This window comes from Leptinotarsa decemlineata, unplaced genomic scaffold (genome assembly GCF_025532065.1).
Source record: "Leptinotarsa decemlineata unplaced genomic scaffold, Ldec_3_MD MMD2_P_RNA_scaffold_2, whole genome shotgun sequence".
NCBI classification, from domain to species: domain Eukaryota; kingdom Metazoa; phylum Arthropoda; class Insecta; order Coleoptera; family Chrysomelidae; genus Leptinotarsa; species Leptinotarsa decemlineata.
Genome location: NW_027412529.1, coordinates 6,419,071 through 6,491,159, shown reverse-complemented (window position 1 = coordinate 6,491,159; position 72,089 = coordinate 6,419,071). Strand labels below are relative to the sequence as shown.

The following is a 72,089-nucleotide window of genomic DNA, read 5'->3' as shown; positions in this document are numbered from 1 at the left end:
AATTAGAAATGTCAAGCGGTCGATATCTTGAATAGAATATTTTGAATATTTGTGGACTTTATTCCTGATGTTTATTTTCTATTCTATTCTCTGAAATCAATTGTAATGAAAGTTCCGATGAATTTTCATTCAATAATGTTATCTTCCTCATCTATTCAAATGGAGAATTTCGTGAAATACACAAAAAGCTTCGATGTTGAAAGTGATTATCTATCTGGCCATAAATATGTCTTCAAATATTTGATCTATTCATTATAAAATGGTTTTCAATTATTTCCAGAAGAGTGTTTATTGACTGTTGACTCAATTAATTTTCATCTCAATCTATAATCACTGATATATTTATTTTTCCTAATTGTTTGCTAGTTTTATTTTTTTGTTTATATTTGGTTTCTTTATAGAGATGGTTTTATTACTGTTCATCCATTCAACATTCTAAAAGTTTGAATAATTTGAATTTTAATTTACTGTTGACCTAGGAAGTGTATTCCCATTTACACAGCCGTGCAAAGTTGGCGGGAATTTCATTTGTGTTGCAGAGTACTGTTGGTAATATCGAGGATTATCTATTGATACGATATATATTATAGCGCAAGAGCAGCCCCTTAGTTTTTTTGCCCCATAGATGATATTTCTCTGAGGAATTTATAGAATTTCAGCTGAAAACTGTACGAGTGCGAGACGTTTCGAACTCTAATGAAAACGAACATTCTGAAAACTTTGGAAAGAAAAATACCGGTGTGGTGGTTTTACCTGACCACCTTCATTTCATCCCTTTTTTCAAAATTGATGTTTCATTAATAACAATAAATAAGATAAATCAGTTTGTATAGTTGAAAAATGAGATGACCCATGCGCAACCGTAGGGTCTCAAATGAGATTTATTTCTGTTAGTTTACTAATTAGACTAGATTGAGGTTCAACACCATGTGAGTAAAGTAAATGTGAATAAACGCTATTATTATTAATACCCTTTCATTATGCTCTTCATTACACTTGAAAAGATTTTCAGTCGATCCATATTCACTTTACACATTGTAGAAGGTTGGAAACCCAAAATACTCGTCCATTCATTGAGATTTCGTAGTTTATATCTGATTGAACAAATGAATATCTCGAGAAGAATCAATGTTTCGTGTGATATGTATTATATAATAATCCCAATCTTGCTCAATTTCATGGGGTCTATTATTTTCCAAAACACGATAACCATTGGTTATCATGCTGTACCCTGTAGAGCTAGCAATTCCTGGAAAATATTGCAATGAAAAAAAATACGCTCAGTACATGAAAATTGGCCCCTACGATAAGTACCAGATGAACAGTGAGATACTAAATGCGGATGACTTTGATTTTCTCATGCAATTTTGTGAAATGATAATCGAAGAAAAATGATAATTATTTCAGTTTGTTGAATTTTGGAAATTTCCTTTTCCATCAATATCTATCAAAGGTTACTCATCAATCTTTTACTATTTGTGATTATCATTGATTGTTATAATAAGATAAAATTGTGAAGGCTCATTTGAAAAATCCAACTTATCGATACTTGAATTTTAGGTGGGTTTGATTTGATGAATATTTCTGAACAGTCGATCATCGAAAACCCAAAATTAGTCAATACACGATTCAATATTAATGAGTCATAATTATGACACATAATTTCAGTGAATTTTTTTCGTGTATCTTCTCAATCAAAATTGATTATTCGTTCTGTAAAATAGTTCAAGCGTCAAATGAAAATGTATTCTATTTTGCTTCCCTTCCCTTCCCTTCCCTTCCCTTCCCTTCCCTTCCCTTCCCTTCCCTTCCCTTCCCTTCCCTTCCCTTCCCTTCCCTTCCCTTCCCTTCCCTTCCCTTCCCTTCCCTTCCCTTCCCTTCCCTTCCCTTCCCTTCCCTTCCCTTCCCTTCCCTTCCCTTCCCTTCCCTTCCCTTCCCTTCCCTTCCCTTCCCTTCCCTTCCCTTCCCTTCCCTTCCCTTCCCTTCCCTTCCCTTCCCTTCCCTTCCCTTCCCTTCCCTTCCCTTCCCTTCCCTTCCCTTCCCTTCCCTTCCCTTCCCTTCCCTTCCCTTCCCTTCCCTTCCCTTCCCTTCCCTTCCCTTCCCTTCCCTTCCCTTCCCTTCCCTTCCCTTCCCTTCCCTTCCCTTCCCTTCCCTTCCCTTCCCTTCCCTTCCCTTCCCTTCCCTTCCCTTCCCTTCCCTTCCCTTCCCTTCCCTTCCCTTCCCTTCCCTTCCCTTCCCTTCCCTTCCCTTCCCTTCCCTTCCCTTCCCTTCCCTTCCCTTCCCTTCCCTTCCCTTCCCTTCCCTTCCCTTCCCTTCCCTTCCCTTCCCTTCCCTTCCCTTCCCTTCCCTTCCCTTCCCTTCCCTTCCCTTCCCTTCCCTTCCCTTCCCTTCCCTTCCCTTCCCTTCCCTTCCCTTCCCTTCCCTTCCCTTCCCTTCCCTTCCCTTCCCTTCCCTTCCCTTCCCTTCCCTTCCCTTCCCTTCCCTTCCCTTCCCTTCCCTTCCCTTCCCTTCCCTTCCCTTCCCTTCCCTTCCCTTCCCTTCCCTTCCCTTCCCTTCCCTTCCCTTCCCTTCCCTTCCCTTCCCTTCCTTTCCCTTCCCTTCCCTTCCCTTCCCTTCCCTCCCATTCAATTCTACTCCATTTCATCCCATCTTTTTTAAATTTTCAAAAAAGGTTCAGTCCCAGAATTGAAATGATTGTTTGCAGCGAATGATACTCTCAAGGTAACTATGGAAAATCTCTCTCAACAACAAAATCTAGCGTCATCAGCTGGAATGTGAACTTAGATGGAAGTTTTCCCAACAGGTAGATTAGCAGGCGAGATTCGACATTGTGACCAGTTCGTTCTCCCGACTTGATTCCCATCCAATTTTTCTCTCAACAGTGGATGAAACTATGAGCCAGTCTGCATGAAAGTTTTTGGAAAGGTAACACTTCTATGGTGAAATATTTTTTGTAAAAAATATAATACATACAATCAACATGGACAGTGAAAATATTTTCCAAATGAGATATCACACAATTTGTATTCTACCCGAAAAAGACAGACGGAGGTGGACTTTTGCTTAAGAAACGTTTTGATAAGTATCTATATAAATTCAATTTTTTTTACAGAAATTAATGAATACATGTTACTGATGAATACAACATTTTTCTTTGTGACAAATACATTAAGAGAAAAAAAATGTTGAACTTTCCTACACAAAAAGAATCAATACCTACCTTACTCTTCTCAATCTAATACAATTCATTGAAACAAAATGAATTGACATTAACGACCCGTCTCATTTGTGTCACATTAAAAACAACACAACATTTCAAAAATTCCCAGTAAATTACTACATACTTAATAGACATTATGCAGATTGTTTATCATCCAGGTAATAGTCAGGTGCGGTTAATACAATTGTGAAAAGCAAATTAACACTAAATTATTGCATACTGACCGCAGTTTGTCATTTCTCCATTATACTCGCTGATTTAACAACGCATTCAATCATTCCAAATTGGATTTATCTTTGCTGCTGCACAGCATGTCGTATTTGACAAGGTGGAGTCGAAAACGAAAAGTTAACTGTCAGAATTGAATTTTGAACAGGAAATAAGTATAGATTGACTGAGACTGAGTTCAGCGATTGCGTTATTGAACTCCATGCAACAAACAAAGTAACTAAAAAAATGATAGATGCGTGATCAAAGCATGATCACTACGCACATTCGCATCTATAGGGTAAAATAAACAAGCCTCCTCAAGCTGGCCAATCAGATATAACTGCAATCGGCTGGCGGAATTCCCTCACGTTTATCGGTATAGAATCGGAGTTGTCAGTTATGTTTTGAAGTATGTGGTGTATACATATACGGTGTTTCGTAGTTTGAAATTTTTGAAATGATAAGTACTGATACTGATGAAGAAACTGCTAATTTGTGTCCCGACACTCCACCTAAAAAAATCCTATACCCTCTCATATTATTAAAAGAAACGGTCGTCCCTTAGTACGACTCTGTACAAGCAGCCTCGTTTGTGGGTGGGTCTATTAAACCCTCCTCCGCAACCCACAAGGGTTCATTGTGGCTCACATCGATTCACACTCGACCAACTAAACCCAGTTTTTCAACGAAGCCTATTAGTTTGTATGGTGAGTGGTCTTTCAGGTCAGATGATAAATGTACGGCTCTGAAGAACTTTAAAAACCTGATTCGGTCCCCAGCGGGGCAGGCACAAAGTATATTCTATGCTGTTTCATCGTTAATGAGGTAGTCGGATTGTCAAGGTGCAAGATTCCCACCTTGATACCAGCGACAAATATCCTACTTTTATATATACTACTACTTTTATACAGTGTGTCCAAGATAAGGATCCTAAGCATGGGAATCTCAGTACCTGTTGGAGATACAGCTTAGGTTAAATTACGAAAAAGTTGTGTTCTTTAAAGCTTATTTACATGCCGTTTAGAAACTTGAAGAATTTTCATGGCCTGCTGAGATATTTGGGAAAAACGAGAATTTGACAATATCAATTTTATTTTTTTCTGACTTTATTTGAAAAGATATCAAAAAACGAATAACACTTTTTCATTGGCACTTTTCAAGGTACTACACGATGGTATTTTTAGTTTTTATATCCGACGTTTCGTTTTCAAAAAACCATCATCAACTTTATTTTTTTAAATAGCCCGAAAAAAAAGTACACCCTGTATCTGATTCCATTTTTTATTACGAATTCAACGATGTAACACATGCCATTGTTTTCTTTTTAGTTTGAGGGAAAATTGCATTTTTTCTATTTTTAAAATGTATTTTTAGGTAGGTTAATGATGATTTTTTTAAAGTAATGAAAACAACAAAGAAATTAACGCATTTTTTATTTAATTCAAAGGAGGTGTTCAAACAGGTTTCCGTTATTTTCCAAACATAAGTATGATCTTCTAACTGTAGAACTTAAAACATCACGTAACATCACGTTACACATTCTCGTAACTGCTGCTCAGTTTCAAAAGAATGTTGATAAACCCGGTTTTTAACAAAACTCCATATGAAGAAGTCCAGTGGAGTTAAGTCAGGGGATCGCGCTGGCCAAGACACTTCACTAAAGGTTCCAATCCACCTTCCAGGAAATCGCTGCGGAAGATACTCTCGAACTTGTCTAGAATTATGTGCAGGAGCACCGTCTTGTTGAAACCAACAGTTATTGACCTGTGCCAGAGGTAAATTATCTAAACAGTCTTCTACATAGTTTTGCAATAAATGATGGTATCGTTCGGCGGTCAAAGAATTATAGTAAAAAAACGGACCTAGTATTTTAGTTCCTAAAATTGCACACCACATATTAAACCCAAAACGTTCTTGATGTCTTGATATTTTCTTAACACGCGGATTTTGCTGAGCCCAATAATGCGTATTGCGGCGGTTGAAGATACCATTATTAGTGACCATACTTTCGTCGGACCATATTATTTTTGAAGGGAAATTATAATCTTCTTCACACGCACGTGTATATCATTCGCAAAAATTTCGGCGCCGTTCGAAATCCCCTGGTTTAAGTTTGTGGCAAATCCTAAATTTATAGGGGTGATATCTATTTTTACGCAAAATAAATTGAGCTGTGGATTTGGCTACTCCTACATTATTTTCGATTTGCCTAGTTGATATTTCAGGGTTCTCAACAACTGCTTGTAAAACATTATTTTGGGCTTCTTCTGAAGATTCCTTTTTTCGAGATAAAACAGGCTTTTTAAATGAACCATATTCTTTTAAATTTCGAGCCAGCTCTAAGAAAATGGACTTACATGTCTGCTTTCTTTCTGGATATGTATTAAGATACATTGCTGCTGTATTTACAGTATTTTTGTGGCACAAAATGTTGCACGTTAGCATGTCAAACTTTTCTTCATGGCTATAATGCTCACCCGGCATATTCGACGATAATAACACAATATTATCTATTCAACAATAAACAATAATAACGACAACAGTAACAATAACTCTAAAAACAACAACTCGACAAACAGGCTAACAACAACGACAATTACTATTTCATCGTGTAATTAAATAATATTTGACAGGCTCGGTGACAGGTATTTACGTCAAAGCATTTGTTTGCAACGCCTACTTAAAGATTTTTTTTAAAATAGAAAAAATGTAATTTTCCTCTGAAGTAAAAAGGAAACAATGGCATGTGATACATTGTTGAATTTGTAATAAAAAATGGAATCAGATACAGGGTGTACTTTTGTTTCGGGTCATATAAAAAAATTAAGTTGATGATGGTTTCTTGAAAACGAAACGTCGGATATAAAATCTAAAAATACCATCGTGTAGTACCTTAAAAGTGCCAATGAAAAAGTGTTATTCGTTTTTTGATATCTTCTTAAATAAAGTCAGAAAAAAATAAAATTGATATTGTCAAATTCTCGTTTTTCCCAAATATCTCAGCAGGCCATGAAAATTCTTCAAGTTCCTAAACGGCATGTAAATAAGCTTCAAAGAACACAACTTTTTCCTAATTTAACCTAAGCTGTATCTCCAACAGGTACTGAGATTCCCATGCTTAGGATCACTATCTTGGACACACTGTATATATATATATATATATATGAATTGTGCCTCGTATTTGTCGAAATCGACAATATCTGGCAAATATAAATAGTGATAAATCATGATCACAAATAAATTACTTTTTCGTTTGTTTGTGAATCAAACTATCAACTAGAATAATCTTTTTATCTCAAGATGCCGTTATTGATTTCCGTGGAATAACTTTTTATCGACATTTTCCGCTATCTTTATCTGATCTGTTTTTTATATAAGTATAGTGTTGGTACCACATTAAGTTAGTGTTGTCAATATATGCATCTCTACGCACGATGACAATTATAAAATGTAAGTATATCATGCAAGTTTCGAAATATAAATGAAGAAAATAACACAACTGTTGGATTGGTATCATTTTCATCTTGAAATAGTGAATCAGTATTTCAATTGTTGTATAGTTGTTTTTTGTTGAGCTTTAAAAACAATTAATTTGATTCATCTTTTCCATCTATTCAGAATATTTATGTATAACCCGCCATCAGTCGCGTGGTCAAAAGTCACGCGATAGGTCACGTGTTAGATTTCATCTAGCGTACCGTGATTGAATACTAATGATAAAAAAATAACATTCTAAGTGGAAATCTTGTCAAGTTGTTTATTGGTGCAATTTGTTATATACTCAATAATTTTGTTCGGGAAATGAAGTTTCCAACAATCTATTATTGTTCGTGAATTTTTGCAACATTTCTTCACACCAGGAAGCTGAGTAACTGAATTTTTGCGGAGGGTTTTTCGTGAGTGTGGTTGCTTGTGGACCAACCATTTAGTTCCGTCTTTTCCTGTGTATACTAAATGGCTTGAATCACTAACACAGACCTGTAATAATTGTTGATCTGTATTCTCTTCGGAATTTGATTGCTCTGAATCGGTGTTGTGTAAACTGTGCTTAGAACCTGCATCTTCATCGTTGGACACTAAATCAGGATCATATGATACTCCTGCTTCTTCTTCTTCCAACATTTCATCCCACACAGCTTGCAGACACTTTTGCTCTTTTTGGTACCACATTATACAATGCATAAATTCACAAAAAAAATGTTTTTTTCACAATTCGATAAAATGATAACGAACGTAATTGGTCGCGAAGTTAGATTTTGTGTAACACAACATAAAATTTTCCACTAGGTATATAATAAGTTGCGTGTTAGTTATTAGCTAACATTTGAAGACTACCTTATATAAACACGATTTATTCAAAACTGGTCTTGCACTTCAGAAAATAATATAAATAGGGTGGTCAGGTACATTCCTAAGAAGGCATACCTGAGCGTACAAAGTCATAAAATCACTACAGTATACAGTGTGTTCTATAAAGTAAAATTGTTAGGTAAAATCTAACAACGCGACCGATGGCGGGTTAAGGAATGTTTCTGTTTTCGACGATATTGACGTGAAAATTGTAGAATTTGTCAAGTCTGAAATTACTCCTACTTTGAAATTTTCAATCTGTGAATATTTGAAAACCGCCATAGTACCGAATAAAATGAAAATTGAACGAGTACCTAATATCTATTCACATAGATGATATAAAATCCGATATGAATAATTACAGACCAGTATCAGGTCTTCCCTGTCTTTTCAAAAATGTTCGAAGAATTTATTAACTTGAGACTGCGTGAATACATGGAAAAAACAACATTGAACCCAGAGATATAGCGAGTACAACCCAAGATGTCATAACAAGAAAAAATCAATGATGTTCAAAAATTGACGTTTAGCTTTCAACTTTGCTGACTATTCAATTTCACTGACAAAATTAGGTAGTATCGGAGTCGGGGGTAAATTTCATCGTTGATTTGATAGTTTTCTGGAAAACCATAAACCGTTTGTGAATATGGAAAGATATCATGATTGATTCACTACCTACATTGTTCTGTGAGATCCCATTGGCAACATTGTGGTGGTCAGAACACGAAATTCTGTCAAGCAATTTCTGTCAAATTTCAGCTGTCACATAAAATGTCTGATAACCTTTTGATTTCAACTGTGAATATTCATTTTTATGGTATCTAGTGAATCACTCTATTCATTCAACCAAATCAGCATATATGAATACCTATATGATTTTAATCAATTTTATTTTTGACATACAAGTTGATCATGAACATTCACACCAACTGAAAATTTATATAAACCGAAAAGGGTTTTGAATTTGTATTTACTTCATAAATTGGATATTTTTTCGTTCATTCATCTCAATATCATGAATGGAGAATACATCTGTCAAAATTTACTGAAAAGCATTTCTTTCATAATCAACAGACGATAATATAATATCAGGAATTACATTCAAGCAGACCAGAAACCGCATATTGTTGTGATAATTTATAATGAGCTACCAGCCAAGTTGAAAAACATCAAACAATGTCCTGAAAGAACTTGTAAAAAATATTCATTAGACGAATAGTAGGTATTTCCACATTTGACTTTTGCACATGTTTATGTATTTTCAAATACATTCCTTAGAAAATTTGGAATTGAAACAATAAATTTTCAACTTTTACGAATCAATGTTCACAAAAACCTTATGATAAATATTTAAAAAAGAAGTTATCCTATGAGTAATTGACGTACAGCATGACACTGTCCAGTTTTCCGTATGTATTGTTTTCAAAAGTTGTGAAAAGACTACTTCAATGTGAAATGATTTTATATAACTTCAAACAGAAATAAGATAAACTGAATTTGATATTTCTCAGTTTATTTTCACTATTCTTTGTTTGATTTTTTTTTCCATTCCACGACAACGTATCGTCATATTATTTTATTTTTTGAATCTACCTTGGGTTGCAGAGATAAATTCCAATTGAAGGGGTTATATTTTTAGGAGTGATTAATTTTTTGGGAAAGAAAGTTTTTGGCTTTCTACTACTCCATCTGATACAAAAAAAGGGATGAGAGAATCTTCCAAAGAAAGGAAGGAAGTAATCAATTTGAAACTCTATACATGAATATGTAGATCATGCAAAGAAGTAACTTTCAGACAAAAACTGAAAGAAAGTCCTCCTGAAACAGCTACTTTCATATAAACATTGAATTACTCGAAAGAAAATAATTCTTTCGAAATAAATACTTCTATGTGAGTACAATTTATTACCATTCATTCAAAGTAGAACTCATGTGAATGATATCTGATTCTTATTCCCCAACAAATCTTTGAAATACAAACTGAGTAGAGGAAAGTATCTTCTGTATAATTCAGTGTTCATATAGAAGTATTTGTTTCGAAAGAATTATTTTCTTTCGTGTAATTCAATGTTTATATGAAAGTAGCTGTTTCAGGAGGACTTTCTTTCAGTTTGTGTCTGAAAGTTACTTCTTTGCATGATCTACACATCCATGTATAGAGTTTCAAATTGATTACTTCCTTCCTTTCTTTGGAAGATTCTCTCATCCCTTTTTTTTTGTATCAGATGGAGTAGTAGAAAGCCAAAAACTTTCTTTCCCAAAAAATCAATTCCAAGTTGATTTCATGAATTGAATCGAAGGCGGCAGATTTTCTGTGAAACTTTCTGACTCACTTTTGAATCTTCTGTTTAGAGGGCTGCTTCCCATCTTAATGTATTTTGGAGTTTTACTGAAGATCAAATGAGTTGAAACCATTCGAAGATACCGTTGATAATGATAATAATAATTCACTCATACACCCAATTCTTCAATTTTTCATGAATTTGTCGAAATATCTTTCTTTTTTATTGTTATTTTGTCGACGATTCAGAGATAATTATATTAAACTACAAATCAACATGGAAATAAATTGGTAACTATTCAATCATCTTCAGAAACAAGATGAAAATAACAAATTATCAATAGATATTACCTTATGGTCTAACTAATACGTCGCATTACCTCCTCAAGCACCTATAAAGGCATGAATTCTTCTGAGAATACTGGCAATCAAGTTTTAAACTTCAATCAGTAGAACTGCTTGCCATTCTTCTTGAAGAGTCAGTTCAAGATAATGGTAAGAGAAGCAGATAACCGGCTCCGAATACTGCAAAGCCTGTCTTATATATGATCGAGAAGATTCAAATCGGGGCTGGACGCTGGCCATTCCAATTGGGTAATATCAACTTCGAGTAACAATACGGGCGGCATGAGGTTCTGCATCAATGTGAAACGTTTTTTAATGAATGGTACAAATGAAACAACTTAACCTTGTAGTATCTCATTCATATACCTTCATATCAACGATCAGAGATTTCCTAGAAACGCGCCTTCGAAGAATATCATCCTACACCATAAATGAACCCTTTCGAAAAATCACTCTAGGGTTAAAAGTGCAAATCTTTATTCATTTCTTGTTCAGACTTTTCCTCGACCATCCGAAAACTGGACTCATCAGTATATCATACATTCTTGTCTGCATTAGCTCCATTCAACAAATTTCTGATGTGTTTTCACTATCATCTGGGTTTCTTACAGGTTAAAGATTGTTTCTATTCTCTTGACAACTATACCTGCAACCATTACTGCGCCCAAAGACATCAAGAAATTGATGAGAATTCATTCGAGCAAGATAACAATAATCAATTTCGACATCAATAAATAGTAATATCATAGTGGAAACAGTTGAAAGTGCGACGCATTTCTGTAACAGTGATGTGATAGTGGGATGATAACTTCAGTATTGTTGAGATTTCCTACAAATATCTGGAATATTTCAGATAATGAATACTCTGATCCGTTATACAGTGCATTTCATTGATGTCCCCCCCTTTAATTTTTTAACGGGTCAACTCGAAAAATTGAAATTTGGGTTGAAGAAATGAATGCATGAATACTTTATTTTGGAGTAAAATTGACAGATGACAATTTCCAGATGTCGACTGGGCGCCATCTGGGAAAAAAATTAAATGAAAAGGAGGGTCTTGGAACCACCTTTCCATTTGATTTTGTTCCTGACGAATACTTCATAACCCTAGAATATGAAGTCAATATCTTCACCTACTACAAAATGACGGACCATTTAATAATTTCCTGAAGACAAAAACATCAATATCGATATTTCTAAAAATATTTCTTTTTATCTGCCATATGGTAATTCCAACAACCCGATAAGGTTTGTTAAGTTATTTTTTGTTTATAAAAACGACAAAAAATGTGAGTACGGCAATGAACATCATTGTTCAGTTTGAATATTATCATTCAGTTTTCTGTTTCACTAGTAGAAAGGTAACACGTCAACAATCTCCAAAATGGTCAATTCTCGTCCATTGGAAGAAAAAATTGAAGCGATTTTTATTTACTGTGCGATAGGTAACTTTCACGAGACCGAAAGGATTTTTAATGAACGTTTTCCGAATCGTCTTATCTGTAGAAAATATTTGAGGAAACTTGTATCCAAATTCACAACTACCCGTAGTGTACAAAACAAAAATCCCTCAGGTCATCTGTCCATTCCGAACGAACAGCAAGTGCAAATAATTGGTGAGATGGTAGTAAATCCTGAACAGGATTCGCGTCGCGAATATTTGTGAGGTGCCTCCTTCTACTGTGTGGAGACTTCAGAAGAGGAATAGGTATCATCCATACATTGTACACCAATTAATTGAAGATGACCTTGATCGAAGAACAGAATTCTGCGAAATCATGACGAAAACCATTGCAAGGCATCCTGCCTATCTCCACAATATTTGTTTAAGTGACGAATGTACATTTTTTTCAAACAGCAATGTACACAGACAAAATTGCCGTTATTGGAGTGACTCCAACCCTCAATTTTTCCGGGAAACATATACCCAATATCCATGAAAAATCACAGTTTGGGCAGGAATATTGGGAAACCATATTGTAAAACCTCTATTCATTGATCAAAATTCACCAGAGGAACTAAATTTGAATATGCTGGAAACTACTGTTGACCCTCTCATCACTGAAATCTTCGAAGCGAATCCTAATGAATTCGATACAGATATTGTATTCAAACAAGATGGAGCACCACCACATTACTCCAGACAAGTAAGAAACTATTTGGATACTACTTTTCCCGGTCGTTGGATTGGCCGTCGAAGTCCTACAGAATGGCCAGCCCGCTCGCCAGATTTGACACCTTTGGACTTTTTTCAAAGGGCTATTTGAAGCAACTGAACTGAACTGAACTGAAGCAACGAAACTGAACCTGTTTCAATATTGGATATACGGCAGAGAATAATAAATATTTATAGAGATATTGAAGTTACTGTGTTCGAATATGTTCAGAATTTGCAGTGTATGATGAAAGTTGCAAACACTATCCGTTACAATATTAATAGAATTTCCGCAATAAGTTTTATCCAAAACATGTTTCGCTACATGGTAGCTTCATCAGTTACTGATGAAGCTAAACGTTTCTGGAATGAAATTCATTTTGAAAATTCTATAATAATTATCATGGAGAGTGGAATATTCCAGTTTGAAATACATTTCTTATTGATAACTGGCTTTGGGATCTCTGCTAAACCGTTTTCATTGTTTGCTGAATTTGTGAAAGAAAAACAAAACTGATGAAAACATTCAGGCACTTCCACCAGAAATTATGACAGTGTTTTTTCCTGGGCTTCTTAGTATATTTGGTATATTTCATCAAGATCAACAAACGAGGAATGTAACCAGTACTTATGCATGAAAGATATCCGAAATGAGAGAAATACAATAAATTCTCTCCCCACTCAAGAACCTGAAAAGCATCAAAATATATATTTTCTATAGTTTCATTCAATCCCAAATAGTGTTAAATACTGAGAGGTTGAAAAGATGAAAGAAAATATATCTTAGATGAAAAATCAACCCCGAACCACTGGTACTCTGATGGAGTATTCTAAGAAGCTCTGTTTTTGAATGACGAACTTCGAGAAATAGAGTTATGGATAATTTTGTCAACTCACTTTACAAGAAACTAATTCTGAACTCAAAAAGGCTGCCATATATCTGTCCAAATCAGCTTCAAATAGTTTAACTTCGAATTCCTTATTCCGCCGGTTCAAGGATGATGAGAATAATCAAATCCGTGATTACTCAGAAGGAGACATCAATGGTAAATGTAGCATCAGCGGTTACAATAACATTAGATCAGTGATACTTTCTCCAGTCAAAACACTTATGCTTAATGTGTAGAAGAATATTGGCCACACCTGTTTCATGAACAGTGCAATTCAATATTTATCAAACATGCTTACATGCATACATGAAAGATATCAATATTAGTATTGGAGGGTGCTTCAATCAAAGCATTCGCAGTTATCAAGGATTTGTGGTCAGAAAATTTATCTGATAGAGTAGTGAAAAGAGTCAGATTCGAAGATTTGCCCCTCGATCAGGGATTATGCCCATGAAGACGCCCAGTAGTTTTTGCGAAATCTTCTAGAAGGTTCACATGAGGACGTCAACAAAATTGCTGAGAAACCTATACACAAGAGTTACGGGTCAGATATTTGAGGATGTATGACTCAAAGATTGTAGACAATTTCGTTGGTCGATTAAAATCCACGAGAAGTGCAAACACTGTATACACTCATCAGTATCCTTAGATTTTTCTGGTATTGGTCTCTTTCTACTCCACAAAGAAATAGCCAATTGATATTGTCACAATGCTTGGACTCCTTCACAAGAGATGAAACTATAGATGGAGATGAGAAACTGACGTGTTCGAGGTGCAAGAAAAGTAAAAATGCACAAGTTTTCGTCGGTTCATAAATTTTCCCGTATTTCGATGATACATTCGTAAAGATTTTCAACATGTTAGCAATTTAATCGAAATCGTGCGTGGTATGTCTCCTTTTACGAACAGGAGGGAACCAAGTTGCACCTTCGATGTGGATTTTTTTCAATTGAATAAACTCAGTGGATTTGTTTTTCATAGTTCTAATGAATTCGTTTATAAGAAAAAAAGTACTGATTTTCTAAATGATTATTATTGGAGTTCTATTCCAACACCAAGCTGTTATTTTCAACACCTCGACACGTTTTTCAATCACCAATTTATCATCTACAAGAGAAAGATCAAACTATTTTCTCAATAGTCATGATGTTTCATTAACCGAATTTGAATTTTTCAGGTGTATTGATACTCCTTGAGTTTTCGGAAACCGTATTCGGAGGTAAGTTTTCAGCTATAATATCCCAAGGACATTGATAACTAACGAAATAATTTTATCACAGTTTTCGAAAGCACGTTATTTGGTAACATCCCGACGCCGAAGGCGGAGGGATGTTACCTAAAATAACGTGCTTGAGGAAGTTGTGATAAAATTATGAGTTATTTATCAATGTTCGAGGGATATTCGATGAGAAAATTTTTTGCAATTCGAACAAAATTATTTATTGAACACACAGTTATTAAAAGAACAATTCGTATAATGATATTCCGTTGATCTTGCTGTATTTTCCAAGTGTATTTTTTACTATTGACAGTATTTTTTGGTGTATTTTCTTCAATGATTTTGTCAATTGCCGCATCATTTTGAACACCAAAGCGAGGAAGTGACATTTTCGAAATAAATTGAATTACTGAAATGTCAAACAACTTTATTGTGTTGGTTGCTTAGCAATGTCATGACATAAGTGATAACTACCCGTGAAAACTATCCATGGGTAGTTATCAGTGTAATGATGGTTTCATTGGTTATTTCGACACACATGACTAGAAATAGACAAATTTGATAGGATAATTTTTTTGGTAAAAAATTTTCAGTAGAAATAATCCACAAATATTAATAATTACATTTCTTTCATATAAATTGACTACCTCAGGAGTCACCTGAGGCAATATGCTTGAGAAAACTGTAATGAAGTTATTGAATTTCATGGGTGTCTGTGATATATTTACTCAGAATTCATTTTGCAATTTCTCTTTACACATAATTTTCAAGAAAGATATATACTTATATGGTTTAAATAGGAAAAAAGTGTTCAAATTTTTTAGGATGTTCTCAATTCACAATTGATTCTCTCCTTATCCACTTAATTTGAAAATATGAAAGATCTATATTCACTTATGAATGAATGCTGTTAATGAAAAAATGTATTCTTGAAGATGTCCAAATTTTGGATTAACCCCGAAAAATCATCTATTATATCACAAATATCAGTTTGTTTTGTGCGTATATATGTGTATATTTCAATATAAAATCTATAAAAAGGATTTGAAGCTTCATAGCTTCTATTAATTGTCTGCGAGCGCTTTCGACAGTTGGTAGTACTGTCATCTTCTAGGCACTCGCAGATAATTAATAGAAGATATAAAGCTTCAAATCCTTTTTGTAGAATTTAATATTGAAATACTCAAAATAAAGGAAAATTAGTTGCATCCATCAAAATATGTGTATATGTGTGCATATATAGGTATGTGTAAATTTTGACAAAAACTAACAATGTAATACCTACCATATTCTTCACTTCGTTGGTGTTTTGTCATTGATTCTTTACTCAGTCACTGGAAGTTTGAAATTGTACCAAATTTAGAGTCAAAACCCCTCAAAGACAAGCTTTCCCGAGCTTTTTTGAGGTTCCCTTTTGAAATCATTGCAACTGTTAAGCTGAAACTCCTCAAAGACAAGCTTTCCCAAGCTTTTTGAGGTTTTCTGAGTTCATTTTACCAAACTCTTCTTACCTAAATGATGTAGTGAAATTTTTGTCTATATTGTAGTTCGGAATGTTCTCATTTTTTGATGAGCTATTTCAAAAAGGAATGAAAATAAAAAATATCTGTCTCTTTCGTTAATACAAACCTATTTGATAGACAAAAAATGTATAAATATGATATTTACTGGATAACTGGGATTTTTTTATAGTTACTACATTCAAAAGCCGATTTTTCTAATCTGGATGAGTTTTTACGTTATATCAATTCGTAAATTAAAAATAATATGTTTGAGATATCTGTTGAACAGAAACATTGGCAAATGCTCTGAAAATTTAAAGAATAAATCCAGACGATCATGTTATCAAGCGTACGGGTATTCAAATTTTCCATTCAGAAACATGTGAAAAACAAGAACATCTGAAAAAGACAGTGATTTCCTTTTACCTACGAAAATAATAAATGAGAAAGAAATATGTGGAATATTATTCAAAATCCGTGGAGAGGGTATTATGTCTATATGAGGCAATTTTTTTTCAATGGTTTTTGAAACTCAAAAGAATAGTCTGACGAAAAAAATCAAAATGATCTGAGTAGCAAGAAATCAAAATAAGAGGTTTGTCCATATTTTCGTCATATAAAAGTATTTTGTATGAAAATAATTTTATTGATTTCTTACTTTCACATTAAAGGGTTATATTTGGAAAGCACCTAGTTTGATCAGTTAAAATGTTGAATATTGAATTTGTTAAATCACTAATTCGAGTGAATAATGTGCTACAACCATAATAATAACTTGTGGAAATTCCATCTCAATTTGTTCTATGCAAAAGTATCTGTTGAATGTACTTGTGATGCACTGTTTGGAACCTTTGGTGTAATAATGAATATTACTGGAGTTTTTTCCCAACACCAAACCGTTATTTTAACACCTCGACACGTGTTTCGATCACCAAGTGATCATCTTCAAGAGGAAAACACACTGTTTGATCTTCTTCTTCCCAACACCTAACCGTTATTGTATCACCTCGACACGTGTTTTGATCACCTAGTGATCATCTTCAAGAGGAAGATCAAACTGTTTGATATTTCTCTTGAAGATGATCACTTGGTGATCGAAACACGTGTCGAGGTCTTAAAATAATGGTTTGGTGTTGGGAAAAATTCCAGTAATATTCTCTATCTGGTTAAAAACAAAATTTTTCAAATGCATGCATTTCGAAAGACTGATTTTGGTGTACGAAGAATATAGGAATTGAACTCGATAAAATGGATTCGAAACAACAAAAGATGAGTTTTTTGAAAAACTCTACGAAACGTATATGAGTATTTTTGTATCGAAAAATAATGCAGATTGAATCTGAACTGAATGATCTACCGCTTTGATCTCCTCTTATCTCGATTGTTTTATCAAATAATGGAATTGTTCTGTTTCCTTTCATGTACCGAAATAAATGCTCGCGATTTTTTTAATGCGAATGCTTTATCGGTCTGCGATATTTCAAGACGCCGTTGCAATTTTCTTAGGGTAACTAATAATCCAAATAATACAGTCGATTAATTTTCGTAAAAATAAGTTTTCCAACTGCTTGTTTTCATTCGGTGAACAAAGTTTTCTTTTTTGTACTGACCACCACGCCGTACTTTTTCTGCAAATTTTCAATGAACAGAAGTCTGTTTGGGCAAATACCTTGTTCATTTCAGCATAAAATATTGTTTTTATTGATTTTTTGGGTAATTTCAAATTCCAGAATCTGAAAAGATATAAAAGTTGTAATTTTTACAGTCCAAATTTCTTAGTTCACAATGATAAGTTACTGTTCTGATCATTTTCTATTTTCAATTTGACATGATACTAGTCATTGTATATTATGTCACAAAGCTAATGAGTCTGTGAGTTCAAAAATATTATTTTCAGGCGTGTTGCCTACATTATATTTTCGGTAACCGTATAGAGTAATAAAGCAATGAGACATATTTCTTCATTTCAATTATTATTTGTTTCAAATATTGAGATTCGAACAGAAGATAGGTACTTTGAAATATTTGAAATATTTTTTTATTCAAGTTTACCCGCATCAACCATTTGGGTTATTAGCGGGGTTCGATACATTTTATACTAGCTTTTACCCGCGGCTTCGCTCGCATTTTTGTCACTAAGTAAGTTTCAGTACAATAGAAATTAATCAATATAAGAGTTTATTTTGATGCTTGGCTGGGATTATTGATTTTTAAAAATTATAACCTAACCTAAAATAACCCAACCTAACCTAACCCACTCTACTCTCCTCTCCTCTACTCTACTCTACTCTACTCTAACCTAACCTGACCTAACCTAACCTAACCTAACCTTACCTAACCTAACCTAACCTAACCTAACCTTACCTAACCTAACCTAACCAACAAAGTAGCTAGATTTTGAGATTTTTCGACGAAAAATCATTTGTTCTTAGATACAAATATTTTTATTCATAAAAAGTATCCTATGTTACTTCTAATACCTCCAAAACATGTGCATAAAATTTCATGATGATCGGTTGAGTAGTTTTCGCATGAAACCTTAAGAAACACAATCCAGAAGAATGTGGTTTACATCAAGGTTTGTTTGGTAGGTTTCACATTATCTGGCCACATCTCGTTGAAGGAGGTGTTAATGTGTCAACTTGGTATGGCCATTGCGAAGCCTGGTAAGAATCACTTGGTATCTTCTACACAACCCAATCCATTAGACGGGATTCAGATTCGTTTTTATTTGCAATAGCTCGTTATTTTGATATTTACGCTGTGCCAAATCTTTCGTATATACGTTTTTATAACGGGCTTCATGTCTGTATATGGTATTTTGGATATAATTTTGGCAGATAGATCTGCACTGGCATTTTTGCAGCCATGTCTGCGTTTTCATTACCAGGAATGCCTATATGGGATGGTATCTACACCAGTTCGATATTTTTTCCCTTGGAATCTCATCTCGTATAACTGTATCTTGATGTTTTTTGGTATGGGATGTTTTGGGTAGGGCTGTTTAATGATCTGTAAGGAGCTCAGGGAGTCAGTGAATATTACCGAATGTTTAGCAATTGTAGAGAGTTTAATCGCTTCCACTATGGCATGTAGTTCTTCCGAGCATTCTGAAGGTATACTGAACTTACATATATTGTTCCCTGATATATCTGATGCACCAACTCGTACATCTTCATGTGTCTTAGATGCATCAGTGTAGAGAATATTGAACGTACTGTACTTAGTTTCTATTTCGAAAAATTTGTGAAGGAGTGTGGGGTTGGAGGTAGTGGACTTAGGAAAGGTTGAGAGGAAAATATTTATTATTTTGGTCAATCTAATACATTTCAGAAAGCAATCGATCTACACCATATTCACCAAATCAATAATCAGAATACAATTCAATAATTGATGGATGTAGCCGTTACTACGTGGTAGGAAATCATAATGAAGAAAAGAGAATTGGAACTTTCTATGTTTTTTACCACTTTTATTTGTAACTAACGTTATTGCAGTTTCGTCCTATAAAGACATTTTCAAACTTATACATCAAACATTGAGTTTAATGTTAGTATTACAAATAAAAGTGCTGAAAAACATAGAAAGTTCCAATTCTCTTTTCTTCAATACAATAATTATTCAAATATACATTAATCGGTACAAGTTCTCAAGTAAACAAGTAATTGGAACGACAGCATGCATTTTTAAACATATATCTAAAAATTTTAAATGTAAAATTGAGTGAGGCAGTAGTGTCGGTTTTGCCGGCCATCCTCCAAAATGCATTACCAAATATATTCCGATTCTTATTCATATATATCAATATATGTATGAAACTTCAAGCAGTTGCTAATATTATGGGGATTTAATTTGTTTGAAATGCTTGGTATATTTTAATGCCTTTCGGTGAAGGCAGAACAGGAAAGGAAAGTTTTGTTTGTTTCAAATTGATCATTTTAAAGAAAAAACCCATTAATGAAGTTAATTGTATGATTTTCATTACAACTATTCGGTTATTTTCATTTGATAATTTTTCTATTTTCAATTTAAGATAATACCAGTCATTGTCACTATGTATTATGAAGGTATCAACTACAAAGTTCATGATCTCTGTTTTTTTCCAAAGAGAATGTATTGTTTGGATCAATCAAGGTAGCACAAACCACAACACCGTGCTTTGAGGCACACTACATGCTATTTCACATTCTCATTTTCTCCAACTTGAATTCGTACTTTTTCAATATCTAAATGACTTATAGAAACCGCATATGTCCCACCCATATCCAATATTTTGAAAGGTTTCCAGTGGAATATATATAAAGATTGCGGTTGCTATATTTCTTGATATTGAAGGAGCATTTGACAATGCACTACCTAAATCTGTAGGATCGTCTCTGGCTGGGAAAGGTATAGAATCGACCATAACTGGCTGGATCTATGCCATGCTGGTAAACAGTACTGCAACTACGACTCTTCAAGGCCAGACCATTGTGTTCAGGGTCAACAGGGGTTGCCTTCAAGGTTGGGTACTATCTCCCCTTCTGTGGTCGCTCCTGATGATACCCTCGATAGAAGAAAAGTGGATCTGCAAGCTTATGCAGATGACCTTGTCATCTTGGTCCACATCGAGAAGGGTACCTTGTAATATACTACAAAGCACGTTAGACGTTGTTCACAGTTGGTACCTGAGGGAGCAGATGTCTGTCAACCCCAGAAAAATTGTGATAATCTCCTTCACCAGAAGGAAAAAATTGGGCGATATAACGCCACTTTTCCCCAATGGTGAGGTCATTCCATTTGGAACGGAGGTGAAATATCTTGGTATTGTCCTTGATGAAAGAATCACCTGGAACGCTCACTTGGAAACAGTTTTACACAAAGCCAGACTCTCCCTATGGACATGTAGAAGGATTTGTGGTAGAACTTGGGGTTGAGGTCCCAAAGAAATACATTAGATTTATGTGATGATTGTCAGACCAATGATCACTTATAGTTCGATTGCCTGGTGGCCGAAGGCTTTACAGAAAACGGCCCAGGCGAAACTCTTTGGCTTACAGAAACAGGTTCGGCTGGCCATCAGTGGTGCCATCAGTATCACACCGTCAGCGACCATGGAGATGCTTCTGGATCTACCACCTCTCCAAATTTGCCAGAAACTGTTGGTTGACACTGGAAATCACAGCATTCTGGAAATGACCTCTGACTTTATGCCTCCAACTGTCAACTACGAACTACCTCATAAAATACCTACTGTTCCCAAATAGGGAGGACTGGTTCCTCTGGAAGAAGGAAATATTAAGAGCAGATAGTTGTTGGTTCACAGATGGATCAAAAACACCTTCCAGTTATGGTGCAGGTGTTTTTAGTCGCAGACTCAGAGGACAGAGATATCTACCTGCCTAGAAACCTATGCGACTATATTCGAAGCGGAAATTTATGCTATTGAATTGTATGTGGAGAGATTGTAACAATCCAATCTCATACACGAGTTATTAAAATTTTTTTCGGACAGTCATGCGGCGTTGGAAGCTCTTTGCTTCTATCGAGCAACGTCTAAATTGATAGCAAATTACCAAAAACGACTCTCCTCGATAGGAAGACTTAACAGATTGTTTCTGGTCTTGATTCCTGACCATACTGGGTTGAAACGTAATGAGGCTGCTGACTATCTTGCAAAGAAGGGTATTGCAAGCAACTTCACCGGACCAGAACCTGTCATTGGCATTGCTTTGGGCTATGCCAAACAAACATTGAACACCCATATGGCAAGAAGATTTATGGACTTCTAGCTCACTCCAAGGCGTTCATACACCTTTCGGAGCTTGAAACCAAACAGTTGTTGGACTACAGTAGGGATGAACTACGATGTCTAATAGGCCTCCTTACAGCTCACTATCATTTGAATCATCTGTATATGACTCGAACTGTTGGAAGATGCTTGGAAAATGATCAAACAGCAGAGCACATACTTTGTGCATGCCCCGCTGCGGACCAAATCAGGTTTTTAGAGTTTGGTAGAACCACACTTGTACTAGTATCGTCTGACCTGAAAGATCACTCACCATATAAACTGATCGGCCTCGTTAAGAAGCTGGGTTTATTTGGTCGAGCCACAATGAACTTTTGCGGGTTGCGAATAGGCCTATTCACTTTAGAACTAACCTAACCTTTCGATACAGATACAGATAACTTCATATTTCATTAAATTCTGGTAACAAGTATTTGGAGGCACTTTCAATTCAGTGGTGTAGTTGATGTTCTAGTACAGGGGTCTCCAAACTTTGAGGCCTTCGGGCCATAACGATTTTTTCAGTTTGTTCCAAGGGCCAATTTCTGCCCTTAACTATATTTCTAGACTAGAATAGTCGCAAAGTGCGTGACCTAAACAAACTTACGCTTTTTTGCATTTCAATTATTATTGTGTATTGTGACACTTAACGACATCTAGTGGCGAGTAGTGGTTCTATGTACTATCTTTTTCAGCTACCCGCTAGGTAGCATTAGGCGTAATTAAATATTTGGAATTACCGCGTTGGTTCGAGAAAGTTCTGGTTCTAGCTAGTGTATTCCGATCACCTCGAGATAGCAGTAAACAGGCTAGCGGCGCAACTGCCAGTTAGTCTGCGTAGGAAAGGCGAAGGAAGCGAAACTGTCTATTGTGAAATAAACGACACTATGGATCGAAACATCTTCAAAGTTACTCCAAGTATACAGGAAGTTTGCGGAAGGAAAAATTTGAAGCTTTGAAACGCGGACTCAAATCGCAGCAATCTTTGTTTACCAAAGCGAATACTGAACAAGAGTCTGCAACTCGCGCCAGCTTTCGTGTGGCTCTTGAAATCGGAAAACGTACCAAACCATTCACCGATGGAGAAATTATAAAAGAATACTTGATTGCAGTAGCCGAAGAAATATGCCCCGAAAAGGTGAATTTATTTAAAAGTGTCAGTTTGTCAGCAAACACCGTGGCTCGGAGGGTGCAAGACATCGCAGAAAATATATCATCTCAACTATCTGACAAAAATGGACACAATGAGTGGTTTTCTCTAGCATTGGATGAGTCAACGGATTTGTCAGATACTGCGCAGGTGTTGATTTTTATTCGCGGAGTAGATAAAAGCTATGAAGTGTATGAAAAACTTTTTGATATTGATAGTATTCACGACACGACAACTGGGGCAGATATTTTTAAGGGAGTTGGAAATGCCAGTAATAAAAAGAACCTTCGATGGAGAAATTTGAAATCTATAACAACTGATGGAGGCAAAAATATGTATGGTAAAAATAAAAGAGTGGTTGCACTTGTGTCAAAGGCTGTAGAAAATGATGGTGGTTCAAAACCGTTAGTCTTACATTGTATCGTTCATCAACAGTCCTTGTGCGGAAAATGTTTGGATATGTCTGAAGTTCTAAAACCAGTCATATCAGTTGTTAACTTAATCAGATCCACTGGGCTGAATCACCGACAATTCTGCGAGTTTATTCAACAGATTGGAGAAAATGATTTACCATATCATACTGCGGTACGCTGGCTTAGTTGCGGAAAAGTCTTTAAGCGCTTTTTTGAACTTCGAGCAGAGATCGAAATTTTTTTAAATGAGAAGCAGCGCCCTTTTTGCCGATTTAGAAAATAGTGAATGGATGTGGAAGTTAGCCTTCTATGTCGATTAGACAAATCATATGAACGAACTGAATTTGAGATTGCAAGGAGAAAATCAGCTTCTCCCTAATTTATACACCAATATCAAATGCTTCAGGGAGAAAATAATACTATTTCAATCGCAATTATTCAGCCACACTACAAAGACTGAATCTTCCTCGTTTTTCAGATTTTGATGTCATTGCGAATTAAATGAAGCTTTTTCAAAATCCTTTTGATTCTGACATTGAAACCCTGGTTCCGGAAGTCCAAAAGGAAATTATTGATTTACGGTGCAGTGATATCTGCTTCGAGTGATGACTGGCCAAGACGATTGTAGATACTAACAATAGAAACGTCGTGAACTAACGTGACTTGGAATCTCTTCACTTTTTATTTTTATTTTCTTTTTTCATTCCTTTATTTCTATTCATTCAATTGTTCTATTTTTACTTGTATTTTATTTCACTATTATTTCATTTCAGGTTTATTTTGGTTGATATAATTGTTATTTTCAGCTATTCATTTTCTATTCTTCTGTTTTAGTTGTTTCAGGGATTTCAAATCATTTTATATAGTAGACAATGGAAGTCCGAACTAGTGGAATTCATCATGAAACATTGTCAATCACCTTCAAACATAAGTTTTCTTTGTCATCATTTCTGTCGTTAAGTTTTACCTTACAAGTAAATAAAACCGAGTAATTATCATTCTGTGGTTTCTTCTTCAACTTATCACAGCAATAGTAACAACAATTAGGTAATCATTGGCTGTCGCGGGCCAGATTAATGACAGTAAATAACTGGCGGGCCGGATTTGGCCCGCGGGCCGTAGTTTGGAGACCCCTGTTCTAGTATAAAAATCGACTAGGAAAATTCTTCATTTTCTGCTGAGAATTGCAGGTTGGGAGTTGATACCAATGATTGGTTCTCCCATAATGATGAACAATGTGAAAATATTACAGAAAATTCAACACAGATTATGAAGAAACAACATATTGAAAAAATTGAATAGGATTCAAACATCATCACTGGGTTATTTGTTCACACTAGAAAACATTACGTGATGAACGTTTCTTTTCTCACCTTATCTTTTCTCCTCTGCAGATAGATCTTTGAATTCACTATGTCCGGACTCCTCCAACCATATTATATACGTTCCTGACTCAAATGATTGCAGCAGATATTATAAGTGTATAAGAGGGCAAGAAACTCTTTTGGAATGCCCTGCAGGACTTCATTGGAGCAGAAAAATTCAAAACTGTGATTTTCCCCAATACGCAGACTGCAGTAAGTAATTTTTGAAATCATTAATTGTGACGATTCTTGAAATGAATATCCATTAAACCTTTCATCGGTCATAATTTTTATTCAATAAAAAAAACACCCTATCGTGAGATTTTTGTTAAACAGTTTTTACAAAAACGAAATACGTGTTTCTCTATACAGGTGTGTCTTTACTAACTGAAATCTACATCTTCGATGCTTCATAAATATTTTCACAATTTGAAGTACCTAAATTTTGAGTACCTTCTTTACCGAGTCAATTAATGTCAAATGAGAATAAATCTATGAACATCAACATTTACCTCATTTGGATAAATTTGTGGTGAATGAAATTACCTGTGCTTATGTTTCAGTTGATTTGCATTTGAAAAAATAATCAGTAACGGGGAGTTATCCTATTTCATTTGGTTATTCAATAAATGTCCCGAATTCCTAAATCTATTTGATTCTAAGCATTCTGAAAGATTATGATTCAATATTTCCTCTTCATTGGACACCCTGTATATTGGTAAAAATTAGCGATGTAGTTAGTGATGAAAAAAGAATAATTTGCGGTGTCCCACAGGGCACCGTACTTGGACCGATACTTTTTAATATTTATATAAATCAGCTCCTTAGCCTAAATACTGTTGGTTCTATAATATCGTTCGCTGATGATACAATCATCATATATGAGGACAAAAACTGGTTGAATGTGAAAGATGCGGCAGAAAGAGACCTGAAACAGATAATAGACTGGTTTGAAGAGAACTTTCTTACAGTAAATCTCAGTAAAACAAATGTAATTTGTTTTACATCATATGAGAAGTACTTACTTCCATATGAGTCAATAAAATTAATGACCAAGATGTCAAACTAGTACTGTCAGTAAAGTATCTAGGTATTTTTATAGATTATGTATTGAGATGGGATATACACATCGGAAATTTGAAAAATAAACTCCAGTGACTAATGTTCAAATTTAATAAATTACGAAAAATACTTTCTGTTACACAGCTCAGGATTCTCTAGTATGCCCTAGTGGAATCTTTGCTGCAATATGGAATACTTGGTTGGGGTGGAGCAAACAAAACAATTGTCAAAACCCTTGAAAATGTACAAAAACGAACCTTGAAAATGATATGTCACAAATCATTTCGATTTTCTTCTGATTCATTATATCGAGTAACAAATTCTTGACATCAGACAGTTGTTTTCCAAACCGGCAATGTTTTTTATCCTTCAGCGTAAACAGTATACACGTAAATTAAGCCATCCATTCAATACAAGGGCCTTAATATCAGCCGATCTTGGGATACCCAGGGCAAATAAAGCAGTAGGTCAGAAATGTTTTATATATTTAGGACCAAAATTGTACAACATAATGATAAATTCTCTTAAAGGGATCCATAACAGATACAGTTTGAAGAGGGAACTCAAAAAATGGATACTTTCAGGAAATAGACATATTTTCCATGAACTGATTGATACTCTTAAATGATTCATCTCATTTTTCACAATGACATTTTTTTCCCTTTGCAATAGATAGTCAATGTTCGATGTCTATGTTTTTGCAAGTAGATTGGAAATTAAGGAACCATTACTATAGTTATTCGTTTTTCTTTTCTTTGTGTGTGTTTGTTATCATTAGGAATATTTCTACTTTTTGAATATTCGAAAAATTATACTGGAATATGAGCAGTGTGTATATTTTTAGGTAGTATTCATTATTCATTGTTGCGTGTATGTTATAACCTTGGTTGTTTAAAAAAAATCAAAGAGAATAAAATAAAACAAGGCTACACAGTTGCAAACGGTTACTCAGTTTTTACGAGGGAGCTATGGGTCGTGAGTGGGACGAAAAATACAAAATTAACCTCTTTGGGCGCCAATCAGTTTAGTTATCAAAAGAGAATATATATATATAATTATGTAACTGATAAATATAACTATAAGGATCAATGATGTCGTGGAAAAAAAAATATATATAAAAAGATATGCAACAGATTTCTGAACACACACTAAACATTTATTATGACAAACATTGTAGAAATACACATATCATAAATTATGTTCAATCAAAAAAAAATATATTTCTGGATATTTCTTCCTGTAGCAATATGCAATCGTATACGTATACCTTTGCCTTACACCTTGGAAATAGTAATAAAATCCTGATATTTCCTAATCTGAATTTCGGTAAAACAGAAACTGAATAGAATTTTTTTTTCTTGCGAAATATTCGTTGGAGCGCAAATAAAAAAATATATATATAGCTTATCTGGAATTTCTTTCGAGGGCCGCCGGTTACATAGACTTCGTCCAATTTCCCAAGGATGATTACTGATGAATTTCACAAAAGAGTGATCAGAAACTACCATAGGTGACAGTTGAAATTGAAAGGATCCAAAATGCCGGTCGGTACTATTCTTCTACTTTTGTACATCGAATGATGATTTCAGGTAGAAATCAATATAATAAATAAAATTGAGGAGAAGGAAAAAGAGGCCTGAAAATGAAACAGGGCTTATTTGGGCACTTGGAACTTCAGTTTTTATTATCTTACCGTTGGTGGAATGTGGCCTCAAAGTGGAAAGAGTCCAAAAAAATATTTGCTGAGATTTTTCACTGAACAAGGCTCGTAATCTGTGATGTTTTATAGATCCATGAACTCATGATACCACCACAAAAACTTAGCTATGGGTCGTGAGTGGGACGAAAAATACAAAATTAACCTCTTTGGGCGCCAATCAGTTTAGTTATCAAAAGAGAATATATATATATATATATATATATATATATATATAATTATGTAACTGATAAATATAACTATAAGGATCAATGATGTCGTGGAAAAAAAATATATATAAAAAGATATGCAACAGATTTCTGAACACACACTAAACATTTATTATGACAAACATTGTAGAAATACACATATCATAAATTATGTTCAATCAAAAAAAAAATATATTTCTGGATATTTCTTCCTGTAGCAATATGCAATCGTATACGTATACCTTTGCCTTACACCTTGGAAATAGTAATAAAATCCTGATATTTTCTAATCTGAATTTCGGTAAAACAGAAACTGAATAGAATTTTTTTTTCTTGCGAAATATTCGTTGGAGCGCAAATAAAAAATATATATATAGCTTATCTGGAATTTCTTTCGAGGGCCGCCGGTTACATAGACTTCGTCCAATTTCCCAAGGATGATTACTGATGAATTTCACAAAAGAGTGATCAGAAACTACCATAGGTGACAGTTGAAATTGAAAGGATCCAAAATGTCGGTCGGTACTATTCTTCTACTTTTGTACATCGAATGATGATTTCAGGTAGAAATCAATATAATAAATAAAATTGAGGAGAAGGAAAAAGAGGCCTGAAAATGAAACAGGGCTTATTTGGGCACTTGGAACTTCAGTTTTTATTATCTTACCGTTGGTGGAATGTGGCCTCAAAGTGGAAAGGGTCCAAAAAAATATTTGCTGAGATTTTTCACTGAACAAGGCTCGTAATCTGTGATGTTTTATAGATCCATGAACTCATGATACCACCACAAAAACTTATTTTCCTTGTGTGATCTCGACAATGCTTCTCATTTGAACTCTTCAGTTTCTTGGCTAGGAATGGCAATTTTAAAAGGAACATGAAATACCGTCACGCTACGGAAATATTCACTGAGGGCAGCACCCACGGAGAGACAAAGTTTAGGATACGATAAGACAATCAGAGATGTTCAAAATGTTAAATGATGTCTGCTATATTATTTTTCATATTCATTAAAACTGATGTTTTTAGAGTGTACATACTGACAGTATGAGCCATAGCTGATATTGGAAAATCACCAGAAATTAATTTAATCGCGAAATAAGAAACATACCATCAAATGGACTTTATTGGTTCTCCGAACATTTTGATGTTTCCTGGATGTGAAAATGAATACTCTGAATATTGGTTTGTTCGTTTTTTTTTTTATTTTTCTATACAGTGTGTTCTCTCTTGAAATAGTATTAGGTAAAAGGTATCGATTATTCTGTGTTGTAGCATTTCAAATGCTACAATGTATGATTAAGTATACCCATTTATAGGGTCTTCAAGAGCCTATATGGGAAAACATATTTCTAAAATATTTGTTTACAATGTGATACTTTCAATATTTTATAATCATGTAAACATTTTTCTCTTGTATATAAATATTATTATTATTATTAGTAACCATTGGAACAGCTTTCAGTATTCTCTACAACTTTTTCCCGAAACATTTTTTTGTATCTCCAATAGGAAAGCAGCTATCATCCAACCCGTTTATCCTTGATACACCCTGTATTTTCATACTTGAAGGTTTTTTTATTTCGTATGTGACACGATAGATCAAATGAATATATTATTGAATAAAGACGGCGGATAATTCAACCCGTGGGACAGCGAAGAGCAGGAAAATATTTTCAAACTTCTACCTTGAATATTTTGTTAAAGAGTGTTTTGTTAAACAGTCGTTTTTACCTAAACTCAGTTGACAAGAACACAGTCAAATGCTTCATAAAAGCCCAAGTATATTATATTCGTAAGAGTTTTTAAGTCTTGTGATTCAGGTCAGTCAATAAGCAGAGATTAAATGTGATTTTTTTGACAAATCCGTTTTCTTTCGAAGGAACTATTTTGTGCTGGCTAACACAGTTCAAAATTCCTTCAGAGATGAAGTCTTCTTTTATTCTAAAAGAAATTGAGAGGAGAGTTATGAGTTTTTGATTGAATGCGTTTAAATTTTTCTTTCTTCAATATCGTGGTTATTGAGGATATACCTCCCGACTCGTGGTAAATAAATTGCAATCAACCATCGAAAGAAAACACATTGAGTTGTTCGAATACTCCAATAAATGTTTTTTTCCTTTACCTTTCCTATAATGTTTTTTATTTCTATAGGTACATCTCCAGGTTCTTTGTGTCCATACAACTCTACCCATATAAATTATTATCCTGATACGACCAATTGCAGCAGGTACTATAAATGCAAAAACGGCCAACAACAGCTTCTGGATTGTCCGGTAGGACTACATTGGAGCAAAATAGTTGGGAATTGTGATTTTCCGGAGTACGCAAACTGCGGTAAGTATTCTTGAAATGTATTTTTGGAATATCCATGATAACAATCAATCAATTGTACCCTGAACTATTTTACAATGCAAATAATTACCGATTGTCAATTCTGGGTGAACATTTCGACATAGACAACAAGAAACACCAAGTGCAGAAAGGGCGAACATTTTAGTTCAACCCGTAAAGTTACCGAATTCGAAATACTTCTGACAAGAAGAAATGTTCTATAATAATCTAAAAGGAACTAAAAATTCATACAGATACTAATCTCACCGTTTCGGAGGCTAAAATCTGCCTCCGTATTCAGTATTCAAAAAAAAATCGCTGATTCTCTGTGTCGGAACATCCTCGACTGATATCGAGAGAATTTTTTTCAATCATTTCAGATTGTTGGGAGTGAATATACCGAAAAAAGATAGATGAATACTCTGATTTCCTCCACAAAAAATTACTTTTGGGGCACATGCTCGTGGCACATGATTCTCGGACCCAATGATCACTCACCCCACGGTTTAGGGAATGGCCGCTAGTTGATAATGTTGGTGTGTCCTCCTGAATGTATCGGGGCTCCAGAGGAAAGCTTAAAAAATAAAATAAATAGTACTAACTTTTCACATATGGGCATAGTTGAAGACTGGCTATAAATCGAATCATCTAAATGAACAATTCGTTCAGGCCAGTCTTAGCTCCCTACACTGTAGGTTAATGGACTGACACTTATCAGAAAACAAGTACTCACTCCCCTGGCTGATACCACGAAGGGTGTTGGGTTATATCCGACAGGTGTCAATGCAGGATTCTTCACTGAAGTATTACTATACAAGTAATACACATATGATGCACTGTTTGGAACCTTTGGTGTAGTAATGAATATTACTGGAGTTTTTTCCCAACACCAAATCGTTATTTTTAACACCTCGACACGTGTTTGATCACCAAGTGATCATCTTCAAAGAGGAAGATTAAAACTAGAAACTAATGCGAGCTAACCCTATTCATGCTATAAAGGTAACCCATACAGGTAAACCATCCAGGTGTACCAGCCATACAGGTATACTAACCTAAATTAATTTTACGATTTTGCCTTATCTATCATTTTACAATATATGTTTATATATAACAATTTTCAGCTATATAAAAATTAATTTCACAATATTGCCTATCCAAATTTATTTTTACAATGTGTCCTTATGTAGTAATCAGTAAACCCAACAACATTATTTTATTTTATTTTAACAAGCTATATAGTATGCTCTTTGGTATAGGTCCGTCATCGATATTCATAATATTATTGTGTTTACTTATTTCTACACTCTCATAGGCATCTAGTTGCCTGTTGTTGTTAACTTGTCTAACTAATCTTAATGAACTGAAATCTATGGAATGATTTTGTTGCAAAATATGATGGGCGACTGCTGATTTTTCAGGTTTTCCATATTTAATAGATCTTTTTGTTTGTCCATAATATTTTGCATCGCAGTCCTTACATTCAATTTCGTAAATTCTAGACTTTTCCGAATTCTTGTCTTTATCTTTTGGACTTCCCAAAAGGCTCTGTAGTGTATGACTTGTTTTAAAAACCACCTTCATACCTAGTTCCTCAAAAATCTTTCCAAAGTTCCTCGTATATTGGTGGTATGGAACTGAGATGTATTTATCTTGATTTTTGTCCTTTCTGAAAGTCGAGATTTCGTTCATTCTCAATCTAAACTTCTTCTTCCTTATTATGTCATCTTCAATACCCCTCGAGAAACCGTTAGTGGCTGCTATTTCCTGTATTGTACGTCTTTCTTTTGTGAACCTATCATATGTTAGAGGGAAAGTCAAAAGACGATGCACTAAAAAATTCAACCCAGCACGTTTTTGCTGTCCACTGTGATGTGAACTGTCAGGAATATACCTGTACGTGCTTGTTTCTTTTCTATATATCGTATTCTAACCCTCCATATTGGTTCCTCATTACCAAAACGTCAAGAAATGGTAGTTGTCCCTTATTTTCTAACTCATACGTGAATTTTATTGATGGACATCTATTATTTAAAATGGAAACAAAGTCGTCAATATTCGATTTTTTGGTATCGAATATCGCGTAAATATTATCCACATACCTTAGCCAAATCCTAGGAAAATACTTCGACTTTTCTTTGCTTTCCATTTCGAATCTGCTCATGAACAGGTCTGCCAGGTAGGGGGACAAGGGGTTTCCCAAGGCCGTTCCTTCCTGTTGTTCATAAAAGCAACCCTCTACCTGGAACCGATTTTGTTTCATACACGAATTAGTAAGAGAAACGAATTCATCGATTTCGTTAGTATTGAAATTATTTTTCTCTAGAAATTCCCTGAGGTATTGCAAGGTCTGTGAAATTGGGACGCTAGGAAATGAGGAACTAACATCAAAAGAAACCAAAATCTCACCTTCTTGCAGAAGCACGTTTTTTGTATGTTTTATGATGTATGCGATGGGGCGCATTGATTTTCCCGGTTTGTGGATTTTTGGGAGGCAATATACATAGTTTCGACACCGTTGGGTTGGAAACTTGTAACTTCCGTTCCAGTTGAGGGGTAATTATGTTGTCGCATTTCTTGAGGACGTCTTTTTCTTCTGCAATCATCTTTGTTAACGGGTTCCTGGACAATTTCGCATACGGTCCGTTAGTAATAAGAGTATTGACCCTTTCGTAGTAGTCCGATTTATCCAGAATTACTACTTTGTTACCTTTGTCGGCTTTCAAATAAAAAACGTCCTTTTCTCTCAATCGTTTGATAAGTTCCTTTTGGTTTTTATTGTTGTTTCTTGTGTATTGTAATACCCATTAAGAACAAAAATTGTATATAATGTATAATAAATTATATTGAAGAATCCAAAATTTCAATTATAATAGTGATAGTTTTTGTAAGGCACTGCTTAATGAATAATACCTGAAAGTTCAAACATTCAATTCATTACAGATGAAATATATAATGGTATACGTCATGAGTAAATGCAAATGTACGATACATAAATAATTACACGATAAATAAAAAATGTGATTTTTTTTTCGATCTGTATTTCACCTCCATCTTGTTTCAACTTGATATATTTGAAATGTGAAATTTTACATATATTGCATTTGAAAAGCATTTATGGAATCATACGTTCGGAACAAGCAGCACGATATATCTGTGAAAACTATGGTATAAAATAAACAAAAATCACATTATCTTAATGAATATTGTGAATGATTTGAAACAAGCACTGTTTCTAACCACTCGACGCTTTCATCAATTGAATTGGCATCTTCAGGCGTCGAAATAGTCTACTTCATCTTCTGAAGATACCATGCAGGATGAAACGCGCATTGAGAAGAAAATTGAAGTTCTGAATATTGGGTACGCAGTAATTGTTTTGGATTTATTCTAATCCATAGGTTCCAGAACTACCTCTCAATATTATAGTAACAAACACGCAAGCAGTAGCTATTTTATAGTGGAAAAAGAAGTTTTGTGAAAATTTCACAACTGAATGTTTTTCGAAATGTTCATCAAAGATTTCCATTAACCTTTGGCCAATTATACATACTTGTGTCACGTCAATCTGATTTTATTAACTACGTGTATCTCTCCATTTTGAATAGTAGGTAAATACTTCTGTATCATAAACAATTTTGTGTGAATTTTTCACTTCATTGTATTCAATGATTTTTTTCAGTGTTACCGGATCATGAATGTCCAGCAAGTGGATCAAAACAAATCGTATATCCTGCAGACTGCAGCAAATATTATCAATGTGAAAATGGGAATAAGGAACTGAAAGATTGCCCCGAAAGCTTGTTTTTCAACATCAATACTGGATTATGTGATTTCATTGACCGAACGAATTGTCGTAAGTATTCTACGTATGTATATCCATTTAGCAGAACTTCTTTTCAGAAAAAGTCTATCAATTGAAAAAATGTTTCCAACAATTGCAAAAAACAAAAACGTACGATTCGAAATAGAACTCTTTCAAGAGCATGATAATATGTAGGCATGAAGAAAGTTTCTCAAGTCGTCCTGGAATTATTTTTCATTATTTTGAAATAATTGAATTGAAATAAAACCTTTGTATGTATTTCAGATCATTTGAGAAGACATGTCAAATAATCTTTCTAACTGTATATCAAAAATTATCATTTCTTTCCAAAATGGTGGCGTATAAGGTATTTTCTCCAAATCAAATATGACGGAGTTATCACTCCGCCATATGAGACACAGAAAAGGAAGTTTCCTCAGTTTCTAAAGGAAAATTCGTGAATCGAAAACTTTTACATCCCATTTATTTTCAAATTGTCATTTTTTTGTCCACTCATCTCGATATTTTCAAAACCTATTACATTACAGTACACTTTCCACTATAAGCATATTATGTCAAAAATACTATGCGATTAATTTTTCTATGCTAGTGAAGAAGTGAGTGAGAAGTATTTTCACAGATGTAGACAAATGAACGTTACTTTCTATCATTGAGATTTTCAAGATGAGTGGAACAAAAAATGACATTTAAAAAATGAATGAAAAGTACGTGAGTTTGCGAAATATGGTTAATCAAAATAATCAAAGAAAAAACCTATAAACAAAATTGCCCCCTACAAACTCCACCCCCCAGAAAAATAACAAAAAACACACAAGACATACAAATTTTATTAACATAGCTGCTCTTTTTCTAACCTTCCATGTAACATAAATAATTTACTTAAGCTATTGTTCTTATCATTCTGTACCATTTTATCTCATTTCATACTAGTTGTAGCTTCATTAGATGAGTGGACTGTAGTATAACATAGAATTGTAGGATTTGAGGAAGTTCTCAATAGAATTTTGTTCAGGACACAAGAAAAGAGCGAGAGAGATTACGTGGCTGTGGTTCTCACCTGAATTTATATCGGCTCTAGTAGCGGCTTGTAGAGAGACTTCTGGTTCGAGGAGGATGATCGTAGGAACCCGTTGGATCACACAACACTAGCTGGCCAGCAACTTTCTTAATTAATTGAATAGGTTGTCTAATCACCTGAGATGCTTTCTGTAGCGAGTCTATTAGCAGGGGAGCCCACGATGCAAAATGGGGATTTGCTCGAGCGTCATTGAGACATATTAGGTTGCAAAGCTTAGATGATAAGAAGAAAAAAATGTTATATAATATATACCTTTTAATCGGTGGAGGAAGCGGCTATAGATTTTTAAATATGTAAAATATACTGTTGCATGGACATACTCGAGCGCGTCAGATATTGAAAACATCAATGTCCTACGAAATTTTAATAATGTTGGTATGTTAATCTGATCATTTACATGATGTGGGTGGTTGTATATGAGGGTTAAAAGTGGAAAGAAAAAAAATTTAATCGAGCGCGTCAGATTTTATAAGGGGGTGTTAAGTGCAACAAAAAAAGCTCTCATTCAATATTCTGACGATTTGGATCTGACGCAAACTCGCGATCATTATTGTAATGTGCAAAAAAAAAATTGGCTATTTTGAAATACTCAAGCGCGTCAGATTAGGATATATATGGTTCATCTTTAAGTTATAGACGTGCTATCTCATAATTTTTAATGCATTGAACCTAATTAATTGAAAAGCTCAAGAAATAGCATGCAAATGAATAAGTGTATGTTTTTTAAGTAGAATAAGTAGAATTTTTCATAATCAATTGATCAATTAATGAAGAAAAGAGAAATGAAACTTTCTATGTTTTTACCACTTTTATTTGTAACGAACGTTACTGCAGTTTCGTCTTATAAGGACATTTTCGAACTTATATATTGTGTAAGTCAAACTTATATATTGTATAAGTTTGGAAATGGCCTTATCGGACGAAACTGCAGTAACGTTAGTTACAAATGAAAGTGGCAAAAAACATGGAAAGTAAATTTTTTTTCATTATGATTTCTTACCACGTAGTGACGGCTACATCCATCAATTAATTGATTAATTAATCATCATCTTCATCACGAACGAGTCTCTGTGATCAGCTGTGTGATGGCGTCATGGCAACAGAATTCAGAGTGGGGACGGAGTGAGAGAGTAATAGTTAGAGAAAAAGTGAATAGAGAATAGAAGAATAGAAACTCGAAGAGAGAAATAAAGGTATCACACAGCTGCACTCATTAAACTTTATCGACGAGTTTTGTTATTTTGGCTTGCGGAAATCGTCAGATTATATATTTTTCGTTATCCTTGAATCATTTCCTTCAAAGTAAAAAAAAAGCTACGCTCGAAAATGTCGAAATGACGTTATTTTTTTACAACTTTGCTGCCCTTCTCTTTCTTTACGTCACTCTCAAATTGTCAGATTACTGGAATATACACTTTTTAGCAGGTAATTCCCTCACCCTACCTCAATCTGACGCGCTCGAGAATTTCTGATGATCAATTTTTTTTTACTAATCTGATCCTTTATTCCTCACAGGCGGCCTCATATATGGGGCTCAGATTTGGTGGAGGTACTTAACCGGGTACAAGGTATCCCCCTGTATATTAATCTGCCGCGCTTTAGTAAATCCTGAAGTCCCCGCTTGGGCTCCCCTATTAAATATATCGAATCTCTGTTGTTCTGCTGCTGTTTCAGCGACCGACCAAATATATTGATACGAGGAGCGCTCCATATATTTAATCAGAATAAAAACAGCCGAATTTTGGGGTTAATACAAATTTTGCAAATTGGGTGAAAATCATCAGTTGACAGATACACAAAGAGAAAAAAAATTAATATAAAAATTAAATAAGAAAAAGAAAACTGCTGAAGACGGAACACTAGTTAACACTGTTCTTCTAAACATTGATCATTTCATCACATACAAAATGTATTTTGCATTCAACCGACAATAACTATTGTCGCTGAACTACTGTAAATATTAGCTCGATAATTCAAACTCATTTTAATAATTTTCAACATTGATTTTATTTTACTTCTTATGATGAATTTCAACTTACCACATATGTATTAATTTACTATTTACTGATATGGCTATATCACATACAAGGAACACCCCTTCGGCGATGCTCCTTCTGTGATGCCGTTGTTTATTCACTCCTTTTTATATTCAAGAATTAGGTATACCTTTCACCTATATTGAGTAAATGACACCGAATCTCAGATGTGTCATTTACCATTCCAATAAATACTCTATTTTGAGGTAAGTTTTCACCTATGTCATCAGCCTCCTCCATATTACAGTTCTCAGAATGAACCAAATGAATATTCCGCTTACCACAGAAACTGCATTGTTTACCAGTAGCCGGACAGTTTTTACCTCTCATGTGTTGTGAGCCACACCTATAACAGAGACCTTTCATCTGGCTTGGTACTTCAGATCTCTGCTGCCTGAATGACTGACCTGACGAGCCCGCTACCTGGTGTTGATTTGGACATTCACTTGATTGCTGCCTTGTCTGGTGCTGATACGTATTAAATTTTCGCGTTCCTTGAAAAATTCTTGAATGTTTTTGTATACTACACACTGTTCTTTCTCCTGCCATCTCTTTCTCTTGTTTTTTGGACTCCTCAACCGACAAACATATTTGAACTGCCTTTTTCAGTTCCAATTCATCATCTTCTAATAATCGTTGTTTCAACTCAACCGAAATTTGTCCACTTATTAACACTGAACACGTTAAACTTTCTTCTATGTCTCCCAACTCACAGTTTTTTGCCCTATTCTTAAGTTCCGTTACATATTGTTGTACTGTTTCTCCCTCAGATTGCTTCCTATTGATGAATTTGTATCTTTCAAACGTAAGATTCTTTTTCGGTTGAAAATGCTCTTGAAACTTTTTTATCAAAGGTTCAATTTTATCTGTTTCATCATCCGAAAATTGAAAAGTATTCTAAATGTGCAATCCTTCATCACCAATGTATTGCAGTAATTGAGCACACTGCAGATCTTCCTTCTTTCTATCTAACTCTGCTGCCTTTAGATAATTTTTGAACTTTTTTTCCAAAAATTCCACTTCTCCGAAACATTTCCACTTATATCAAGTGGCGCAATACCTCGATAATCAGCCATAACTTATTTTTCACAACTTTCAAAATTCACACAATTTATTATATTTTTTTATCCTGTTCGCAGCGCCATGTAATGATTCTACGATTCCATTTTAACAACTCTTTTCTTTTGAGGAAGTAAACATACCATTCATCGAAAACATATATATATATATATATATATATATATATATATATATATATATATATATATATATATATATATATATATATATATATATATAAAGTGGCAGGTACAATATGAATATACATGGTGCCACACACATACAAATAGGATCTATTTTAATTTATTACAATTATTATTGGGGTGGTCGATTTTTTCTTTTGGTTCAAGTTTAGTTAGCCCGGGAGTAATGGGGGTAAGGCTTCAGTTCATTTCCAGGCTGTTTGCTATCCACTATTTGATTACCAGTGGGTACTCGTAGGGTGTCCTGGATCTGCTCCGTCTGGTCTTCCATTCCACGAGGCGTTCAGGGTATTTTCAGTGTGTTGATGGCTGCGATGTTGTTGCTGCTCATTGTTCTCGTGGCGTATCTGCCATGGAGTTCCTGAAATCTCAAGTTGATCGGAATAATATTTATTGTATTGTATATTCTCGTCTCTCGGTTGTTAGGATGTAGTGGAATTGTGTCAGGGAGAGCGTACAGTGGATTGTTGCTTTATAATCCAGGATCGTTCTTATGAACATTTTGTATGTGTGCAATAACGTCTCAGTGTGAAAGTAACTCCCAAGTAGTTCACCAAATCTTGAAGTTGGAGGTTCATGTTATCGGGATCAAGTTCAGGGATGTGTGGTATTGGGGTGTCTGAAGAGTATGCCACTTATTGCACCATTGCTGGAAGTGTTCGATCATAATTTGGGATTGGATTAGTAGTCTCCGGGTATTAGGGGCGGAGGAGTATAGGATTGTGTCATCAGCGTACTGGAGGATGTTTTGGATGGTGAGGGCATCGTGAACGTACCTATATGAGAAATAGGGAAGAAGCTAGGACTGGGCCCTGGGGTACTCCGTATTTGTAGGTAAGGGGAGAAAATAGGACATGGCCGACTGTAACGCGGATTTGTCGGTTGGCCAGGTGGGAGGCCTTCATCCAGTGTGATATGTGTTTGAGGTACTGGAGGGTAGATTCAGGGAGGTTTTCCAGGACTTGGCAGTTCATCGAGTCAGGACCTGAAGCGATATTTCTATCATGATGGATGGCTTTGAGGATGTCTTCCTCGCTGAATGGGTTTCTCAAAGGACTATTTAAGTCAAGAGGAACTTGTACGGTGTGTCTACCTAGTTGTGTGGGTACTTGTTGGTATATGTAGTTTGAGTGTCGGTTGTCAGAATGTGCGTCAGTAGACAGTTTGTACTCGAGTTTGAGGTCTTCGCAAAATGCTTCTGCTTTTTCAGTTGGTTTGTAAATAATGTTGCCGTCAATCACTAAGTGACTGACAATATTTCCATAAATGACGTCATAGTGCCGCCATACTGAATTGAGAGTGAATGACTTCTACGCCGTCATTTATAATAGAAATAGTGATTCATTATTCATTGAAAAATAAACTCACATTCTATCAAATAGTCTGAAAATATATACAAGTTCCTCATCAAAACTTTCGAATTGGTATGAGGTATCCAAAATTTACCTAAAATAGTCAATTATTTGCTTCCAAGAACGGTCCTTATTGTTTTAATCAAAATATTAACAACAGATTTTTTATTTTTCAGAGAGGCCAACAGCGAAACCAACGGGTAAGGAAAATTTTTATTCAGAATTGAATGCAATTGAATCAACCAATACACATACGGAACGTTTTACATAATTTTTACTGAATAATATTCTATTTCAGCACCAACTTCCGCTACTACAATAACGACACCAAAAACTACTACAACTACAGGTGAGTACGAGCCAATATTCGTTTTCAGTCCATAATGAATCAACTTTTTCGTTAGTCAATCCACATCCAGATCAGGATTGTCCGGCAAGTGGATCAAAACAAATCGCTTATCCTGGTGACTGCAGCAAATATTATCAATGTGTAAATGGAAACAAGGAATTGAAAGACTGTCCCGAAAGCTTGTTCTTCAATGTTAATACTGGTTTATGTGACTTTGTGGACCAAACCAATTGTCGTAAGTATCCTTTTGTCATACATGCACTGAACCATCTACATTGGTGTCCGATAAATTTTCCTCACGAAAAGATGTCTATACTATTTTTCACCAGTGAGCCGCCCCGTATTTGCACGAGCGACATTGTATTATACCATATTACCGTGAATTAAAGTTTTTTGAGTCGTGATTATGATAAATCATGATCGATCATCAATATGGCTTTCGGAAACAAAGATCAGCAGGCGACCTCCTATCGTATGTCACGTATATTTGGAATAACGCAATCAAGAAACATGGAGAGTCAAGAGCTGTTGCACTTGACATTTGTAAAGCCATTGACCGTGTGTGGCATGAGGATTTACTGGCCAAATTTTGATGCTATGCCTTTATGAATCATTTTTCTGTATGGCTCTCCAACTTCCTGAAAGAACGTTTCTTGCAATTGGCCGTTGGTGGATATCCCCGGAATACTTGAACCATCAACACTGGTATTCCACAGGAATCCATATTATTTCCAACCCTCTTTTTATTGTATATCAACGACTCATTGGAAGAAACCAAGAATTCAATACATTACTTTGCTGACGAAAGAACATTTTTCTCGTTATTCCATTCAGATTCCACGATATCGGCTGCGAATGCACATCCTCACAGTCAGTAGGAGTTTGTTGAGTATCCACAGGAATCCATATTATTTCCAACCCTCTTTTTATTGTATATCAACGACTCATTGGAAGAAACCAAGAATTCAATACATTACTTTGCTGACGAAAGAACATTTTTCTCGTTATTCCATTCAGATTCCAGGATATCGGCTGCGAATGCACATCCTCACAGTCAGTAGGAGTTTGTTGAGTATCCACAGAAATCCATATTATTTCCAACCCTCTTTTTATTGTATATCAACGACTCATTGGAAGAAAACAAGAATTCAATACATTACTTTGCTGACGAAAGAACATTTTTCTCGTTATTCCATTCAGATTCCAGGATATCGGCTGCGAATGCACATCCTCACAGTCAGTAGGAGTTTGTTGAGTATCCACAGAAATCCATATTATTTCCAACCCTCTTTTTATTGTATATCAACGACTCATTGGAAGAAAACAAGAATTCAATACATTACTTTGCTGACAAAAGAACATTTTTCTCGTTATTCCATTCAGATTCCAGGATATCGGCTGCGAATGCACATCCTCACAGTCAGTAGGAGTTTGTTGAGTATCCACAGAAATCCATATTATTTCCAACCCTCTTTTTATTGTATATCAACGACTCATTGGAAGAAAACAAGAATTCAATACATTACTTTGCTGACAAAAGAACATTTTTCTCGTTATTCCATTCAGATTCCAGGATATCGGCTGCGGATGCACATCCTCACAGTCAGTAGGAGTTTGTTGAGTATCTAAAGGGGAGAAAGTAACTAGTGAATGAATCGAAGAGGTTTTTTGTATTGAAGTGTATAATTTTTAAAATTCTTGCAAAGCGATTTCGACTTTCGTCATCATCAGTGCTCACCTGAAAGTAAGTGATCTATTTGAAAAGGAAGTTCAGTGGAAATTGAAGTTGCAAAAAAATTTTCAAGGTTAAAAAATTTGGAAAATTGTTTGAGATTACTTACTTGTCATGCAACGGGAAGTATCAAAATAAGTACATGGCACATTTGTAATATTTGAATTATAATAAACAAAATAGGCTTGTAGCCAAGAAATACATTTTTTGATTGAGGCCATGTGGTTCAGTCAAAGTTTTATATGAAGAAGGACAACTTGAGACAGGATGTGTCAAGTGTCATATTAAAATAATAGTACCAACTTGAGGAGTGATCCATTATGGATTTAAAATAATTATGTTATGGAGAAGCCAATATAGAATGAAATATATAAGTAATAAATTTGATTAATTAATAATTCATAATCCTTTTATGAAGGGGAAAAATCTCTCTTTCAGTTCACTTGAGTATTCAAACAATGGTCATTATTGGAAAGTTCTTTGGAAATCTGCAACTCTTCAAACAAGACAAGTCTAAGGAAATTTTTATTTGTTAAATTTCAAGTGGTGGTCAAAAGCAGGTTTGTCAGGTTTTTTAAAATGTTCATTAATACGAGTAAAAAGAGGTCGACAGGTTCTACCAATGTAAGATGCCGAACAATCAAAGCAGTCAAGCTTGTAGACTCCACTTCTGTGTAGTTTGTTGATTTTGTCTTACAATTTACTAAAAAGTTACTTAAGTTATTTTGAGATTTAAAGGAAATTTTTGTGCCAGACATGGTATTTTCTATAAATTTGGAAATTACAGTACACATATTTTGATCAAAATAAGGTAGGGAAAAATGTTTCACAGAGGGTGAATTAACAAAGGTGGTAGAGTTGAAGGCCAATCTTCTGTCTAACCTGTGTTTGAATTTATTGTATAATTTGTGAATAATGGATGGTTGATAACCATTGTTGACAGCAATCTGTTTCAATTTCTCCACTGTTCTCACTACAAATTCCATAATCAGGGAGATTATATATAGAGACTAGAAATAGAGAAAACTCCAAAACAAATTTAATAAAAAAACTCTCTTATTTTTTGCAGAAGTTCCAACGGCTAAACCAACTGGTGAGCAATTTTTCATTATTATCAATATCTATAACAAATAACTGATACTTGAAAACAAGTCATATGTCATGTTCTTCATTATGTTGATTTCAGCACATATTCAAATCGTTCTACAACGTGTTTCTATTGTAATATAATTCATTTCAGTGCCAACTTCTACTAAAACGGTAACGACTCCAAAAACTACCACAACTACCGGTGAGTATGACATAATTACTCATTTTCAACTCATTATATCTCAAATATGTTGACAGTCAATCCACATCCAGATCAGGATTGTCCGGTAACTGGATCGAAACAAATCGTGTATCCTGCAGACTGCAGCAAATATTATCAATGTGAAAATGGAAACAAGGAATTGAAAGATTGCCCTGAAAGCTTGTTTTTCAATATCAATACTGGATTATGCGATTTCATAGATCAAACAAATTGTAGTAAGTATTTTGTTCTGAGGATGTTCAAAACGATTTAGTTCCTTCTCAGCATTGAAAACAGGGTACTGTAGTTCATTTAATTGTCAATCAAATCAGTGAGTGTGATTGAATGAGCGATTCTCCTGAGAATAGTATAGCGAACGTGTCACGAGAGGCAGCACTAGTAGTAGGGACAAACATAAACTATTCACATGTAAAACAGTGTTATTTACGTAATATTACTTCAATATTCGAAAATATAAATCTGATATAGAAATTATTTTTGTCTAGTATAATGCCAACAAAGAATTGCTGTTTTGCAAATTGTACGTCGGATAGAAAGAAGAAAACGTGTTTTTTATACCATTTATATAAAACCTCATATTAATGAGGTTAGATGCAAGAAATGAATGCATGCTTCGAGGAGAGTGGATTCTACAGTGCAAAAAATAAATAAATATTCATATGTATGCTCTAAACATGAAATGAATTGTAAATTTTTCATAATTAATTACTAGTGATTAGAATGAGATATCACCTTAATCGTTCATTAAATTATATTCATTTATTATAGTCAATTAAATTTATTTCATTACCATTTATATTTGATTCATATTTCACTCGAAAATAAATCTGAAATTCATAATTATTTTAAATTTATTTTATTACAGTTTGGATCTACCGTTACTCTTTTACTAGAGTCTGTATACTAACATGTCTATCAATTCACTTTTTTTTCCAGTTACTTTTATATAACGGCTTGCAAGCCAACGTTTTAATGTCATAGTATTTCCAATACGAGTTGGAACATAGGCGTCAGCATATTATTTTTCAGTGGTAGTTTTTCAGTTACTTATCATAGCAATTGATCGCCACATGAAAAAGTTATCTCAACTGAATTTTTCCACCACGGGTTATGAAAAACTTGGAAATTTAAGGTAGTTGATTTCCGAGTCGAAAACTCTACAATACAAAGAAAACACAAATAATCACACGAAATTCTCGTCAAACTTATATTTACAAAATAATAGAGGCCAACAAAATTGCTAGGAAATTCAAAATTTTTCTTCGCTATATTCGGATGAGGTGATATCATCATCGGGTTGAATGACGACCGGATTTATGGAACTTTGCACATAATATTTGTTCTCTTCTTTTATAACGTGGGCCACACAGTTCTTCCACACATCACTATTACCTACTTCATTCACCACTCGCCATTTATTGTCAAGCACAACAGCATTCAAAGTCGGTGACAGATCACATTTCCGCAAGCTTTCTTTCATTGTAGCCCAAACCATTTCAATTGGATTGAACACACAATAGTATGGAGACAAACATAAGAGAATATGACCACGTGTTTCAGACATCGAATCAATAATATACTCTTTTTTGAAATTACGTTGTTTTATGGTCGCCAGTGATACCTTTTTCGTTGGAATCTTTTCGGGTATTTCCATGTCAAGATTTCGCATGAAATCAACAATATCTGCTTTTTTCGTGTTATTGTAGTCAATAACCGAAAATGATACGAAGCGTTATCCATAACAATAACCGAGTTTGGAGGAATATTTGGGAGAACCTGCTCACTGAACCAGGTTTCGAATAAAGTCGCAGTCATATCATAACCAGGTTTCGAATAAAGCCGCAGTCATATCTTCGTGGTAATCAGCAGACGAATCTTTTAAATTTTTGGCCGACAGAAGCAAAGCGTTAGGTACGAAACCACTTGCATTCCCGGCATGCAAAATTATAACACGTTATCCCCTTGAAGAAGGTGTGTTCAAAGCACAATACTTGGTTTCGTCTACCCAGCCCTATTTGACAACATCATGGGTGTCAAACCAAGTTTTGTCGAGGTAGATTATATGTCTGCTGGATTCTCGGTAGCTTTTCATTCGTCTCAAATATTCTTGTCGGAGTTGAACAATGCGTGTCGATTCCATTATTACCAACCGTTTGTTCAATTTTTTATATTTGAAACCACAAGAAAATAAGACACCTCGTAGAGGTGTCTTATTGTCACCATCAACGTTTGCGAATTTTTTATTTCTTCGTTTTCGTTTCATTGCATGGTCAATGACATCCCCTATTTTAATGACTCGAAGAACTGTCGAACGAGATCGCATATTCTATTCACAATAGCATTCTGTGAAGTGTGACAGTTTTCCTTCTTCAAGCATTCATGAATATTTAAAATTACTCGGTGAACTTGAACATGTAAGTCCTTATTTTCAAATTCCGGATCCCTGTCCCCTGATTGACACAGATTCCTCACATGTTACAAAAGGTCTCCAGAAAGTCATATCTATTGTTGACAAATTATTTTGTATATTTAGGTATATAAACAGCTAATCCTTGTCTTTAGATTCAGTATCAATTTGCTTCTCCTGAAGATGCTAACCTTGTTAGCGAAATGCGCGTCGAGTGCAAAAATATCAGTTTGGTGTTAGGGTAATTGATCTCTAGAAAAAGTATTCAAAAATCGGTTTGCAAAACCACTCACTACCTCACCTAACCCCACGAACACACGGCAATGATTGTGAAACGACAAAAAATTAGTATTCAGCCAGTCCAGCTAGCCGAGCTTTTACTCCCCAACTACATTTGATAGCACGTTTACTAATTATCTGGGCGACTAGGGGCCACAGGCAAGAAATGTTTATGACTGTACTCATCTTTTTATTGCCGTTCCAATTGGGAATGGATAGACTATACAACATTGTTATCCTTTACAGTTGCAAATTTTAATTTTGCTCCAGGAACATTTTCTTCTGTTGAAAACATTCTTTTTTAATTGTACTTCACCAAATGTTTATTTGAGGATTAGGCAGTGTTTGTCCCTACCGAACTCATAGCGCTGCTAGTGAGTGATTTTTCGTACTTCAGGAAAAAGGTTCATTTATAAGATTTATTTAAATTGAAAAATTATAAAGTCCTAAGGAATTTTGGAATGAGGTTGTATGATACAAACTGTTCTCCATAATCTGGGAGTGTTCAAACACAATTAATACACAACTATACATTTAATTTATAGAAACTTCTGTAATCTAACAGTCATGTGTAAGATATAAGATGTGAGATATGAATCATATTGAAAAAATTGGTATCAGGAATTTCAGATATCGAGAATCTATGCCACATCTTGAAGTGAAAAAATTGTGAATTACATCTGGTTTCTTTCACAATTTGATAAATTGTTCAGTTATTGAACAAATGATTTTCATATATTTCATTGTGAATATTTCAATGCTCCTGAAGTCGACATTTTCCTCCTCACATCAAGTTAAATTTTATGCGGTTTTATATATACAATTAAATTTGTCTGTGAACTATTTTGATATTATCGTTATTTATACAATTGAAATGTATTGTTTCGTTTGTCGCCGTGAGTTGACCAATAATTGACTACACTGAATAATCAATCTCAACTTTATTTCACTTTAAATGCAACAAACATTTCAACTGAATCTTCAAATATTATTTGACTGTCTATCGCCTTACTGGATCACTTCGCGTACCGCACTGTAGCTTTCTCTTGACTGTCTCGATATCCTCGAGACTAGTCTTAAAAATCGTAATCGAATGTCGTAGAAATTTCTTCGAAGTTCTGTCGAAGTCGATAGCATTATTCTCGCTGCTTCTCGAGTGGCGGGGAATCATCGTGCATTCGCGCGCTCTTAGCTACGTCATGTTTGGTTTATGGTTACCAGTGGCGGCCAGCGTTATTTTCTCTCAGGCATTAATGACCGAAACTACACGAATTTGTGTTTCAGTACTTGAAATTTGATACGGAGACAAAAATCGTAACAGCATGATGTTTCATTTTCAATGACGCTAATGAATTATATCAATGAGTATGTTAGATATCCTGAAGTAGTATTTACTCAGTTTTATTTCCCACTTCTGAAGTACCTACCGAAAAAAAGTCTATCGAAACTGATTTTTCTGTAGAGGAGACTAACAGAAATTTACAAATGATATTCATTATTTTTCAGAAGGACATACGGTGAAACCAACAGGTAAGACAGATTCTAATATGATATCTGATGTATTTGTGGAAAAAACTCGTTGCTGAGAGTATCTGTTTCATAAAATAATTTTAAAAAATGTAGTGAAGTGCTACAACATTCCTTCAATCGAATACATTTGATTCCAGTGCCAACTTCTGCTACAACGGTCACGACTTCCAAAACTACCACAACTACTCGTGAGTATGACCTAATATATCATTATGAACTCATGGTGAATGAACTGTTTCATCAGTCAATCCAAATCCGGATCAGGATTGTCCAGCAAGTGGTTCGAAACAAATCGTATATCCTGGTGACTGCAGCAAATATTATCAATGTGAAAATGGGAACAAGGAACTGAAAGATTGTCCCGAAAGCTTGTTTTTCAATGTTAATAATGGTTTATGTGATTTTATTGACCAAACTAATTGTCGTAAGTATTCCATATTTTATATTCTTGAACTGTGTAGAAATATTCCTCGTTATATTCGCTTCAGTTCTCATAAAATATTTTTCAATAATTTTCTTTTCCATTACCTAATGTCAAAGTTGAATTCGATTGCCTTTCAATTTAGAAATTTGCGGCATCAATATCGATCACTTAATACAGCTCTTCTAAGCAAAGTTGAGAGTAGGCTACGATACGGTGTGATATTTTGGGGTTTATCTACCCTAGCAAAGGATATCTTCGTAGTACAAAAACGATCAATGACGGAGCTTTCACAGACTGATTCAATGAAAGATATATCCAAGAAACTGAAAATATCAACATTACCATGTCTAGTAATAATATTATAATAATATTTATTTTCCAAAAGACATAGTACAATATGTATAGGAATAGTCGGGACAACAAAAGGTTGAAAAGTGAAAAGATTGATAAGCTAGACAGTAACAGGCTTATAACCAACTACATATTAAAAAATTCATCCAATGAATAAAAACATTTTTCAATTTAACATTTTTTCAGTATCTTGTTGAATTTCCTACATTCATTGACATTTTTTATATCGTGGGGTAGTCTGTTATAGATTCTCAGCCCCATATGATCAGGTGAGTTATAAGTGATTTCATATTTGCAAAATGGAATGTGAAAATTAATTTTTTGACGAGTGTTAACGTCATGCAGGTTTGCATTTCTGTTGAATTTAGTTTTATTTTCATGAACATAATTACAAAGTTCATATATGTAGAGTGAAAATAATGTCAATATGTTATATTTAACAAACAGTCCTCTAGCAGAGTTCGTGGAGGAAACGCCGGCCACAATTCTTACAACTCTTTTTTGTCATAGTCATATCAGAGTTGAGTATGCTAGTATTCCATTAGGAAAATTCAAAATAATTCACCAATCTTCCAGTCATATGGCTCCTAGAATATACAATGCAGTTCCTTTTAACGTGAGAAACTGCTTGACAAAACAATTATTCAAACATAATTTAAAATCCTTTTTGACAGAACAGTGTTTTCATAAACTAGATGGATATTTGTCGTGACAATTTACGGTGAAACCAATTTTTTAGAATAATTGTATTTCAAATATAAGCAACTTTTCCATATGGTTTGTAACTATCTTGAGGAAATAAATGACTATTATTATTATTATTTAGATAATAACGAAAAAATTTAACATTTCAACATTGGACAGCGGTTGCTGACTATCACACAGTATTTTTTTATCAGCAAACCATCCTACCAATATTCCACCACAACTGTAGATTTGACAGGAAGATTTTTGATGGAAATTATAATTTTTCATTGGAGATGACACAAACAAAAAATTAACAGTCAACTCTCATTATTTTTCAGAAGGACCAACGGCAAAACCAACTGGTAAGTAAAAGAAATGCAAGTGAAAATCAGCCTATTTTGAAACGAATAAAGATTTATGTTCATCAGTTTCAACACATAGACATGATTTTACAGCGTTCTAATATACTTTATTTTAGTTCCAACCCCTGCTACAACTGTAAGCACTCCTAAAACTTCTGAAACTACCGGTAAGTGTGAGCTAATAATTGATTATCAATATATGATGAATCAACTCTTTGGTCAGTTAATCCACATCCAGATCAGGATTGTCCAGCTAGTGGATCGAAACAAATTATGTATCCTGCAGACTGCAGCAAATATTATCAATGTGAGAATGGAATCAAGGAATTGAAAGATTGCCCCGAGAGCTTGTTTTTCAATTTCGATACTGGATTGTGTGACTTCATCGACCAAACAAATTGTCGTGAGTATTCTATATTCATAAGCTGATTTGAAAGTTTCTCTTTCTTCAGCAGAACTTTCCGAAAAACTTTTCAAATTAGGTATTTTTTCAATAATCACAAACGAACAGAAAAGTACCAAGTACGTTTTGAAATAGAACTATATTGAGAACATTCTATTATGGAGGCATAATATGAGTTTCACATATCGTATTCAAGTCATTTTTTATGGTTTCTTGAAACTGATGACATTTTCTACTGGATGTCATAATCATATGCATTGATAATCATATTCAAACATATATGTATGTAAGTAGTTATCTTACCACTGTACTGGATACAGTCCATCCAGTTCTCTGAAGTTCATCGTTCTCTCAACCCTTAGGTGTAAAGGTGACATTGGTACGTGAAGAGTTGCCAAAAAGGCTTAAAGTTACCACTGTGAACAATGGAATGACGTAAGTTCTTGTACACCCTCGTTGGTTCTTGTAGATGATATCAGCAATGACCAGAAGGGTGTTGTGGTCGACGTCTTCGTCGAAGAAAAATGTCAAAAAATCCTTAATATACTCTGAGGGTTGAGAGAGAAAACAATGGAATGACGCAACTTCTTGAGCAATCCTGCTGGTTTTGATTGTTAATGACCAGAATGAGTTGAAGAAGAAGTGTCAGAAGGGCCCAGCCTAGCCACGCCTCGCCCACATGATATTCTTTGTGACGCATTCGGTAGTTTATTGGAAATTGTGACCTTTGGGGTCTTAATTTGTTTACATTATTAGTTAATTTTGGTTCATTTTACTGATAATGAACTATGAAATGAGCTGTTTTTGAGGTTTTAATTTGAATAAAAAAGTATGAAAATAAAAGACGTAATTCATTTACATTTTTAATTGGAGAATCAAGTAATTCATCAAACATTCTGTTTTTATAATCATAATTCAAATAAGGTTTTTATTTTACAATGATCACAAAACTGACGTTTTTGTTTTTTATTCATGACTTTCATACTTGTTTCTTTTGGGGAGTCACAAATATTGCAGAATAAAATATTTGTTATGGATTCACTAGTTGTTAAATTGTAAATTTCGGTCAATGCCATTTCCATATCCTCACACGCCTTCAATAATGTATCCCTATTAAAATCCATTAAAATCCGTGAGGGTATATTCAGAAGACATTTTGCTGAAAAAAGTAAAAATGAATGAGAGATGATAATTCAATATTTTATTCATTTTTCAAATATAAAAATTGATTATAATCAGATTAATTCTTCTGTTCCGCTATACTTTTATGCCTCTCCCTTTCTGCCAGCTTGAATTGGTTTTTTTCAATTGGGGGAGTTCTAACTATATTCCTGTTCAAATCAGGGATATAGGTAGAATAGTTATCGTTATCCCAATTTTCTTCAGTCTCTTGTTCCGCTAATCTCCGATGTCTTTCCCTTTCTGCCAGCCTAAATTGGTTTTTAATTGTTTTGCTTTTTTTGATTGGGGGAGTTCTAACTATATCCCTGTTCAAATCAGGAATATAGGTTGAGTAACTATCGTTATCCCAGTTTTCCTCGGTACTCATCTGTAAATAAAATAATATATACATATATAATAGTATCTAACCTATTCATCTCTAATACGTCTATGTATCAATATGTCCACCATTTCTCTTTCAAAATTATCAGTAAAATGTCACAAAGTTAGTGATTATGAACAAATTGAGATCATCTTAAAGGTTAAAATAGTTATTGAAATTAGAACTTCGAAAATGAAGCAAATTTTATCAGAAAAATGTGAATAACAAATGTAAATTAACATCGTGTAGGTCGTTCATTATCAAATGTAATAATTGACCATCGTGAAGGTTGACTTAATAATTATTTAAATTAGAACTTTGAAAATGGAGTAAATTTTGTTAGTGAAATGTAAAAATATTTACGCAAACTGACTACCGTTAAAAGTAGGAAAATAAAAGACGTAATTCATTAACATTTTTTATTAATTGTGAAAGATTAATCATATGTTAAGTATACATAACAAATTTCTGGTAATGTTAAGTATTTTTTCAAATGAGTATTTGCATATTTATAAAAATCTTATGTAGTTTGCCACCAAAAATCTTTGTAAGTTATGGATGGTTTATGGAATTGTTCAATACTGTGATATCCACATATTAATCGGCTTTTGAATGGAACAATGGAATAAAAGTTTTTGTGTGAACCAATAGCATATCCGCATTTATATTTTTTCCTTCATTCTTACATGTTATTGTAGAATCTGAAAAATGAAAATTAGGTATGATTTCTCAGTGAAGAAAGCTGGATATCCATTCAAAATTATCGTATCCCGATGTACTTCCAATAATAGAAAGCTACCATTTTCCAACTTGTATGGTGTATTAACATAAATAACTTTTGAAGTTAGTATGTCGTGAATTTGTGAAATGAGAAGAATTATGTACAACAAATACATCGTTGTTTCTTTGAAAACAGTTCAATCACTACTACAACTACTAGTAGCATTGAGGGTGCTTTATACCTAATTTATTTCACTACATTTGAAAGATTCATTTTTTATTCTTTCAAATTGAAACCTCAAAAACAGCTCATTTCATAGTTCATTATCAGTGAAATAAACCAAAATTAACTATTAATGTAAACAAATTAAGACCCAAAAGGTCACAATTTCCAATAAACTACCAAATGCATCACAAAGAATATCATGTGGGCGAGGCGTGGCTAGGCTGGGCTCCATCGAACCACTTTTTCAACAAAAAAAAACACCCTTTGCACACCCCAAAGGGTTTACCTACTAAATTAAGGCCCTTCTGACACGTCTTCTTCAACCCATTCTGGTCATTGACAATCAAAACCAGCAGGGTTGCTCAAGAAGTTGCGTCATTCCATTGTTTTATCTCTCTCAATCCTCATAGTATACTGAGGACCTTTTGACATTTTTCTTCGACGAAGACGTCGACGACAACACCCTTTTGGTCATTGCTGATATCATCTACAAGAACCAACGAGGGTGTATAAGAACTTACGTCATTCTATTGTTCACAGTGGTAACTTTAAGCCTTTTTGGCAAACCTTCACGTACCAATGTCACCTTTACACCTAAGGGTTGAGAGAACTCGATGGACTTCAGAGAACTGGATGGACTGTATCCAGTACTGTGGTAAGATAACTACTTATGTATATAAGTGATTTTGTGTGTATATGTATGTATATTTATATATTTTTTTTAATTTCAGTAGTTCGTACTCAACCACTTGTTATTTTGTCTTATTGTTTTTCCCTACCATAAACATCGTATGTTTCTTGGGAAAAATATAAATGTTTATTATTATTATTGGAAAAAATTTTTCCTGAAATAGATTCAGCTGATCATCAAATAATATGATTTCCATTATTTTTCAGAAGGATCAACGGTAAAACCAAATGGTGAGCAAATTATCCATACTCGATTCAAAACCTCATATTAATTTCTGTTGACTAGTTTCAACACATACTGAAATTACTTCACTGCTTGTCCATTCTTATTCACTCTATTTCAGTGTCAACTCCTGCTACAACGGTAACAACTGCTAAAACAACTACAACTACCGGTAAGTATGAGCTAATACTTCATTTTCAATCTATGATGAATCAAATTCTTCTTCAGTCAATCCAAATCCAGATCAGGATTGTCCAGCTATTGGATCGAAACAAATCATGTATCCTGCAGACTGCAGTAAATATTATCAATGTGAGAATGGGAAAAAGGAATTGAAAAATTGCCCCGAAAGTTTGTTTTTCAATTTCAATACTGGATTATGTGATTTTATTGACCAAACGAATTGTCGTGAGTATTCCATATTCATAAACTGCTTTTAAAGTTCAGCAGAACTTTCTTCGTAAAAAGTCTTCAAATTATATATTTGTTTTCAATTATCACAAACGAATAAAAACGTGCATTTTGATATGGAACTATATTGAGAACATTATACTATGTAGGCATAATATAAGTAACTTTTTATAATTTCCTGTAACTGATCAGCAATATTTCTCATAAATCCTATGATAGTAACTACTGATCACCTAGCAAAAAAAAATTTATAATTTTTCAGAAAGATCGACGGCAAAACCAACTGGTGAGTAAATTATCAACACTCAATTCCGAACCTCATATAATTTTTGTTGACTAGTTTCAACACATACTGAATTGACTCAATGTAAGTTAGGTTAGGTTTGAGTTGGGTAGAGTTAGGCTCGACTCTGCCGAACTCTAAAAACCTGATTTGGTCCCCAGAGGGCAGGCACAAAGTATGTGCTCTGCTGTTTCATCATTTTCCAAACAGAGGCAAAACACACTGTCTTCCGACAGTCCAACTCACTGCATATGATGATTCAAATGACAGTGACCTGTGAGAAGGCCTGTTAGACATCTTAGTTCATCCTCACCGTAGTCCAACAACTGTTTGGTATCAAGCTTCGAAGGGTGAATTAACGCCTTGGAGTGAGCCAAAACTGGAAGATTCTGCCAGTCCATAAATCCATAAATCCATAAAAAGTCCATAAATCTTCTTGCCATCCAGGTTGTCAATTTTTGTTTGGCAAAGCAAAAAGCGTTGCCAGTGACAGTTTCTGGTCTGATGAAGCTGCTTGCAGCACGCTCGTTTGCAGGGTAGTCAGCAGTATCATTGTCTTTCAGGCCAGTATGGCCAGGAATCCAGACCAAAGACAATATGTTAAGTCTCCCTATCAAGGAGAGTCGTTTTTGGCAAATTGCTAACAATACAGACGTTGCTTAGTAGGAGCCAAGAGCTTCCAACGCCGCTTGACTGTCCGAGAATATTTTTATTGACTTGTGAATGAGGTTAGCTTGTTGAAAATCTCTCCGCACACAATTCAGTAGCGTAAATTTCCGCTTGAAATACAGTCGCATAGGTTCCTAGGCAGGTTACTGAAATGACTTAACGGCATGTCCATTCGCATTCACTCTATTTCAGTTCCAACTCCTGCTACATCGCTAACAACTCCTAAAACAACTACAACCACCGGTAAGTACGAGCTAATACTTCATTTTCAATATATGATGAATCAACGTTGTCTTCAGTTAATCCACATCCAGATCAGGATTGTCCAGCAAGTGGCTCGAAACAAATCATGTATCCTGCAGACTGCAGCAAATATTATCAATGTGAGAATGGAATCAAGGAATTGAAAGATTGCCCCGAAAGCTTGTTTTTCAACATTGATAATGGATTATGTGATTTCATGGATCAAACCAATTGTCGTGAGTATTCTATATTCATTAAATGATTTGAAAGTTTTTTCGTTCAGCAGAACTTTTTTCGGAAAAAGTCTTCAAATCAGATAATTTTTTCCCAATAATAATGAACGAACAAAATAGTACATTTTGAAATAGAACTATATTGAGAACATGTTCCTATGTAGCCATAATATGAGTTTCTTAAGTTGTATTTAAGTAACATTTAATAGTTCCTCGAAACTAGTGACATTGTGATAGATATTTTTACTGAATGTCATAATCATATGCGTTATTAGAACTACCTCGTACCTGTATGTTTGTATGAATTAAAATCAATCAACAATATTTCTCATAAGTCCTAAGATAGTGACTACTGATCACCAAGCAATATAAATTTCATTATTTTTCAGAAGGACCGACGGCAAAACCAACTGGTGAGTAAATTATCAACACTCAATTCCGAACCTCATATAAATTTTTGTTGACTACTTTCAACACATACTGAAATGACTTAGTTCAAGTTAGGTTAGATCCAAACTAAGTGGGTCTATTTGACCCTCCACCGCAACCTGCACAGGTTTATTGTGGCTCACACCTATACACACTCGAGCAGATAAACCCAGCTTCTCAACAAAGCCGATTAGTTTGAATGGTGAGTGGTTTTTCAGCTCTGCGGAACTCTAAGAACCTGATTTGGTCCCCAGCGGGGCAGACACAAAGTATGTGCTCTGCTGTTTCATCAGTTTACAAACAGCGGCAAAACACACTGTCTTCCGACAGTCCAACTCACTGCATATGATGATTCAAATCACAGTGACGTGTAAGAAGGCCTGTTAGACATCGTAGTTCAACAACTGTTTGGTATCAAGCTTCGAAGGGTGAATAAACGCCTTGTAGTGAGCCAGTACTAGAAGATTCTGCCAGAAGTCCATAAATCTTCTTGCCATCCAGGTTGTCAATCTTTGTTTGGCGAAGCCTAAAGCGTTGCCAGTGACAGTTTCTGGTCTGATGAAGCTGCTTGCAGCACCCTCCTTCGCAGGGGAGTCAGCAGTATCATTGTCTTCCAGGCCAGTATGGCCAGGAATCCAGACCAAAGACAATCTGTTAAGTCTCCCTATCAAGGAGAATCGTTTTTGGCAAATTGCTACCAAATCAGACGTTGCTCGGTAGGAGCCAAGAGCTTCCAAAGCCGCTTGACTGTCCAAAAATATTTTTTTGACTTGTGATTGAGGTTAGCTTCTTAAAAATCACTCCGCATACAATTCAATAGCGTAAATTTCCGCTTGAAATACAGTCGCATAGGTTCCTAGGCAGGTTACTGGAATGACTAAACGGCATGTCCATTCTCATTCACTATATTTCAGTTCCAATTCCTGCTACAACAGTAACAACTCCTAAAACAACTACAACCACCGGTAAGTACGAGCTAATACTTCATTTTCAATATATGATGAATCAACGTTGTCTTCAGTTAATCCACATCCAGATCAGGATTGTCCAGCAAGTGGCTCGAAACAAATCATGTATCCTGCAGACTGCAGCAAATATTATCAATGTGAGAATGGAATCAAGGAATTGAAAGATTGCCCCGAAAGCTTGTTTTTCAACATTAATAATGGATTATGTGATTTCATCGATCAAACCAATTGTCGTGAGTATTCTATATTCATTAAGTGATTTGAAAGTTTTTTCGTTCAGCAGAACTTTTTTCGGAAAAAGTTTTCAAATCAGATAATTTTTTCCCAATAATCATGAACGAACAAAATAGTACATTTTGAAATAGAACTATATTGAGAACATGTTTCTATGTAGCTATAATATGAGTGTCTTAAGTTGTATTTAAGTAACATTTAATAGTTTCCCGAAACTAGTGACATTGTGATAGATATTTTTACTGAATGTCATAATCATATGTATTATTGAAACTACCCCGTACCTGTATGTTTGTATGAATTAAAATCAATCAGCAATATTTCTCATAAGTCCTATGATACTGACTACTGATCACCAAGCAATATAAATTTCATTATTTTTCAGAAGGACCGACGCCAAAACCAACTGGTGAGTAAATTATCAACACCCAATCCCGAACGTCATATTAATTTTTGTTGACTACTTTCAACACATACTGAAATGACTTAGCTTAAGTTAGGTTAGATCCAAACTGAGCGGTTCTATTTGACCCTCCACCGCAACCTGCAAAGGTTTATTGTGACTCACACCTTTTTACACTCGAGCAAATAAACCTAGCTTCTTAACGAAGCCGATTAGTTTGTATGGTGAGTGGTTTTTCGTCTCTGCAGAACTCTAAAAACCTGATATGGTCCCCAGCGGGGCAGACACAAAGTATGTGCTCTGCTGTTTCATCATTTCACAAACAGCGGCGAAACACACTGTCTTCCGACAGACCGAGTATTTGCATATGATGATTCAAATGACAGTGACTTGTAAGAAGGCCTGTTAGACATCGTAGTTAATCCCTATCGTAGTTCAACAACTGTTTGGTATCAAGCTTCGAAGGGTGAATAAACGCCAATGCTAGAAGATTTTGCCAGAAGTCTATAAATCTTCTGGCCATACAGGTTGTTAATATTTGTTTGGCGAAGCATGAAGCGATGCCAATTACAAGTTCTGGTCTGATGAAGCTGCTTGCAGCACCCTTCTTTGCAGGGGAGTCAGCAGTATCATTGTCTTCCAGGCCAGTATGACCAGGAATCTAGACCAGAGACAATCTGTTGAGTCTCCCTATAAAGGAGAGCCGTTTTTGGCAATTTGCTACAAATTTAGACGATGCTTGGTAGGAGCCAAGAGCTTCCAACGCCGCTTGACTGTCCGAGAATATTTTTATTGACTTGTGAATGAGGTTAGCTTCTCAAAAATCTCTCCGCACACAATTCAATAGCGTAAATTTCCGCTTGAAATACAGTCGCATAGGTTCCTAGGCAGGTTACTGAAATGACTTAACGGCATGTCCATTCTCATTCTCTCTATTTCAGTTCCAACTCCTGCTACAACGGTAACAACTCCTAAAACAACTACAACTACCGGTAAGTACGAGCTAATACTTCATTTTCAATACATGATGAATCAACTTTTTCTTCAGTTAATCCACATCCAGATCAGGATTGTCCAGCGAGTGGATCGAAACAAATCATATATCCTGCAGACTGCAGCAAATATTATCAATGTGAGAATGGGAACAAAGAATTGAAAGATTGCCCCGAAAGTTTATTTTTCAATTTCAATACTGGATTATGTGATTTCATTGACCAAACAGATTGTCGTGAGTATTCTATATTCATAAGCTGATTTGAATGTTTCTCTTTGTTCAGCATATTTTTTTTTGGAGAAAGTCTTGAATCGGATAACTTTTCCCAATAATCACGAATGAACAGCGAACGAACAAAAAAATTCATTTTGAAATGGAACTATATTGAATGCTACTATGTAGGCATAATATTGTCAATGGATTCGCCAAGTATACTCAGTTTCTGACGACAATATGCTTCATGAAAATTCTCATGAACCTGATGTAGATACATTAAACATCCTTGCCTTTTCTAGAATCGATTATATTACTGCTTCAAAACAATTAAAAAATAGACTCACTACAGGCGTTGACAATGTTCCTAATCTTGTGATAAAGGACCGTATCGACGTTCTCTCTATACCTCTAACAGGCATATTCAACTTAATTTTAACAACTTGTGCCTTCCTTGAACAGTGGAAAACGACTTGAATTTGTCCGATATCAAAAAAATGTGACTCTAGCGATATCACAAACTACAGGGCAGTTTCAATTTTATGTAACTTTTCTGAACTTCGAGATATGTGTGCAAAATGTTATGTACTGCCATAATCAAAAAGTTATTTTTCCTACTCTGCATGGTTTCGTACAGCAAAGATCATGTATGACAAATTTTTCATGTATAAATCAAGATCTCAGTACGTACCTGGACAAGCAAAAACAAGTCGATGTTGTTCATTCAGACTTTCATAAAGCCTTCTATCGAATAGACTATTTCTCAAAAAATTGACAAAATTGGGACTCTCTAACCAACTGCTTACTCTAATTGAATCATATCTAGTTAACATAAAACAATTCGTCGAATGTGAATCTTTCAAATCGGCTCAGTACGTAGTTACGTCTGGGGTACCCCAAGGTTCTAATCTTGGACCTCTTTTATTTTTAATTTCAATTAATTCAACCTCATTGAATATTCCCAGCCTACAATTTGCAGACAACCTGAAAATATATTATAAAATCGACGACATTATTGACTGTCAACGTGTAAACCTTGAGTTAAATGTAATCAAACTTTGGTGTAACGATAATCGTCGAGAACTGAACGTATCCAAATATAAAATAATATCATTCACAACAAAAAAGCGAACTTTAATGTACGAATATTCAATCAACCGCGTACATGAGATAAAGGATCTTGGTATAACATATGACAGTAAATTAACATTTACAAAACATATGAGGAATATGACTGCTGATGCAAATAGGATGCTTGGAATCATTAACAGAAATGGCAAAAACTTCAAAAGTATCACCACCTTGAAATTGCTACGTATGCCAGATCTAAGTTAGAGTATGGTTCATTAATTGAGAGCGTGCAGGGGATGTTCTTAAAATACTTATATCTGAAAGTTAATAGACAATACCCCACGAAAGGCATCGATCATAACATTTTGTTGACACGATTTGATATGACATTCTTGGACTATAGGAGAGTTATCCTTGGTATGAAATTCCTGCATAAATTACTCAACAACAATATTTACAATACGGTTCTTTTACCAGAGATCAATTTCTCAGTACCAAGAAGTGAAGGTTGACACAATCTGAAATTATATTGCGAAGCATCACGCGCAAAAGTTATGCTCCGATCACCATTGAATTTTATGTGCAGTAGCTTCAATAAAATATGTTAACATTTCGACTCTCTGATCGCCTTGAAATCATGTATCCACATTCACTTTTAATAATACTATAAATAATGTTTGTGTCAGTACTGCTACATTGCATGATTCGTATCTTTTTGTGTTATATACTCAATTTTTCATTCCTCTTTTGAAATTCTACGTATACGAATTTTTTATATATATACTTTGTTTTAGCATTTACTTCTATACATTTCTATATTCCATTATTTTTAATATTCATTTCATATATCTGTAACAACTGGGTACTCCTGTTGGAAATAAATAGCTTTTTTTTAATATGAGTTTCACAAGTTGTATTCAATTAACATTTAATGCTTTCTCGAAACTAATGACACTATGATAACTATTTCTACTGAATGTCATAATCATATGAATTATCAAAACTATATCTGACCTGAATGAAATCATACAGCAATATTTCTCATAAGTCTCAAGATAGTGATTGATGATTATCAATCAATATAATTTTCATTATTTTTCAGAAGGACCGACGGCAAAACCAACTGGTGAGTAAATTATCCATACTCATATCCGAACCTCACAATAATTTCTGTTAACTAGTTCCAACACATAATAAAATGACATCACGGCATGTCCATTCTCATTCACTTTGTTTCAGTTCCAACTCCTGCTACAACGGTAACAACTCCTAAAACAACTACAACTACCGGTAAGTATGAGCTAATACTCAATTTTCAATCTATGATGAATCAATTTTTTCTTCAGTCAATCCACGTCCAGATCAGGATTGTCCAGCGAGTGGATCGAAACAAATCATGTATCCTGCAGACTGCAGCAAATATTATCAATGTGAGAATGGGAAAAAGGAATTGAAAGATTGCCCCGAGAGCTTGTTTTTCAATTTCAATACTGGATTGTGTGATTTCATCGACCAAACAAATTGTCGTAAGTATTCTGTATTCATAAACTGCTTCGAAACTATATTTTTTTTGTAAAACTCCCTTTTAGACAAATTCTCCCAGTTTGATACACTTTATCAACAATGGCAAACAAATAATAACTTTGATTTCAAAATAGAACTTCATCAAGAACCTGCTTCTATTTAGGCATAATAATACAAGTTTCTCCAGTCGTATTCAAGTTACATTTTTTTATCTCGAGTATTGATATTGGATTATGTAATTTCATTGACGAACCAAATTGTCATAGGTATTCTATATTCATAAACTCATTGAACTCTGTAATAGACTTTTCACAAATAATTTGTATTTTTTTCTGAAAATCGCATCAAAATCTTCCTGCTTATAAGAATAGATCAATGAAAACATTTGAATCAAACTATTTCAATAGTAGCAGATGCAACCGTTTGATATTGTATTTTATAACGATGTTATAAATGACATTTTAAGCAATATCCACAGACCAGTTTTTCATATGAGAAATAACAGAAATATTCATCAATGCATATTCCTCAATGAATATTTTTTTTCTGATTGAAACTGTAACAAAATAAGTAACAGAAAAACTTTCATTATATTTCAGAAAGTCCAACTGCAAAACCAACTGGTAAGAGAAAATGTCAATACAAAATTGAATGTTTTTGGGTGAGAAGTACGATGAAAAGGAAAGTGAACTTTTTTTTGATGGGAACTAACAGATACTCTAATAGTAGAAGATCCGAACCTGAATCGACCTTCACCGAGCTGATATAGAATGAAATATATTTTATAATGAATTCAATATATTAGAAAATATGTTAAAAATAGGTTCGCTAAAAAAATCCTGGACAGACTATTTTTAATTAATTTTTGAAAAATGATTCCTAATTAAATTTTGCAACATCAAGATAATATGAAAATTTTTGTCCTTACTTGAAGTATAAAACGTATAGAATGTTCAGCCATTGGGTTGTCGATTATTTACCTGGGCGAACTACTGTTTTGTCAGGTATAAACAGGTATATCGATGTCAGTTACTATCACTAGATTAGATAATTAAAAAAAATTATATCATCATAAGCGCTGTTTCATTGCGAACACGTTGATATAGGGTTGTTTCCAGAAAATTCGGTCCTATTAGGGGTTTGCGAATTTTAAAGATTTGAATTTCAATGTGCGTGGAAATGTGTGACAGAGAGATCCGAGGTAAGTATACTGTGTAATAATAAAGGACCCAGCATCGTGTGTAATAATAAAGGACCCTAATAATTAAAAATAGTCTGTCCAGGATATTTTTAGCGAACCCATTTTCAACATATTTTCTAATATACTAAATTCATTATAAGATATATTTCATTCTATTATCAGCTCGGTGAAGGTCGATTTAGGTTCGGATCTTAGACTATAATAGAATATTTCATTCATATAATTTATTTCAGTTTCAAGTCCTGCGACAACGGTCACGACTCCCAAAACAACTACCACTACGAGTAAGTATGGGTTGATATCTCCTTCTCAACGTATCGTAAATGAACTACTCTCTCAGTCAATCCACATTCTGTTCAACATTATCCAGCAAGTGGATCTAAACAAATCATTTACCCCAGTGATAACAGCAAATATTATATCAATGCAATAATGGACATGAAGAACTGAATGAAAGTTCTGGGAGCTTATTTTTCAATGTTGATAATGAATTATGTGATTTTGTAGACCAAACGAATTGTATAAGTATTCTATGTAACGTTTGATTTTTTTTGAGGATATTTTCTCACTATTTTTCAAAGTCGTAGCATCATTCCTCCAAATTCTTCAATTTGCAGAAAAACAAAGTGGTCTGGTTAGAGTCTGCGGAGTTTGAAGACAAAAATCTCGATATTTTATCCGTTATTTGTCTTACCAGGAGCTGAAAACTCCACGACGAATATCATCTTGTTCTTATGGTTAAGAGGAACTACGTAAGACTCATTAGCTTGTATGAGTCTATCTATTTGAAATGAATAGTTTTAATGAGTTCGGTACATCTCAACATCTCATTCCTTACAACCGATGTCTCGACAATACAGTAAAAGTACCCTAGATGGTACTCTTAGGGCCGCGGTATGTCGATGGATATAGGCTGAAATCGAATACGCTGGACATGCTGACAGCAAATATGTACAGGGTGTAACTGAATAAGTGTAAAGCATTCAGAGAGGTGATTACTCATTGCAAAAATATAGGATCTTTCATATGAAGAAATTTCATTGGAGCATCCCTTGTTAAGATACAGCCCCTTAAAGGAGGTATACAAAATTTGTATAACAATTTTTTTCACAAGCACTAAAAAAGTTACAATATCGAAATTAACTTGACGTTTCGTACTACCAAAAAAAAACTTAGCCAGACATTTATTTGGTTTACCCCATGGTTGTAAGGGGTGGAAAACGCAACCCCTAAAAGTTATTTCCAATGTACCTTTTTGTCTTATTATCTGTTTACCATTCAAAAATTTATTTCCGATAGCCTGTTCCATTCTAAACAAAAAATATCTCTTGGGTTTTTTGACCAAAATGAACCAGTTCGCAGCAAAAAATTATTTTAGGAACAACTACAGAGATACATCGTCATAAATGCGAAAATACGAAACTAATCTATTAAGTAGGTCGCTATTAGCGATGGTAACAATTAAATTGGTATGACGCTGTCAGTTTGTGAATTTTCGAAATTGAATTAATACTAATTATGTGTTGTTGTTCTGTTCTTAATTTGTTACTTTGAAAATTTTTTGCCAAAGAAATTATCCTATCAAATTTGTCTATTTCTAGTCATGTGTGTCGAAATAACCAATGAAACCATCATTACACTGATAACTACCCATGGATAGTTTTCACGGGTAGTTATCACTTATGTCATGACATTGCTAAGCAACCAACAAAATAAAGTTGTTTGACATTTCAGTAATTCAATTTATTTCGAAAATGTCACTTCCTCGCTTTGGTGTTCAAAATGATGCGGCAATTGACAAAATCATTGAAGAAAATACACCAAAAAATACTGTCAATAGTAAAAAATACACTTGGAAAATATTTATGGAGTTTTGTGACGCCAGAAAATATGAATTGGATGGAAATCGTACTCTCGAAGAGCTTGCATTAATACTCAAGGATTGAGTGATTAATATGAGAAAAAAGGATATCACAGAGTTTAAGGAGGCTACTGTTAAAACCGTATGGAATATAACAAGCAAATTATTACAAGAAAAGTATTACAAGGAGTATCCTTGTAATATCTTCCACCGCTGCTATGTATCACATAGCAGCGGTGGAATTGGCTTGGAGAGGTGGTGAAGGTGCTGCTTGCTTAGTTGATTATTTTCATATCGAAAAGGACAACAATGGATCTCCAACTAATAGGATAGAATATAATCCAATTTTCAGTAAAACCTGCCAAGGGGGTTCAAAGAACTGCGCCTCTAGCAAATGGTTAGTTCAAAATAGTGATAACAATGCTTGTCCTGTCAGATTATTCATTAAATTATTATCAAAACGAGGCACAAATATCAAGACAAATAGACTATTTTTAAGGCCAAATCGTCACTGGAAGACAGGAAGCGATAACTGGTATGACAATATGCCTCTGGGTAGAAATATAATCAACGGATGCACGAAATCTTCAGCTGAAGCAATTGGCTTGGATACGAAACAGAGGAAAATAACCAATCACTCTAATAGAGCAACTGCAGTCAGTCAACTAGCTAAGAGTGGAGTTAAGAACAGCAATTGTTGAAAATTACTGGGCACAATAATGGAAATTCCATAAAACCTTATTTGAATATTGATCAGGAACATCATAACCAAATAATCAATAGTATGCGTGGAAACACCTATGCAGTAACCGAGGCAAATACAGCAAGATCAACGGAATATCATTATACGAATTGTTCTTTTGATAACTGTGTGTTCAATAAATAATTTTGTTCGAATTTCAAAAAATTTTCTCACCGAATATCCCTCGAACATTGATAAATAACTCATAATTTTATCACAACTTCCTCAAGCACGTTATTTTAGGTAACATCCCTCCGCCTTCGGCGTCGGGATGTTACCAAATAACGTGCTTTCGAAAACTGTGATAAAATTATTTCGTTAGTTAATAATAATAATAATAATAATAAATGCTTTTATTGAAAGGTTACTCAGTAAAAGGGATACTAATCTAACCTAACAAATGGCAGAATTCAACGTCTGCGCATGACGAATCAAGGCAGAAATTGCTCTTCCATCCAACCAGTTATCAATGTCCTTGGGATATTATAACTGATAATTCACTTGTTATTAAAATGGCATACACAAATGAGGAAATTGCTGATGCATTACGTTTACGGTCTGTCGCAGGGGCATGGGTTAGAGGCTTCTAGAAGATATGCTGAAATGTATCCTCAACGGCAGCATCTTTCACATAGAATATTTGCTTGACTTCATCAACGATTACTAGAATATGGTTCATTCGACAAAAGAACGCAGGATTGTGGTCGCCATAGAGAAGTACGAACAACACAGCTTGAGGAAGCAATAATAAATTTGATTGAAGAATAACCTACTACCTATATACTACTGCTACTACTAGAAAGATTCCTTTCCAGCTGAATGTTGATCATATGAGGGTATTCCGAATTTTAAATGAACAACTCTTATACCCTCACCATCTGCAACGAGTACAGGCACTGTTACCGCGATACTTTCCGAGCCGTCTTGAATTTGTGACTTTCTGAAGACGATAGAATTCACAGACGAATGTAGTTTTTCTCGGGACAAGATTATTAATTTTCATAATTACCACATATGGGCTGATGAAAACCCTCACGCTATTGTCGAAACTTACTATCAAGAACAGTTTTCTCTTAACGTGTGTCTCGGAGTTATTAGGGATGATTTAATTGGGCCTCATTTTTTACCTCCTGGATTGAATGGTGAGGCATAAGTTCAATTTTCAGAGAAGTGCATCCAGTACTGCTGGAGGAAGTTCCTTTCGGCATCAGAAAGGATATGTTTCTTATGAATGATAGGGCTCCCGCCTATTTTAGTCAAGTAGCACGTCAGCATTTAACTGAAACATATGCAAATCAGTGGATAGGTCGAGGAGGACCACAGAACTGGTCCGCTCGATCCCCGGATCTCAATCCTCTCAATTTCTCTATTTGGGGCCATTTACAACATTTGGTTTATCGTACTCCTGTTCGCGATGTAGAGGACTTAAAAAACCGCATCATTGATGCGTGCAGGATTATCAGACAGACTCCAGGAATATTTGAGCAAATATGGCTCAATGCGCCGACGTCTAGACGCATGCGTAATGTCTGAAGGTGGCCATATTGAACATTTACTATGATTTCTATATATTGTGTGTTTTGTTATTAATGAATGCAGGTTCTAACTACAAAATAACAATAAACCAGTTCGCATTTATGCGATGTATCTCTGTACTTGTTCGTAAAATAATTGTTTGCTGCGAACTGCTTTATTTTGGGCAAAAAACCCCAGAGACATTTTTTGTTTAGAATGAAACAGGCTATCGGAAATACATTTTTAAGTAAACAAATAATAAGACAAATAGTTACATTGGAAATAAATGTTAGGGGTTGCGTTTACCACCCCTTACAACCATGGGGTAAACCAAATAAATTACTGGCTAAGTGTCTTTTTAGTAGTACAAAACGTCAGGTTAATTTCAATGTTGTAACTTTTTTAGTGCTTGTGAAAGATCCTATCTTTTTTTCGATGAGGAATCACCTCCTTGATTGTTTTACACTTATTCAGTTACACCGTGTATATTGCGTTGGGGTCAAACACCCGCTGCAGGCTCTACACTTTGTGTTAGGAACCTTTATACACATCAGGTTGCTAAGATGTTGAAAGCAGGCCAATGCAGGCAATGATAAAACTCTGAATTTCCGATTCGAACAAACTCGACCTGAGGAAAGCGAAGGCCAAGTGTATGCACTGGCATGTCCAAGTGTTGCCGCAGAATTGAAGTGATATTAGCGGCTTTCATTTCGGACTTTTGGTGAAATTGGTTTCGAATTGGTAACATAGTTGTGATCACAGAGTTGTGATCATTCAGTGTCGAAAACTAACCGCTAGGGCAGCTGCTATGAAGAGAAATGCTCAAATTCCTGTTCCATGGCCTCCCTGTTGTCAGGAAATGTACAACCATGGAATGGATTATTTGAGACGGGTCTTTGAGTCGAGTTGATACATCTCCCCTACTCTACCCACCTATTCCAAATAGCAACCATTTTCGTAGCAAATCTGTCGGAGTTTGTGCTACGGATAGTGTTCTTCACTGCTGTTACCTTTTGTGGCTGGGCTTGTTTTACCCTGAGGTAGATTATATTAGATTAGATTGTCGGGGAGCTAGCCCATGGCCTGATTCACTGCGACTTTTTCAGATATATTATGATGCTCCTTGGTGGTGAGAACTCATTGATTAACTTGATCTCTTTAATGAGACTCTATAGCCTTAACACTGACCCCTTCATATAGCTGGCAGTCTCCAGTTTCTCTTCCCCGCATCTTGCGTGTCTCAGCCTTGCTAACAATTCGCATTCACAGAGCTGTTCTGTATCTCATTTTTTTTGACAGCACCTGCATTGGGTTTCTTCTGTCGGACCCATGTTGCTCATATGTTTCCTGAGTCGGCTGTGCCCCGTTAGTAGACTCACCACTACCCTAACAACCTTACGGTTGTGGTTTAGCAGGTCTTCCGTGAATCTAGGCGATGGTTTCTTCATGAACTCTTTCACCTGCTTCATCCCTGGGAGCTTATTCTACCAATTTATTGATTCGGCTTGCATCCATGAATTCATGGATGTCTTTGTACATGCTTTCGCTACCCCGCAGAAGGGTAGAACATCGGCCTCCTCATTGCCCTAGTGACCCTCATGTCCGGGTACTGAGCTAGAGTGACCATATTTTGGGTACTTAGCTCATTGAGTGTGCTCAGATAGCTTCCCACCAGTCTTGAGAATACTTGAAATGAGCTGAGCGACCTAATTGTCCCCTGGCTGTCGGAAAAAATGATAATGGTTTTATTTGTGAACTTCTGCCTGTTTATTTGCCCTATACAGTGTTCGATGGCCTGGAACACAGTTTCATTATGTCCTAGGCTCAGTGCCTTTGCTCTGCCACCGTATATACCGGCTCCCGCTCCTTCTTGGGCCTTTGAGTTATCTGTATACCAAGTTTCTTCCGCTTTTACCGTTTTGCCAGTCCTCTATACATGGTATGATGATTCTGAATTCCTTTTGAAAGTTGTACTGCAGAACTGTGTTATCCACGGGCATTCCTAGTTTTGGATCTGTACAGCGTAGGTGAGTCCGTGCTTTCGAATGCATAAAAGAAATCCTAGGACTTTCTTACTTCATTTATTTCATTCTAGATTGAGTACCTTGATGGTAAATTGAATGGAAATTTCAATTTACATGCTTTTTATTTTGAAGAGTCTATTTCATTGGATGGAATAAGTCCATCAGGAATATTTAATGGGAAGATTGACGTTATTTTGTATCGATTCTAGTCTCTGAACAAAAACTAAAATTCACAAATGAAAAATTTGTTTATTCGCTAGTAAAAATAATAATACTTGAATAACAAGTGAGGACGTTTTCAGGGCCTGATGGAGTTCTTCAAACAGCATTTGAGCCTTGTTCAAAATTGATTCTATGATCAACACCTTCACGCCTGGGGAAGCCTCATATTTCAATAGAGATTCTAATCAAACTGAATATTTTATAATGATGATTTTTGTTACAGCATCCTCATCCCCTGTTTCTACTACAACACATCCACCGCCAACAACTATAGGTAAATATTGATTTAAAAAAAATGGTGGTGTGACAAATTTTTTTCCTTCCATTGCATGTTGAATCTCTTTCCCATAAGCTTATTTTTTTCTTATTCGTTCTGATACAACAAAGTATCTCACCTTTCCCAAAAAACTAACACCTAACAGCCTTGCTTTCTTCCCCTTGATATAAGTTCATTGTTCTTCCGACTGAACCAAGATACACTAACTGATTAGATCGTATTTTCAAAAAGTTTAACGTGTAAGTGGTATTCAGAACATCTAGCTCACGTGTTAGCTAACCCTGAAGACGAGATGTTGGAAAATAAAAAGTTGAGGACATATGGAATTAGCTGTGAGGACTGTGACCAAAATACATTGGTCAGACTAAGCGACCCATTAAGACTCGTTTCAAAGAACACGCAGCACAAATCCGATTTTGAAGATCAGGAAAATCCGGTGTCACTCAACACGCCTAGGAAAACGGCCATGGAGTAAATGAACTTCATCTGAAATTGTTGGGATCGATACATAACACAAGACTTTTAGATGCTTCCGAAAGTCTGGAAACAGGAGAGTGTGGCATGAGAACTATGAACAGTAACCAAGGTCTCATTCCAAAGAGCCCACTGTATTCCTTTTTTTGAATCACTCAGTTTTGCGGAAAATGAAAGTGTGATGTGTTGATATAAGTTGAGAATTTGAGAGTTGTCTGTATCTCCTGAGGACGCCAACTCGGTTAATGAAACGCGCGTCGAGAAGAGTATTGCATTTCTGCAACTTTACTAATCGGTAGAGGATTCAAATTTATTAGAATGAGTGATTGGGAAAAGTGCTTCTTTTGAATTTATTCTTCGTCAGAGATTCCAGTTTAACTTTCAATCTAATATGAAGAGAAGAAATGTACATTACAGCCATTCACTTGTCAGTACACACCCGTATACCAAGCAGACGTGTATGCAATTCTGCAATTCGCAAGAGATATCAGTTTGAGGCTCATCGAAGCTCAACGAATAAAAATTATAATAGAGAGAGTAACATAATTACTGGTTTGGAAGTGGGGAACCGAAGAAGTGAAGGAGCTGACAAACATATTTTGACTCTAGGGTGGGTGCCAAGACACTCAGGAAACGAAGACGACAAAAAAGTTGATGAATGTATTGAACACGGATCCTCAACTACATACATCGGTTCTGAACCAGGTGAGACAGTACCAAAATATATGGTGCTGAACCAGATCAGGAGATGAGTCACTAGGTATCTCAGAGAGTACTGGGAAAATGAGCATGTCTCATCATTCCAATTGGATTCTAGGACATCAACTGCGGATGCACATCTTCATCGGCAGCAGGAGGTTGCATTTCTCAATGAGAAACTACAGGTGATTTCGAATTAGGGTGAAAGTAACCAGGTTCAATTTAATGTCACAAAAACTCAGGCATCGATTTTCTGCAAAAAAATTAATGTTTTCGAACCGAATATAATAATGTCAGGACGCTTTCTACTTAGATGTGTTTGTTGAGGGTTGAAGTGGACACCAATGTGCATTGGCACAATCATGTCGCTGAAACTGCAAAGGCCACTTCTCAAAAGCTTGGAACACTGTTCCGAACCAGAAACTGTACACACCTCAGCAAGTTTTGATGCTGTATGGAGCTCAGATCAGACCTCCTTTAGATATTGTTCAAATGTATGGAGCTCCGCTCCTAAGCATACACAGAAGCTGCCGGATTCCATCCAGAAAAGAGCCATTCGCCTGATTGGAGACACGAGTACCACTTGCAACCTTGATAGTCTGGAACATCGATGAAAGGTTGGATATTTGTCTCTCCTTTATAGAGACTTCAACGAAAGGTGTTCAAGTCACTTGGCACATTTGATTTCAGCGGTACAAATCAGAAATACGCGACAGACTGTAGCTGCTCTTCATTTTTTGGTTCAACTCAGTACACCTCGAACTTCACTGTTTTGAAAACTTTTTCATTTGGAGAACTTCATGTGGTTCATATGTAATAAACTCCAGCGGAAAAAATTCAACGTAATTCCCTACTTTCGCAAAGGCACCACACTTAGCTAGCCCAACGATTTTTCTGTAGTGCCTATGTTTTATTTTTGAAGGAAAAGAGCATATCCTTATATTCTGTCATGAAGAAAGAGGCTGAGAAACAAGAGAAGCTGCTTCAAGAAAACAAAGATTGACGTGTATTGACTGTCAATCCTACTGTCACAGTACTAGTCACTTGATGCTGTCCTCATGAAGGACACATCATTAAAAAGCTGACTGCAAGAAAAGCATCAAACACAGTGAATTTGCTATTTTCCATACGAATATGAGGCACCGAATTCCAAGAGGTAAGCTATTCATAGATAACCCAAATTGCATCCACAACATTACTGGTATCCAATTAAGGAACTGTACTAATCGGTAGGGGATCCAATGTTATCAGAATGAGTTCTATGGAAAGATGACAAATCGCAATGGGCTCAAGAAAATATCTAAAACACGTGCATTCGGTGATTGCTTGTCTAGTCTGTCTGTCTAGTAATCCAGTTACTCTTTTCGAGGACGTACGTCTCTAAAGTAAACTGCAAATTGGGTAAAACATGGACTACGATTCAAAAAGGGTTTACACACCTGAGATAATTTTTTCAACATTATTGTTTTCATGCTTGAAAAATGCTCAATGAGTTCGGTAAAAATGAAACAGGGACTAATCTCTATGGGATATTGTGCCTCAACTTTTTCAAGGTCATGTCACTTACATTCACACTGATAGACGAAAGCTTTTTTTTCAATAGACTAATTATGTTCGAGATACAACTTTGCCAGTCACTACTTCCTAGTTGCAAATTGAACGTTTTTGTTTCAAGGAAGGAAACCATTTACGTCCTATACAAAGATATTCATCTCCTTGTTCACTCTTCTCGTATGCATATATTTTTCACTCAAAAAATATTTCTATGTCCTTCAACTTCTCTACTTGAGAATGAAATATTTTTAATTCCAAGGATAAAAATAAAACCTGCTACCAAATTTCCTATTGCTTTGCTTTTTGTTTTTCTATTACTGTCACAAAATTTTTAGGAAATATATGTAATGGCCTACCTGATGGATCATTATTACCTGATGCACGTGACTGTTCCAAGTTCTACGAGTGTGCTGGAGGAATTCCAGTCTCGATGGTATGCCCAGCAGCGACTGTATGGGATGAAAATATCAAAACTTGTAATTTTGCCAATGAAGTTGACTGCCATGCGACACAATAGGAATTCTGAAAATTTTATCACTTTATTTATCAACAAGAATCAAATTTGTGAGGCTAGCCTAGCTAACTACTTATTTTTGACTTTTGAACAGTTTTGGAAGACAATATGAAAAAATGTTGAATTTTCCCATCAAGAAGTGAATAAAGGGAATTCGGTGTGTGTATTTGTGTTTCATTCTCATTGATGAATACAAACTTATGAATAGTCAAATTTTGAAAATTTCAAATTTTGAGAATAATACTTGTTTACAAAAAGGATTTGAATCTTTGATAACTTCTAAGTATTATATATGAATGCTTTCGATAGCAGACTATGCTATCATCTTCATGACTATACTCAAACTGAACGTTTAATCTTCTTGTTTGT

The 72,089-nt window shown here is 35.0% G+C and overlaps 1 protein-coding gene across 1 annotated transcript; it reads left to right on the top strand.

Moving 5' to 3' along the window:
• Positions 1–20,851: 20,851 nt before the first annotated feature.
• Positions 20,852–71,884, top strand: LOC111512533 (uncharacterized). The gene is made up of 35 exons (XM_074186570.1): positions 20,852–20,936; positions 24,900–25,082; positions 29,991–30,173; positions 33,853–34,026; positions 39,901–39,924; positions 40,023–40,073; positions 40,129–40,308; positions 42,875–42,898; positions 43,046–43,096; positions 43,153–43,332; positions 47,310–47,333; positions 47,471–47,521; positions 47,578–47,757; positions 49,134–49,157; positions 49,274–49,324; positions 49,381–49,560; positions 52,947–52,970; positions 53,084–53,134; positions 53,191–53,370; positions 53,636–53,659; positions 54,518–54,568; positions 54,625–54,804; positions 55,191–55,214; positions 56,145–56,195; positions 56,252–56,431; positions 56,818–56,841; positions 57,777–57,827; positions 57,884–58,063; positions 60,216–60,239; positions 60,353–60,403; positions 60,460–60,639; positions 61,237–61,260; positions 62,072–62,122; positions 68,426–68,476; positions 71,542–71,884. Exons 1-35 carry the CDS (start codon positions 20,852–20,854, stop codon positions 71,721–71,723), a joined length of 3,228 nt encoding a protein of 1,075 aa, XP_074042671.1. The 3' UTR covers positions 71,724–71,884.
• Positions 71,885–72,089: the final 205 nt, after the last annotated feature.

Excerpts from the sequence above, each read along its gene's own strand:
- LOC111512533 (XM_074186570.1), top strand. The coding sequence starts at position 20,852 with ATGTCTGTCAACCCCAGAAAAATTGTGATAATCTCCTTCACCAGAAGG. Across the intron at positions 58,064-60,215 it reads CATTGACCAAACAGATTGTC|AAGGACCGACGGCAAAACCA; the intron begins GTGAGTATTCTA and ends ATTATTTTTCAG. Across the intron at positions 62,123-68,425 it reads CAAAACAACTACCACTACGA|CATCCTCATCCCCTGTTTCT; the intron begins GTAAGTATGGGT and ends TTTTTGTTACAG.